Source organism: Cornus florida, unplaced genomic scaffold (genome assembly GCF_030987335.1).
Source record: "Cornus florida cultivar Cherokee Brave unplaced genomic scaffold, ASM3098733v1 CherokeeBrave_3.0.0_Hap2_Chr03, whole genome shotgun sequence".
Classification (NCBI taxonomy): Eukaryota; Viridiplantae; Streptophyta; class Magnoliopsida; order Cornales; family Cornaceae; genus Cornus; species Cornus florida.
This window is the reverse complement of record NW_026775573.1, coordinates 58220999-58293087: the sequence shown is the minus strand read 5'-3', so window position 1 is coordinate 58293087 and position 72089 is coordinate 58220999. Positions and strand designations below refer to the sequence as shown.

Genomic DNA, 72089 nt, shown 5'->3' with positions numbered 1-72089 from the left:
TGTCGGTGTAAGATTATTTATTTAATTGTGGCCCACATGATTTGGACATATGACATATTACTTGGTGGGTAAGTAAATAGATATCAATTAATATTATTCATTTTTGGTCAACTTATAATTACCTTTTTGGTAATTACTTATTGGAGAAGTGTTTTCCTTTCTTATTCCTTACTTTGATGGAAAGTAGAATTATGTTACTATAAGGAAAACTGGTCCTCTCTCTGCCTTTATAAAAGTGCATATACTTCATCAATTATGTACAATTAATGATACAACACGTAAAAGTTTTATGTGTGCAAAAGGCCAAGAAAGAGAAACTAGTTTCCACCTTTGCCTGTTGATCAAAGTTGCAGATTAGTTCGTGGTTAAAGGATCTAAAAGTTGGATTTAATCTCAACAAGGTTTGATATCATGAATCGAGGTATTTATATTTAACTATTTATTTATGCATTATAGGCTATGTGAAAATAATGAAGTTTTAAAATCCTGGAATTCATGTTTATTTGTGATAAATGACTTAACACGAATAATTATAGTTTACATGTGGTATCAGAGCCCGTTGTTTTGGAACTCATTATTTTTCATTATCTTTGCATAAATAATATATGTAAGTTTAAATTAAAATTAAATAATTTAATTTATAAGATTTGGATTTATATGATCTATTGGATTAAGATATACTATAATTGACTTCCAAACATGTGTCAATAGTTATGACGCGATCCATTAATTTAAAACTGTTAAGTCTGGTGGTATATTATGTTGACTTTGGATTCATCAGTTTTGTTGACTTCATTAATTGTGTTTCTTGAATTCTAAATTTATAGTTGAAAGTTATATAAATAAATAAATATATATATATATATATATATATATATATATATTACTGTCCATAATCTATTTGCATATATAATGATCAGATTTGTTAGCTTCACACTTGATGTTATATGTTGTGCCTCGTTTTACGTACTTATGTGTGTGTGTATATATATAATAAGACAAATCAATGTACAGAATGAAACTTTTGATTGCATAATGAGACAAATCAAGATACAGAATGAAAAAAACAAGTCAGAATGTTATTTTCGTGCATAATAAATTTACAGAATGAAATTTATTATTTTTATTCCGCTGCGCAAATCTGGCTATTAATTGTAATGATGTTGTTTTGTACATGATTAAATAAAATAAATAAATAAATTATTAAATACATAAAGTACATGTATTTATTTATTTTATTGAAAATCTAAATTTCTAGAATAATATGTGAGTCTAGAAATTTAATTTGACCGTATTGGACATACAAATAAATGATTGTTTTGTATCAAACATATATACAAGATGGAGAATTAATTTTAGATTGATTCAATTATGATCTCCAAGTCCGAAAATAAAAATAATATGTTTTATTATATATATATATATATAAAGAAAAATGATATTTTTATTGAATTTTCGGACTATTAAGTTTCTGGGATCGAACCTTTTTATACTAGGATCGATCAGTATAAGTATGTGTGTATAATGTTAAATGGGTAAATTAATGATTAATTAGTTACTACCTAATTTAATATTCATATTATGTGAGGGTTAGTAGCTACCAAAGTGGCCTAACTGTAATGGTCGATGAATATTAATTTTAGTAGTAAATATAACTTACTGATGAATTAATCTCTATCTAATTTAATATTCATATTATGTGAAGATTGGTAGCTACCAAAGTGGCCCAATCATAATGATTGATGAATATTAATTTTTTTAATAGACATAATTAATCATAAATTAGTTACTATCTAATTTAATATTCATATTATGTAAAGGTTGGTAGCTGCCAAAGTGGCCTAACCATAACAGTTGATGAATATTAATTTTAGTAGTAAACATAATTGCAATATTTCATGAATTATGATACTTATAATTTTTTGTGAAATTCATGAATATTGATTTTATTTAATTATGAGAAATAATTCCTCAAAGTGAATTGATTTTCAAGTGATTAAATAAAAATTAAAGGGTCGTATGTATTTTTTTTTTAATTAGGTAAATATAGGATATCCAAAGGTAACTTATTTGTTTAATTAAATAATGCATCACCAATAAAGGTATATATATAAATACATGTAAGCATCATTATTAGTATTTTATAGTTGCCACCCAAAGGAAGACTATAGTTATACATTGTATTTATATTTTTAAGTTATACATACGTGTTGTTAACTCAAAGTATTATTGTTGTTAAGATTTTATCTTATTATATTTGTTTTATTACATCCCTTAATGAGCATGCTACATCTGTTCTGATTCTCAATATGACTAACTTCTCATAATGAAATGAGTAAGTTGAGTTCAAAATTTAAATCTGTTAAATCTTAATTTAACATTTTAAATTAAGAAACTTACTGTTATTATTGATAAAAACAATGAGGAAGAAAAGATTCTCCATAAAGCTTGGGAGAGATCGAACAGATTAAGCATTATGGTTATACGAATAATTGTTTCTCATAGTGATAGTGCTAAGGAATATTTGATTATAAGAATGTTTTCGAGTTGTACATAAATATCTAAAACGAAAATTATTAATTGATATAACTACTATGGATTTTTTGTTGGTACTCGTACCATGTATGATCGTATTTTTAGATGACTAATGTTGTTGCAAAATTGAGATCCTTATGGATGAGTGTGAATGGGAATTTTCTTATTCAATTTATTCTCAATTTCTTGTCTATTTAGTATGGGTCATTTCGAATTAACACTATTAAGACAAGTGGAAAGTGATTTAATTGACCATTATGTTAATTTATGAGGAGACAAAATTTAGGTAGCAAGGTAATCATTATGTTCATCTGATGACTCAAGAAGTTAGAAAGAAATTTGGGAAAAAGTCAGAAAAAGTGTCATTAATGTAAGTGAGCAACACTTAAAATTAAAAGATTTAGGTCAATCTACTAAAAGAAAGTAATGTAATAATGAAAAAGTGTCATTAATGTATTGAACACTTTTAGATAGATTACATGACATATAAAGAATGATTCGAAAAAGAAAAGTACGCTTTTGGCTTTTGTATATTTCGAATTACTTGTTGAAATTCTTTTTAATACATGATAGGTTGACTTAAGTACTAATATTTATGTTTCTAATAGATGCAAGAATTTTTTATGGCCTAAATCACAAATTCAAATAAGAATTTCTTATTTATGATAATTGGGAAAAAATTTTGTTGAAACCATTGTGACACTATGTTTAATGTTAGACAATGGATTTTATTTAAATTATTTTAAAATTTTTATGTTTATTCAATTTTCCATAATTTGATTTTATTTCAAAAACTTTATGTTAATGGTTTTTCATTTAAATTTGGTAATGATATTTATTTAAGAAATTATAATTTGTGAGTTATGGTATTATTGTTGATGATTTCTGTAAATTCAAATTTGATGGTTTATTTATTAAAATCCTTTTGATCTTGTATCATAATGTTAGAATTAAGCGTAACTCAATTAATAGAAAATTTATCTTTGGCATAAAAGACTAGGTCAATATCTAGTGAAAGGTTAGGAAAATTAGTAAAGGATGTAATTCTTCTAAATTTAAACTTTACTAATTTTGATGTGTGTGTAGATTGTATTAAGAGTAGACAAACTAAACGCACAAAGAAATGAGCCACAATAAGTACATAACTTCTTGAAATTATTTGTAAATCTTCTGATGTTCCATCTTTTGGAGGACAAAAGTATTTTATCGCCTTTATAATTGATTTTTCACGTTATGAATATATCTATTTGTTGTATGAAAAATCTCAAGCAGTGGGTACCCTTGAAGTATACATAAATGAGGTTGAAAAACAACTAGATAGAAAGTAAAAATCATAAGGTCATATAGAGGTGGTGAATATTATGTAAAGTATGATGAAACAGGTTAATACTCTAACCGTTTGTTAAACTCTTTGAAATGCATGCTATTTGTACTCAATACACTTTGCTATACATACCATAGCAGAAGCGTGTAGCTGTAAGGCGTAATCGTACTCTTATGCAATTGGTTAGGAGTATGTTAAGTAATTCCTCATTACCCATAATGTTGTGGATATTAAGTAATCTAAAGGGTACAAGTTTTACTATCTGAAACATAGTACGATAATTATTGAAACCGGTAATGTCAGATTCATTAAGAATGGTGAAATCAGTGGGAGTGATAAAAATAAGAATTTGATCATTTTAGAAGTTAGGGTACAAATATCTTTACCCATAACTTATAAGGAAATAATTGTTCCTTTAGTTGTTGAACCGTATAACAACGAAGAACAATTAAATGATCAACAACTCTATAATGAGATTATCACCAATGAATAGATTGTAAAAGAATCATAAGGAATAACATTAAGATGATCTCAAAGAGAAATGAGATCTGCTATTCCGGATGACTATGTGATATATCTGCAGGAATCTAATTTTGATATATAGTGAGATATATACGGATCCGGTTACATATTCACATGCCATTAACAGTAATGATTTTACTAAATGGATCAGTGTCATGAATGAAGAGATTATAAAGAAACATTCTCTCTAGTATTTAAGAAAGAATCTTTTAAAATATTATGGCATTAGTAGCTTATTATGATTTAGAGTTACATCAAATGGATGTGAATACAATTTTTATGAATAAGGGTTTATAAGAGGAAGTTCATATGGAACAACTTGAAGACTTCATATTAGAGGGTAAAGAATTTATGGTCCGTAAACTTAAGATGTCAATATATGGATTTAAACAAGCTTCCTAACAATGGTATATTAAGTTTAATGATACCATTATTTCTTTTGCTTTTAAGAAAAACACTGTTGATCAGTGTATATACTAGAAGGTTAATGGGAGTAAGTTTATATTTCTGATTCTATATATATTGATGATATTTTGTTTGCTAGTAGTGATCTTAATTTATTATAAGAAACTAAAAATTATCTCTAAGAACTTGGAAATGAAATATATGGATGAGGCATTTTACGTAATAGGAATATAAATATTTCATAATAGATCACGTGGATTTTTTAGAATTGTCTCATAAAGCATATATTAAAAGAGTTCTAGAAGATTTGGCTGGAGGAACAATATTATGAAAAGTGCAAAGTAATTTATTATTACTTTGTCTATTATGAATTTTTTAATTTGTAGAATGCTTTGAGGCTACAATTTATTGTTGCAGAATTTATTTCAGGACTTGGAGTTATGGGTACTATTTTCAGATTGCTGAAAATTTATGCTGCAATTGTTGATCTTCTTGTATGAAAAATGATAGGTACTCTAAAGTTGAAATACTTTATCATTAAAGAAGATGTTTAGAAACAAAGAATATCTATTGAACATATAAATACACAATTTATGATTTCAATCCATTAACGAATGAACTACCACTCAAGACATTTATGGAACGTGTTGAAAGAATGGGTCTTGAATGTAATCAATGATGATTATTTTTTAATTATGGATTGCTTAACAGTGTTTATATGTATTTGACATTTTGCGCTGATTAAATGTATTTATGATATTTCCTATTAATTAATGTACATGTACGTATTGTTTTAATAAATGGTAATAGGAATAGTCTTGGAAAAGATATTATTATTAGATCATTATTGATACTTCTCATTTATAGACTATGTTGAATAGATTACTAGTATTGTGGTACATGGAAGGGACTGTGTCATTTAAGGACATATAACCACCATGACTCGCATTAGTAGTTTATTTATCATGGTATTTATGATGATCAATTTAATGAGTTAATCTGATTTATTGTGCACATTAATGACTATTTTACTAAACCACTACAGAAATTATCATATGTGCCAAGTGGGAGAATGTAAGATTATTTATTTAATTGTAGCCCACATGATTTGGACATGTGATATATTACTTAATGGGTAAGTAAATAGATATCAATTAATATTATTTATTTTTGGTCAACTTATAATTACCTTTTTGGTAATTACTTATTGGAGAAGTGTTTTCTTTTCTTATTCCTTACTTTGATGGAAAGTAGAATTATATTACTATAAGGAAAACTGGTCCTCTCTCTGCCTTTATAAAAGTGCATATACTCCATCAATTATGTACAATTAATGATACAACACGTAAAAGTTTTATGAGTGCAAAAGGCCAAGAAAGAGAAACTAGTTTCCACCTTTGCCTGTTGATCAGAGTTGCAGATTAGTTCGTGGTTAAAGGATCTAGAAGTTGGATTTAATCTCAACAAGGTTTGATATCATGAATCGAGATATTTATATCTAACTATTTATTTATGCATTATAGACTATGTGAAAATAATGAAGTTTTAAGATCCTGGAATTTATGTTTATTTCTGATGAATGACTTAACACGAATAATTATAGTTTACAGTCGGCACATAGAGAGATGAAGAGGATTGCGTACGTCTGGAAATCGTTGGACAAAGTAGTTATTTTACAATTTGGGATATTTTTAATTTTTATTATTAAAATAACTTAAATATTGAAGGACAAACTTGTCTTTTCCCAGCGTTTAAGGGTCTGTTTGGATTCAAATTATGATCAAGGTGTCATTGTTCAAAAAGATGCCAATTTTCATATGATTGTCAATAGAACAAATCTTAGGAGGTGTGAGTATAATTAATCCTAAAAAATATATGCCAACACACAAATACCCATAATATTGCTTCTTAAAGGACTCGAATAGAGTTTACCATAAGAGGTAATGCCTCGTAAAGGTATATGCCAACGCATAAATACCTATAATATTGCTTCTTAAAGGACTCGAATAGATTTTACCATATGAGGTAATGTCTTGGTGGTGCCATTGCGGTTAGGCATGGGTACGAAAATGTATCTAATTTGGGACAACCCTTTATTCACGTTTTTACTAGCAATGTGAATTCAGAAATGTGCTTATTTAGTTTGTTACTCATTAAACAATTTTTAAAAATTTAGAAAATAAAAAATTATGAAAGATAGTTATTTTTAAAGAGTTTTCAAAAAACTATCAGCCCAAGTAAAATTTTATACTATTTTTTTGTGATTTTTTTTTTTTTTTTTTTTTTTTTTAATTTTCAAAAAATAGAAAACCTTTGAAAATTGAATCAACAAGCCAAACTTATCTAGTACTCGTAAAAGGTGAAAACTCTCGCTAAGATCATCCAGTATGCAACCAAAAGCGGCAGGGGCGAGAGATTGTAGTGAGACTTGGGTGGCTGGTGCGGTACCACATGGCGGGTCCACACTTTTTTTTCTTTTATAAAAAAAAAAATAATAATATTTAGGATGTGAAGAGTCCCCCACACAAATTTATTTAGTTATTTTTTATTTTTGGTGTGTGTGTGTTTATAATATAATGTAATCACTTGCCATTATTTTGAATTTCAGAGACATAAAAAATCTTCTTTGTTTTGTTTCTGTTTTTTTATAATCTTGTAATTCCTATTCCTTTAAGTATATTTGTGTGCGTTTGTGTTTCTCTATGGTATTATAGCTAACTTTAAATCGGTTATAAAGTTAATATGTATAATTTGAAATATTTTCTTTTCATATAATCTGAAAATTCAGTTCTAACTTTTCAAAAATATGTTAGTCAACTGATTCAACCTAGCTTATATTTGGATTCTCTCAATCTCTCATTGAGTTGTTTATTTCCTTCTCTTTTGCTTATTTTTATCTTAATTTTTTGCTTTTAAGCCTTTTATCATAATTCTGTATATGGGTATGTTAGTATTATCTATTGTAATATGTACATAATTCATGGGCAAGAAAAAGATACACCAGTTAAATTTTTATTGGTTCCAATTGAGCTGATTTCAATTTTTCTACTTGTTTTGCATTTACAAAATTACTTTTTTTTATCGTATTTAATTAGGAAAAACCCTCCAACAATAAATGAGAAAAAGATTATGAGACAAACCGACAAAATTTCACTACTTGAAAAATAATAATTAAAGGAAAGATGCACAAAACATAGAGTAATTACAAGAACAAATAGCGTATTCTGTTGATAAACAAGCGTATACATAAGCAAGATTTACCGCCTCACCCAACAGTTTTCTTTTTTTTTTTTTTCTTTATTTTCATAAGTAAGCGTATACATAAGCGTATACATAAGGGATGGAGCCAATGAAGGCCTAGGGGGGCACGTGTCCCCCCTGAATTGGCTAGCAACCTATAATATATGTGGTAATTTTAAAAAAAAATTCCATATATATGACAAAATTTATATGGTGTCCCCCTCAAATTTGTAATTCCTAAAATTATATTCTTATTTTTTCTTTATTTTCTCTTTTACTCTTCACATTCCTTAAATTTCCTTAATAGAAAAAGTCAAAATTTTCTTCTTCAATTGAAACTTTTTAACTATTTCATATTAAAGTTTTTTCATTTTTATTTTCCTTTTATATTTTAATAATTTTCTTCTTCTTTGTCTTTTTAAATTTTATAGTTGTTATATATATATATATATATATATATATATATATATGTACTCCGTATTATTATTATTATTTTTTAGCAGTGTGTCCCCCTCACTTGAAATTCTGGCTCTGCTGGAAGGGGGCAAACATTTACATACTGCCACACTTATTTCACTGATACATTCACACACTCTCGCACACACCACACACATTTAATTCACTGCATACTTTCTCTTCTTCTTATTTTTTACTGTGGATGGAGCCCACCCCACATCTTTGAATAACATCCTACGATATCAACAATTCCTCCAAACTAGGAAATCTGACCTGCAAAAACAACAATCTAATGGTGTTACTAACAACTACTATCATATTAGTAACTCAAATATTAGTCATCCGAAAAAATAAAGAGAAAAAGGGTGCGGAGGGAAGCATATATAGCTTCATTCTCTCAATCCAAGTCACACAATTTAGTCTCACTCTCATGTTTCACATGCGAATTGTTGAGTTGGGAGCGAATTCACACAAAATTTACAAACTCAATTTCTAGAGTTCACGAATTCAAAACTATAATTCGTTTGAGTTCGGTTAAATTTGCAAATTACCGCTATGCAGGTGCTATTTGGCTCAAAAAATGAGTAAAAAGAAGCAATTAGTGCAGAAAATAAGAATTTAACCTAGAAACCTTTTGTTAAGAAGCAATAGAAACTTCCACAGGCCTTTAAGATATTGAACGCAATTAAAAATTATAACTATTGTTTTGTAATTTTTATTTATAAAAATAATAATTTGTAAATATCTCATTACTTTTAAATATATTATTTTTAAAAATTAATAAAATAGTATTTAATAAATAAAAATAATAATTCATTAAGTGGAATAAGTACAAATAAGTAAATATACTGACGCTCTCTATTCGCTCTCGCTCTCAATTTTTTTTAAGATTTGACGTTCTCCCTCTTTCGCTCCCGCTTCTACTTTATGTGACTTAGCTTTCAACATATTTAAACCTTCCCTATTGTCTTTAGAGATCTTCCAAATGCTTCTTAGTATCCACTGTTGGTAAATATATGCTTCATGTGACATTTAAGATATAACAAACTTATACTAATATTTCATAAGATAATTAACAATATACTAAGAAATCATTAATTAAATATGCAACTCTATATTTAATTAAATATGTAAAATGAAGCAATAAAATAATAATAATAAATAAAGAACCTGGACCGAGGCTAATATTGGATATTATATCCTTAAGACAGATTCGCCCTACTATGGTGCTAGTGGACTCAGTGACGTTTATCTCCCAGGATACAACGGTCTACATTCACCAGTAGCAGCACTACAACTAGTGGATACGGCGAACCTCTTCTGTGTAATACTCTATCTGACTCAAAAATGCATCTACACTATATAAATAATGAATTGGGTGCAATTCGAACCAAATGGCTCGGACCAAATTTAATATGGTTCAATGAAATTGGTTTTAGGCCTAAGTGGCTCAGACTACTTGACCATGGTTTGAACCACACCCACTTGGGTTGGGTTCATCTTGAGAGAGGGAGAGAATAATGAATTATCTTCTTAAATGGCAACCAAGGGTGGGTATTTATAGAGAAACTGGTGCCCCTTAGTTATTGGACTTGTCCCTTTACTCGCATCCCTTCTACAAAATTTGGTTTAAACTACCATACACACCTATTCACTTTGGGTGTGGCTATTCACGTTGAATAGACATAAGTTTGGGTTGCATCTTTTCCTCTCACAACCCTTTATTACACCTTTTAAGTACAATACAACCCTTTTGGCAATTTTCATTCAAAATACCAACAATCCCCCACATGAATGAAAATTGGTTGCTTAATTGGAAAAATGATTATGCAGACACTAAAGAAAGTATAGTCGAAAAGTTACTGCATCGGGATAAGTAGCTTTTGGCTTTGAACCTTCCCTAGTGTATTGCTATCGGATTTACTAGCTAACTAGTGAACGCGATGTCTTGAACTATTCAGCCGTTTGTGTAAACCAAGACAATAACAAACTCACAGTACCTTTCCTCATAAAGTAGGTTCTCATTGTTGTGTTCATTTTGGCCCTAAACAAGTCCTGGTATTCAATGAGTGCTCCAGAAAACTTAGCCTTTATAGTTCTCATAGAAGCGGCCCCACCTCACACTCATATAGGTGACTTCTTATTAAGATTATCCTACCGTACCCCACTTGAATTTTCAAGGTATAAGAGTCATTAAAAGCGTAGCTTATCCGAATCATTGCTGTAGGTAGCACTGTCTCATCATAGAATGGGCAGAAGATTTATATCTTTCCAGTGCTTCTGGTGAGTCACTCAGAATTTCTGTTGTCCCTTTGAACCTAGATCTTGGGATCTTCAATCAACTAGGTGACTCGTTAGCTTTTGGCTTTTATTCCCATTCCCCTCGATGATCTGTACAATTGCTCTCTAGTACAACCCTCAATTTTATATGTGTCCACAAGGTTGTGTTTAGAAATATTACACTCTATAGAGATTTCTCCAAGTGAGAGCAACTGTATACTTTGTGCCCTAAAATTATTTTCTTTAGTGGCACAAGTGTAGACTTACTTTGAAATGTCCTTTAGGAGAAGTCTATTGACTTTCCTATTTGATTTATTCAAAGTTTCTAACTTTGAGTTATATTAAGAACATACAACTACACCTTTAATATAAACGACATATTCACTCTTGGATTTGAAGTCTTTAACATCCCATATCCAGATTGCATCATTGTTACACCTCCAATTTAGTTAGATCCCTCGATTTATGTAATATTGGATTTAGGGTATATCTCAATTACCCAATTTATTATTTTTCAGTGATCTGATCCTGGATTGAAAATGTGTAATTAAACACAGTTATTAAGATGCCTTGCAATCTTAACCAATGATATACTTTGACTAGTATTTATATTTGAGATTTACATAAACAAAAGTTAGCTAGGCTTTCGTTATCATAACTAGTATTATCTCAATTTCACTCTATTGAGAATATACTATGTTATCAGATGTTAAATCTTTCATATCAAATATATTAATTAGTATATCATTAATTTTTGTAAGGCATACAATGACTTATACATCACATTTATGTCATTGTCTTGGTACCAATTTTAATCCACTAAAGGACTTATAAGCTTGCACACTTTACTCTTCAACTAGAATAAATAACTCAGCTCTTCCGCTGGAAAAAGAACTCTTCTAGTTGTTCCATAATATTTTCCTTATAGGAAATAATATGCACTATTGTTATAATATTATAAATGATTTTTGGTTCTATCCAAAATCTTTTAGGATTAAGAACCCTACATTTATAAATATTTTTTATCTGGTGAGGTAACTTATAACAAATTTCATCTATGGGCAATATTCCCCCACGACTTTGGGATAATCCTGAAATTTTATATATGATATATTTCTTATGGTTTTCCAACTCTTGAAATACCATATATTAAATATTTCACCTCATCTACCTTTCCAAGATTCTATATTCGCTTCTCAACAAGCATGTATACCAGTCTCTAGTGCATATGTACTCACTTTATCTCTAGCATATTCTTAAAATTATTCACCGACATTACTGTGAATTAATGCTAAAGATATTAATTACAATGGGTTCTAATTAATATTTGCTTCTACATCTCTTGTATTGATGAATTGATTTATTCATGTTTAGGTTCATGTTAAGTCAGTCATATTAACATATCATAACCTTTCATGTGTCACACATCATATAACTCAATCATTTAAACAAATAACTCACTTATTGTTTAAGCTTTGAATACATCACCACATAGTGAGCACTCACTTCTCAACTATCATTACTAGTTAAAAGTGAGTTTTTAAGCTCTCATTACTAGCTTAGATTAAGCACACTCTTCTTATTAATTACTACTAGTTTATAATGAGCACCCACTTCTCTGCTATTACCACTAGCTTGGAGTTAAGTTTGCTCAGTTATCAATTCTAGTAACTCTTAACTTTAGTACACACTTATCTAAGTAGTTTACCTTAGTAGTAGAGTAATTTGTTTTGAAAAATATTCTTCAAAAATTACTACTTTACAAGTAGTATTATTCACTCCTACATGAGCAAATATGATGTATAACTTAAATAGCTTATTGTTAAATGGCTACTCATCACCCTCGTGTTTTTTACTACCGAGTAGAGAGTAGGAACCAACTAACAGATTTTCATCTTTCTCTTAGGTTCTGTGCACCTCATTAATCATTTTAACTTATAGCTAATCTAACTAGTTTGCAACTCAGTAACATTTTAGCTTTCAGCTAAATTGTACATTATAGCTAACTAGCTTGATTTAGTTTGTCTCAGTGTACTTGCTTACTGTATCCATAACATTTTCCATTAAACACTTTAAAGTTGTTGGAAAATCTTATCTTATTCAGCCTATTCATAGCTATACGTGCCTTTAAACACTAGTATAGATCTTTTTCCCTTGACTATCGGGAGAATTGACATAGCTAGACTAGTCAATTTTTGTCTGTTGTATTAAATACACAAACTAGTCATGAATTCATACAAAATTAATAATATCACACGTTAAATCAACTATATTGTAAAATTAAATTACTATGCACATTAAGTAATTCTACTACATAGTTCAATATTATAATCTCAATTAAAAGTAAGCATTTATATAAATAATATTGAACTCACATAAATAATATTATACCATATGATTAATTATATCACATAACTAATCTAAGAAATAATAATATTCAGGAGAAGACTTTGTTTTCTCAAAGCTTTGTGCCTCATTTCCTAATAAACATGCTAGAAAATCAGGACCAAAAGATGTAGATGTTCTAGCCCACAAGAAAATGTACACACTGATGTTATGAGCATAACTTATCAAAGGTTTTATGTAACGATCCACTCCACCATATAGTATGATATTTTCCGCTTTGAGATCGAGCCCGCACGATTTTGTTATTGGGTTTTATCTTAAAAGGCCTCATACCAATTGGAGATAATACCACTACATAAAATTACTTTACCTTTCCCTTACGTAGGTGGTGTGGGACTATTCACCTGTAACTTGCTCAGTGTGGTAGCATGTCAGTGTCTCTTGCACTCGCTCACGGCACACCCATTCACAAGGTCACCACATTATAGGTCCCACTTTAACTTTCTTAGGAGTATGAACTGCAAACTTAGTTAGACACCCCCACACTTCTAGAATTTATAGGAAGATTTTTTGACCTTTTCATAATTCATATGATGTCACACTAGTTTCTTTTGAGGTATTTTATTGATAATATAATTTGCGGAAAGCAAAACTTCCCCCCACAAATTCTGAGTTAAACCAGAACTTGTCAACATAACATTCATCATTTCTTCATGAATGATACCATGTTCTGAATAAATATCAGCAAATGATGATTCGTATTCACGAACTCTATCATTTCTTAACTTTGATCTTTTTGTCAAGTTGATTCTTAACCTCATTTTTGTAATGTTTAAACATTTCTAAGGCTTTATATTTGTTTCGTAGCAAATATACATAACATCAGTGATAAAAATAACGAAATATCTTTTTACACCGCTAGTTGGCACATGTTTAAGGTAATATAATATAATATCATATTACAAAATTAAAATAATTCAACCAATATTGAATTATATAAATAAATCAATAATTTACTAATATAACATATTTCAATTTCACATAATATTAAACATATCAATATTTAGCATATATAATAATGCATATAATATTATTTTATTATATCTCATTTATTAGTATAAGCTCTACTTGTTTATATCTTATATCGAAGCATATAATAAAACATACGCAACGAGTGAATCTGTCTTAAGATTGTTGGTAAATATATGCTTCATGTGACATTTAAGATATAACAAATCTTATACTAATATTTCATTAGATAATTAACAATATACTAAGAAATCATTAATTAAATATGCAACTCTATATTTTATTAAATATGTAAAATAAAGTAATAAAATAATAATAATAAATAAAGAACCTGGACTGAGGCTAGTATTGGATACTATATCCTTAAGACATATTCGTCCCGTTATGGTGCTAATGGACTCAATGACGTCTATCTCCCAAGATACAACGGTCTACATCCACCAGTAGCAGCACTACAAACTCATGGATACGGCAAACCTCCTCCGTGTAATACTCTCTCTGACTCAAAAATGTATCTATACTATATAAATAATGAATTGGGTGCAATCCGAACCAAATGGCTCGGACCAAATTTAATATGGTTCAATGAAATTGGTTTTGGGCCTAAGTTGCTCAGACCACTTGACCATGGTATAAACCACACCCACTTGGGTTGGGTTCATCTTGAAAGAGGGAGAGAATAATGAATTATCTTCTTAAATGGCAACCAAAGGTGGGTATTTATAGAGAAACTGGTGCCCCTTGGTTATTGGACATGTCCCTTTACTCGCATCCATTCTACAAAATTTGGTTTAAACTACCCTACACACCTATTCACTTTGGGTGTGGCTATTCACTTTGAATAGACATAAGTTTGGCTTGCATCTCTTCCTCTCACAACCCTTTATTGCACCTTTTAAGTACAATACAACCCTTTGGCAATTTTCATTCAAAATACCAACATCCACTTAATTACAAATTAACATGTGCTTCACCGCTAATGTTTTTTATTTTTTATTTTTTCACATGGTAGTTGCTAATTTATTAATGATTCCACCAGATATGGGATGATGCATCCAATTTGTCATTTGTTTTTATTTCCAAGCAAAGTCAAGTATGTAGAAAACTTCAAAAAATTACAAGAAAATCAAAATATTTATTGATTATATATAATTTCGTAATTTCATACTATAAATATAATCCTATCTCAGAATATAAAACTGATTAAGTGAAAGAACAAATTAGTAAATTTTACTAAGGATATAAGCAGCTATGTGAAGACACCATTGTGGAGACGAAAAATAAAGGGAGTACGTACCAGCAGGTATTGGGAGGAGAGAGAATAAGAGAGTAAAAAAATTGAAGAGTTTAATTTGATAGAGGAAGCATAGGAAAGTATTATAATTTCTATATGATAGCTTTGTGAAGCTGAAAGGTTCTAACAATATAGATGGATCTTCAATACCCATATATGTATGGTTAATTAAGAGTTAAGACATAAACGTACCTTGTGATTGACGAGGGCTTGTAGTCGGGATGCTTCTGTTTTTTTTTTTTTTGGATCTTTTCAGGTTTGGCAAGTCCCCAAATCGTATAGTCCTTAAGTGAGGTAACACGAGAATGTCATCATTTGCTTCCGCTTCTTTTTCTCCTTGTCCAACTTCAAATGCAGGTATCTCTTCCATCTCCTTACAATTACGCACACGCAATTCTTGAAGATGCTTAAAAGAATCTCCAACTTCCAGGTCTGGGAGTAATTGCTTGTCCCATATCGCTTTAATGCTATTCAATCCATCAATGTACAAATGCTCCAGGACAGGAAACATAACCTGTGATCCATTGCATTAAATTTTGTCAACTAAAAAACATCATGTATATATTCTTTGCCTTGTAAGTCTTTCCAACCCATTCCACGCTAAGATTTTTGAAAACATCAATTCCAAACAGTCTTTATGAAAAGAAGATACTCAACTATTTATTTATCATCAATAACCATAGAACAACTAAGAAACAATTTTTGTATAATTTTTAATTTTATTTTTTCTATTTCCTTATCAATAAACAATAGGAATGAGCCCTACATTTAACCAAGGATAGATCGACCCCATATTATCCCAAAAATATTCCAAAACAAAGCCAATTTAGATACAGAGATACAGTGTATCGCATAGACTAGTTCAAAACTGTTTGACCTTCCTCTTAAATGCATGATTGTTCCTCTCAGACCAAATTCCTCTCAAATGCATGCTTGTTCCTCTCAGGCTGATGCTAACATATACTCTCTATTCAATTCACAACTATTGACTTGACTCTCTCCTCCTCTTCTTTTTCCTCATTGGAAATGAGAAACACATTTTGTATGTATACCATGTGGTGTAATCTGCCATCTAATTTCAAAATAATACACCATACTCTAAATATATACGAACATATAGAAATATATATATAGATATATATGTGCATTATAATTATATTTGATGTAATGACTAATGTGACATTAAATGCATCACGCATGTGAAACATGAGCTTAACTTATTCCAGATTATAAGTTTCTAACACAATACATTGAAAAGTTGACCCATTATTAAGCTCCACTAGTCCACTTAATAATAAAAAAATGCAATTTCCCAAGGTATAATATTTAAACTTAAATAGAAAGAGAGAATATAGAAAATGTCTCTTTGTGACTATAAATAGTCCAAGCATTAAAAAAAAAAAAAAAATAGTATATTACATATTAGTTCTACTCTTAATTTCACTGACCAATAAATTCTAATTTTTTTTTAATATACAACTATTTTGTTGGGGAAAAAATTTAAATCGCACAAAATTGATGCAAGTACTGTGGAAATATAGTCTGTTGATATTATCATTGCTTTGCTTATTTTTCCTGAGCTATGATGCCGTTCTCTCGTATCCTATTCATTGTATGGATTCACAGGGTCGTAAGAAGTGCGTGTTAGACGCTTCCTACTGAGTTTTATGCTCACTCCATTATTATTAACATTTTTCAGGATACGGAAGGAAGTGGCGGATGACGTTCCTCCATACGTTTGAATGAGTTAGTGGAATGTTTTATTATCTTTTATATTTGCGATTTCATTTGTTTTGTATAAGTTTCGGAATGACACGTACATTATGTATCGACCTTAGAACTTACCATAGTTCCCTTAGACAACCTCGGATTCGGGTAAGAACTCGGTTAATGATTCGAACCCTCGGGTTCAGGTTGTTAAAACTAGATTCTCAATCAACCATGCATAGACATGTAATTAATATAGAAAAACTAGTGTAGAAATCAATTCCCAAATAATCACACATAAGACAACATGTAATTATATAGAGAATTAATAGGAAGAATTAAACCATATGAATCATGTGAGATATAATTCCCAATTTAATCACACATAAACATGTAAATAAATTAGAGAATTAATAGGAAGAATTAAATCATAGAAATCATAAAAATATACCAAGATTCATTAAATTCACAAGGCTAAAATATTAATAACAAGATATTATTCCCTAAAAAGTATGAAAAAGATAGAGGTTTTGATTACAAACTTAGGGCTCATCCAAGCCCCAAGGAGAAGTATAGCCAATCATGGAGGAAGTGGGTGTGATCTTGGAACCCTCAAGGGCAATCCCCAAACATGGCTCCATCTTCTTCCTCTTCTTCTTTGTTGAATTCTAGAGAGAGAGAGTGTGTGTAGATCTTGAGATGTGTTCTTGGAGCCTCCACTTTTCTCTTTTCTTCTAACCCTAATCTCTAACTTTTCTAGAGAGAGAAAATAAAATTACAATGTAAAAAATAAAATGATAAAAAGCTCTATTGCAAAATAGTTCAATTCCTTTTAAATACAAGGTCTTTTTCTTAGTCACTAAGTCAGAAATACAGCCTAAAAATATCTAATCCCGCAACTATGTGGTAAGTGGAGTTCAGGCGTGCGGGGATAAGACAGCTCACTGCCATCACATTTTCGATTGATCCAAAATATCTTCGATTGAGTAGAATTTGATCAATCCAACTTTTCTTCGATCGATCAGAGTTGGTTCGATCGATCGGACTTTTTTTTTTATTGATCAGACTTGGCAGTTTTTCAGCATCAGCCTCCTTTTGCTCCAAATTAGCCTCCTTTTGCTCCAAATTCTCACCAAGACTTAGTTTGACTCCAAAAAGGTCTTAAGAAGCCATTTTTAGCCCGTTTAACTTTTTTGACCTGAAATGGGAAATAACACGAAATTAAACTAAAACGGAAAAATAAGATAGAATAAGGTACTATAATACTCAAACTTAAGGGGTTTAAATACGCATTTTTCAGTGCTCATCACCCAACATCTAAAAAAGGGCCTGCAATGCACTAGGAGCTGTCCTGCAAGTCACAAAGACCAAACTAAAATGGAAAAACCCAGCAACAAAACCCAAGAACACACCCCCACAGCCTAAACAAATAGAAGGCCAATCCACAAAACATGTAAACCACAGAGAAACTCAATTCAACATAAAATAGATGAACCATAAGACGCTACGTGGCTACACTGGAGAACCATAGAATCAACACTGCCGAGCCTACAATGCCGGAATGGAAATCAGTGCCGACACCACGAGATCCTCTCCATCCAACCCTAAAGTAAGCCAAAAACCACGGAGCAACAAACAAAAAACCGATCAACTAACGAAGATGACCAAAGTGACAACAGAAAACACCTGAAAACCATGCCAGAAACGGAAAGAAACCATCCTTGCCCTAACCAGAAGCCACTGAACAACAAAGCCAAAATAAGAAGACACACACTGCACAAAGTCTTAACCTGAGCAAGAATAAAGCCAATCGAAGGATCTAGAGATGACACAAACACACAAAAAACACTGGAGACCGAAGGCTCCCAAACCCTGAACGAACAGGAAACCTCTACACTGGAGAGGGATTTTTCTTACTCTTTAAGAATGCAATATTGGGAGGAGTTATGTTTGGATCTTTGATTCCTCTGTTTTGAATGAAATGATTTTGCTAGGTTAAAGAGTATTGGGAGATATAGGTTGGTATACATATGCATACCAATATAGAATATACCACCAAGTGGAATTTTCAATAAAAGTAGAAAGTGTAGAATTCAAGTCACATTAGAGATTAAGTGTGTCTGTGAGTAACTTGTTAAAGTTACAAAAAAGAAAAAGAAAAAAAAGAAAGGAACCAGAGAATATTTTGTATTACTAACATACATTAAATGTGTACTCCGAAGAAGTCCGTGGTAATGAACATAAAAGGTATATGCCAACACACACATACCCATAATATTGCTTCTTATAGGACTCGAATAGATTTTACCATATGATGTAATGCCTCGTTGGTGCCATTGTGGTTAGGCATGGGTAAGAAAATATATCTAATTTGGGAAAACCCTTTATTCTCGTTTTTACTAGCAATGTGAATTCAGAAATGTGACTTATTTGGTTTGTTACTCATTAAACAATTTTTAAGAACTTAGAAAATAAAAAATTATAAAAGATAATTCTTTGAAAACAATTCTTTTTAAAGAGTTTTCAAAAAAACTATCAGCCAAGTAAATATTTATACTATTTTTTTGTGATTTTTTTTTTTTTAATTTTCAAAAAATAGATACCATTATTAGAAAATTGAATCAACTAGCCAAACTTATCTAGTAAAAACTCTCGCTAAGAGCATCCAATAAGTAACCAAAAGTGGCAAGGGCGAGAGATTGTAGTGAGACTTGGGTGGTTGGTGTGGTGCCACATGGCGGGTTCACACTTTTTTTTTTTTTTTTTCTAAAAAAAATATATATATTTAGGACGTGAAGAGCCCCGCACAATTTTTTTTTTTTTTTTTTTTTTTTTAATATAATGGGATCACTTGCCATTATTTTGAATTTCAGTGACATAACAAATCTTCTTTTTCTCTGTCTGTGTTTCCACAATCTTATAATTTCTATTCCTTTCAGTATATTTGTGTGCTTTTTTAAGTATTTGTGTTTCCCCATGTTATTATAACTTACTTTAAATCGGTTATAAAGTTAATATGTATAATTTGAAAATAATTTCTTTTCATATAATTTGAAAATTTAGTTTTAGCTTTTCAAAAATATGTGAGTCAACTGATTCAACCTAGCGTATATTTGGATTCTCTCAATCTCTCATTGATAATGTTGTTAATTTCCTTCTTTTTTACTTATTTTTATCTTACTTTTTTGTTTTTAAGCCTTTTATCATAATTCTGTATAACTATTTATTGTAATATGTACATAATTCATGTAGATGAAAAAGATACACCAGTTAAATTCTTATTGGTTCCAGTTTAGTTGATTTCAATTTTTCTACTTAGTTTTGCATTTACTAAATTACCTTTTTATCTGTACATATTTAATTTGGAAAAACCCTCCAACAATAAACGAGAGAAAGATTATGAGACTAAGTGACAAAATTCCACTATTTGAAAAATAATAATAATTAAAGGAAATTTCCACTCAAAGATGCACATAACATAGAGTAATTACAACAACAAATAGCATATTCTGTTGATAAACAATTGTGTATGCCTCACCCAACAGTTTTTTTTTTTGCCCTTTTTTTTTTAGTTTTTTTTTTTCCTTTTTTTTTTTATTTTTTATTTTGGGCGGGGGTAGGGGGCAAACATTTATTTACTTAGACACTTACTTCGCTGATACATTCACACACTCTTGCACACACCGCCCATATATATATATATATATATATATATATATTTTACTGATGGATGGAGTCCACCCCACATCTTTGAATAACATCCTACCATATCATCAACTTCTCCAAACTAGGAAATCTGACCTGTAAAAACATCAATATAATAGTGTTACTAACAACTACTATGATATTAGTAACTCAAATATTAGTCATCAGAGAAAACAAAGAGAGAAGGGTGTGGAGGGAAGCATACGTAGCTTCAATCTCTCAACCTAAGTTACATAATTTGCTCATCAGGTTTTGTTTTTGCTCTTCAGGTTTTGTTTTTACTCTCACGCTTCGCACGCAAATTGTTGAGTTGGGAGTGAATTCACACAAAATTCACGAACTCAAATTCTAGAGATCACGAATTCAAATCTATAATTGGTTTGAGTTCGGTTAAATTCGCGAATTACCCTTATGCGGGTATATTTGGCTCAAAAAATGAGTAAAAATAAGTAGTTAGTGCAGAAAATAAGAATTGAACCTAGAATCCTTTTGTTAAGAAGCAATATAAACTTCCACTGGCCTTTACGATATTGAACGCAATTAAAAATTATAACTATTGTTTTGTAGTTTTTATTTATAAAAATAATAATTTGTAAATATCTCATTACTTTTAAATATATTATTTTTAAAAATTAATAAAATAATATTTAATAAATAAAAATAATAATGCATTAAGCAGAATAAGTACATATAAGTCAATATATTGACGCTCTCAAGGCACTCCCGGTTTCAATTTTTTTTAGATTTGACATTCTCCCGCTTTCGCTTCCGCTCCGGCTTCATGTTACTTAACTTTCAACAGATATAAACCTTCCCTATTGTCTTTACATTGACCCTGTTGAGATCTTCCAAATGCTTCTTAGTATCCACTTAATTACAAATTAACATGTGCTTCACCACTAATGCTTTGATTTTTTATTATTTTTTCACATGGTAGTTCCTAATTTATTAATGATTCCACCAGATATGGAATGATGCATCCAATTTGTCATTTATTTTTATTTCCAAGCTAAGTGAAGTATGTAGAAAACTTCAGAATATTACAAGAAAATCAAAATATGTATTGATTATATATAATTTCGTAATTTCATACTATAAATATAATCCTATCTCTGAATAAATAATTGATTAAGTGAAACAACAAATTAGTAAATTTTACTAGGGATATAAGCGGCTATGCGTAGACACCATTGTGGAGAAGAAAAATAAAGGGAATACGTACCAGGTATTGGGAGGAGAGAGAATAAGAGAGTAAAAAAATTAAAGAGTTTAATTTGATAGAGGGAGCATTGGAAATTATTATAATTTCTATGTGATAGCTTTGTGAAGCTGGAAAGGTTCTAACAATTTAGATGGATCTTCGGTACCCATATATGTATGGTTAATTAAGAGTTAAGACATAAACATACCTTGTGGTTGATGAGGGCTTGTAGTCGGGATTCTTGTGTTTCTTCTTCGGAACTTTTCAGGTTTGGCAAGTCCCTAAGTCCTATAGTCTTTAAGTGAGGGAACACGGGAATCTCATCATTTGCTTCTGCCTCTTCTTCTCCTTGTCCAACTTCAAATGCAAGTATCTCTTTCATCTCCTTACAATCGACTATTTGTAACTGTTGGAGATGCTGAAAGGAATTTCCACCTTTTAGGACTTGGAGTAATTGCTTGTCCCATATCACTTTAATGCTACCCAATCCATTAATCACCAATTCCTCTAAGACAGGAAACATAGTCTGTGATCCACATTTACATTAAATTTTGTCAACTAATAAACATTTTGTATATATTGTTTGCCTTGTAAGTCTTCCCAACCCACTCCACACTAAGATTTTTGAAAACATCAATTCCAAACAGTCTATCTGAAAAGAAGATACTCCACTATTTATTTATCATCAATAACTATAGAACAACTAAGAAACAATTTTTGTATAATTTTTAATTTTATTTTTTCTATTTCCTTATCAATAAACAATAGGAATGAACCCTACATTTAACTAAGGATGGATCGACCCCATATTACCCCAAAAATATTCCAAAACAATGCCAATTCAGATACAGAGATACAGAGTATCGCATAGACTAGTTCAAAACTGTTTGACTTCCTCTTAAATGCATGATTGTTCCTCTCAGGCTGATGCTAACATATACTCTCTATTCAATTCACAACTATAGACTTGACTCTCTCCTCCTCCTCTTTTTCCTCGTTGGAAATGAGAAACACATTTTGTACACATACTATGTGACGCAATCTGCCATCTAAATTTCAAAATAATATACCATACTCTAAATATATACAAACATATATATATATATATATATATATATATATATATGTGTGCATTATAATTATATTTGATGTAATGACTAATGTGACATTAAATGCATCACTTATGTGAAACATGAGCTTAACTTATTCCAGATTATAAGTTTCTAACACAATACATTGAGAAGTTGACCCATTATTAAGCTCCACTAGTCCTCTTAATAATAAAAATATGCATTTTCCCAAGGTATAATATTTAAACTTAAATAGAAAGAGAAAATATAGAAAATGTCTCTTTGTGACTATAAATAGTCCAAGCATTAAAAAAAGAAAGAAAGAAAGAAAGAGGAATATTACATATTAGTTCTACTCTTAACTGCAATGACCAATAAATTCTAATTTTTTTTTTTTAATACACAACTATTTTGTTGGGGAAAAAATTTAAATCGCACAAAATTGATGCAAGAACCGTGGAAATATAGTCTATATTTAGAGGACAGGAAAAGCATAATGAAGCAGCAAAATAGTCGGGGTTGGTGCACTTGTTTTTTTTCCCCCCTTAACCGACTGTAAATCAGAGTTCAATTAACTGCATCATCATCACCATTTAGCAGATCAACATGTCTATCAAGTGGTACTTGTTGTCTTTTCCAATGGTGAGATGACCATATAATTAAATTCAATGGATATAAGACCAAATTGGGTAAGAGACAGAGCAACATAATCGGCAAGAGTTATGGATATGGAAGCAAAAAACCACAAGAGTCGAGAGCCAATTTTGAATTGCAACTGATGCCTAATAAAATTAACAGCATAAGTGTTACTCACGTAACAGAAAAAGAAAAGGATAACAGTAATGGTATTAGATTTTTAATTAACCTTATTACATGCAGGATGACATGATTATTATTTTATTTTTTCAAAGAATTTTTTAGGTAATAAACTTGTCTAAATGAGTAGGAAAATTTTTTGCCTAAAAAACTAAAATAAAATAAAACTTATGTCAAATAGTGGTCTAATATTAATAATTAATCTTAACCACTTAATTTAAATAATTTTGTGATTATCCATATTTAAGAGATATGGTGCATTGTATGTGATAGGAATGCATTGTATCGATATTATAAATGATTATGTGGATGCATTGGATGTGGTTATTAAAAGCGTGTTTTTATAGTATTTAATCTCAAATAAACTTTCAAAGAAGAAAGGTTTGTTTTTCATTTTTTTTTATTTTATTTTAATATTATTGGACCCATGAGTTTTATTTAAGCAGAAATTGTTCACACCCGATAAAGTAAAGCCCCATCAGAACAACAACTAATATATAAATATACGTGTATGTATATAGTTCTAAACTCTACAATCTTAATTATTTTTCCTAAATTTAGGTTTTACCTTATTTTGTATCAAAATTGTTAACCCACTATATAAAATACCTTTTCATTGAAGAGAGGTTGTTTAACAGTGGAAGGCATGCTGCACTCTCTAGTTGATGTCTTCTTCTTCGTATTGGCGTAAATGCTTCTGAGATTTGGCAAACTTAATAGCCGCATTTTTTCTAACTGATGAAAAGTAACTTTATCCGTGAATTCCTCGTCACCTCCAATTATTTCTTCCAATGCCTCACATTGTATAACTTGTAGTAGATGTAGTTTTGGAAGACAGCTTGCAGTGGATGCGGAGAACAGATACTTCATTGAGCTACAACAGAAAACTTCTAATACTCTCAAGTTACCAAAAGAACCCAATGGAGATGGTCCATGAGTTTTTGAACTCCATTTGGGTTTGCCAAGTAGATGTTCCATATCCTTACATCTACTAACGTAAAGATGCTTCAAATCTAGAAACCACTCTCCATCTCTGTCTTGAAGCACCTTCTTTAAACCTTCCATATAATACAAACGTAGTACTTCAGCGTTCGCAATCAAAACATCAAGCCCATCCATCAAAGGAATACTACCAAGTCCCAAGACCTTTGTTTCTATGTGTTGGTCAACCTCTGAAAAACTTTTATAGTGAGACCCAATCCATATTTTATATTTCGTTAACAACTGAAAGCTGGGAAGTTCCGTGGGCAGTAATAAGAAGACGTCATTTGGTACATAAATACGCAAAGCGGTTAAGCTAGTCAAACAATTTATCTCAACAATGCTTGCATTGCCTTCAACCTCCCATCCATCATAAGCCTTCGGAATGCACAATTCCTCCAGATCGGATAGAAGAGACAGGAAACCCGACGAAAATCCTATATTTTTGTTAAATTCTTTTAAATTCAACAACCGTAGGCAAGTCAACTGTCCTATTTCGAAAACTATCTCTTTGAATTCGTAAATATGACCAAGGACCAGTATCTCAACGTTTTTCAATTCCTTGATGAAAGATAGGTTTACCAACTCACAATCACTTAGACACAACATCCAGAGACCAACCAGACGTGAAAGTGATGATGGTACTAGTTTCATCCCCTTCAAAACCAAAACTTCAAGCTTTTTCATCCCTTCAAAAAAGCTATTTGGGAGTTTTAGTAGTGAATCGTCGGATGATCCCAATACTAAGGTGCGTAGTTCTGGACATTCTAACTGATCGGGAAGCCGACAAACTTTGCAAGAATCCCTTAATGAGATGGCTTTGCAACATTCATAATCATCTTTATCTGGCCAAACATTGACATCATCTTTCACTAGAAATGCATTCCGATCTTTGGATACAATTAATATGGCAATATTTCGAATTACGTCATGCATTTTGATCACGTTTTCTTCTTCACCTTCTAACAACAAATTAGATTTCTTGAGGATAACAACTATCACAAGTGTTCTATCTCTTGCTTTTTTTATTGATGTTCTATCTGTACTTTCAAGAAACTTTGTTCCTACTCCCAAAGACACCAGCATGTCAATAGGAATCTCAGTATCTTCATGAAACAAAGAGCAATGCAAAAAGCATGACTGCACATCAGCTTGCTTAAGATACTCGTAGCTCCACTCTATACACAAATACACCTTATCTTTCACCCTCTCAATTTTATATCCCTTAAAATCTCTGAGCTGTTCAAATGCATCATTCCATACATGCTTATCTTCCTTACTGCTTAGTGCTCCTCCAACTGCACAAATTGCCAACGGCAAATGATCACATTCTCTGCACACTTTTTGCGCTAAGGACTGAATTTCAGGATCAGCTCGATAAAATCTCCCACCGTTCTCCTGAATAGGTGCCAAGCTTCAGGTTCCGATAGGAGTCTGATTGGGAAGGCTTTTTCAAACCCCATCTGTTTGCACACTTCTAGTCTTCGAGAGGTCAACAAAATTTTGCAACCCATGGTATTAATTAAATTTGCTCGAATTCCTATTTTCTCCAATGTAATCTGATCATCCCAAACGTCATCCAGTATTACGACCTGCTCTCCCTTCTTCACTCTCTTTATCTAGTTTTAGATTTAAACAATCCGCAAGTTTTCCTTGGATTTTTCTCAGATCTGGGTTTTGGGAGAAAACTGCCATTGCGACCTCATCAAAGGGACCTTTTCCAGCTTGTTTGCCAACTTCCACCACCATTGTTATCTTTCCAACGCCTGGCATTCCATATATACCGATTTTGGAATTCTTATCGTCTCTCAACGCCCCCATGATTTCTTCAAAAACCAATTTCTGGTATCAAAATGCTCATAGCTTGTGCTGAATGTGTCCCAAATATCTTTGAGAAGAGTAGGGTGTGCAACTTCGTCACCAAACGCATTGCGTTTCTCTTTTAGTTTGATAGCATCCATCGCCATCTTTTTCCCTTTCAAATCAAGCCTATACCGTGAACGTACATCAAGACATTTGAGATTTTCTTTGTCTTGCAATGATTTGTTCATTTCTTCTTCCATTGTGGTCAAGGACTGCCGCACTTTCTCCGGCCACTGATCAGCATCCTTCTTAATGGTCATCCCATTGGCCTTGCCTATATTGACAGCTGCTTGGACCGTCTCCCACATGCCTTTAAGATTATTTACTTCTTCTTCCAAATTCTCAATATTTTCCTTGTATTTGACCACATAACCAATTTGACGCCCAATTGGCTCGAATACTTTTCCCACAATAGCATCTATAACACAACTCATTTTCAACTCACCGCTAGTGTTTTTTTTTTTTTGTTTGGATGACAAACTAGAAGAAGCAATACAAAAGAATATTCGCAAATGAATCTGAGTTTAGATGACAAACTAGAAGAAGCAATACAAAAGAATATTCACAAATGAATCTGAGTTTAAAAGACAAACAAATGGAAGAGAAAGATAACTAACGAAAGGTGAAGATTCACAATTAGGATATATAGAAAAGAAGACTAGTCAGAGAAAGATATATAGGAATTCAGATAGAGGTTCAAATTCACAGAGAGAGAGAGAGAGAGACCAAAAAAGTAAAGATATATAAAAGAAGACTAGTCCGAGAAAGATTAAAAGCAACAGAAAGGTAGAAAAAGAGAGAGGATTGGAGATGACTGAATACAAAAATATTACAACTAAAACACTATTATTGTTGAAGAAATTAACACACGTAGCTTATGAATATGTTTGAATGGAGCTAGTAAGGTGTCTCAGAACTAGAGTGACAAGCAAACGACAGAGAAAGATAAAGAAAAGTGATTCACAAGAGAAAAGAGATACAAATTCAGATGGAAGCTAGAGAGAAGCCAAATTCAGAAACAAAAGTAAACACATGATTTTAGACAACAGAAATGCAGAGAGCTCTGATTATTATCGTTTTGAAGACGTACCTCTATCTAGCACTTGTGGATTTGTTTGCATGAAGCTAGTAGTGAGCGAGAGAGAATGAGTACTGATGCTTGTATCTCAGAACCTAATTCAAAAAAAAAAAAAAAAAAAAATTAGAAGGAAATTAGCTGGCCTTTAATGTCATTGTCATCTCTTAGACATTGTAAATTTTGTATAGATAAAGGAGGAAAAAGAAAAAAAAATGGGAAATTCCCGTCTCACCCTCTCCATTTCAGTTGAAGAAATTGGACCTCCAATTCAACTTCAATGTCATTGTCATCTCATGGATAATGTAAACTTACTACAGGATTTAGAAGGAAATTAGCAGGCCTTTTGGTAAATTCCCGTCACACCCTCTCCATTTCAGTTGAAGAAATTGGAAAAATATGTTCAGCACCTACTTAATATTTCTTTATATAGGTCCACTACACCTCTCTAATACTAAATTTTGTCGAGTATTACTCGATCTCATGGCTTCATGTAGTAAGTTTACATCAATGAAGATTCATGATATCGGGTGGTTTGATTATGTCAGAGAATGTGTTAGGCAAACTCAAGCATCTGCAAAATATTGCGAATACCAAATTCCAAAACATATTTCGGTATCTTCGTTCTTTAAAATTTAAAATAAAAAATAAAAAAATGTTATAATAAGATTGGAAAAAATGGTTTTATTTATTTGAAAATAGAAGTGTGTGCGCTGGGGAGTAAAATGCATTATCTTTTTGTGAACGCATGTAGAATTTTTGGATGTGAATGCACTTCACCTGATTGGGAGGGAGAGAGGTAATAATGCAAAGAATTATTGAGAGAGAGAAGATGAGAGAGAGTGGTTTTGATGTGAGGAAAAGGAATGACAGAGAGAGAGAGATAAAGTGAGAGTGAGAGAGAGAGAGATGCAGAGAATTATGTCTACAACATTGGTAATTTATGTTGTATGATTTTATTTATTATTATTATTTTTTTGGTAATAATAATATAAACTAAATATTATATAAAATGGTTGTATAAATTATAATGTAAGAAAATTATTCTCCAACACCTAGTCTGGTTATTTAAAAATTTAAAACAATTATAATAGGAACTTCTTGTTCCTTCAATAATTCTTGTGGTAGGCCCCTGTTTTTGCTGGACAAAAACTATCACAGTATCAATATTTACATGTAATATATATTGTTTTATATCCTTCATACTTATGTATATTTTCACTAGTTTTTAACTTTTTATAGCATTTTTTATTGCAACATCTTTTAATGTCATTAAGTTTTTTTCTTATTTTGAAATTAGCACACTAACGATTTTGGTATCCTATAATTGATTTATTAGTACACTCGATTGTGTTTGGTCTTTTATGTTTCCAAATTAAAACTAGTTTGACAAATTGAATGCTTAGCCATAACGCTCAATATTTAAATTAGTGCACAGATTAATAGATTAAAAGATTTGGTGCATAGTTGCAAATCACTTTTTTTATGTCACATTTGTAATCTCATGGGATGCTTAAATGCCTTTATATCTAAATTGTACGTTAGTTGGAAAGAGGGTTCATCACACTGTAAAAGTTGATGATATATGAATATTGTCCAAGTCAGGTGTGATGTGAATTTCAATGAATTGTCAATTGTTAGATTAAGTGCTAGCCAGTTATACCGTCGAATGAACATAATTCATTCCCGTGTGAAGTTGGCTGAATGTGACTCACACATGGGTGCGGGTCATAATCCCACCACTTTAAAAAGTATTTATTTATATATTTATTTTTACAAGGGTTTGTTTTCATATATTGGGATTTTTATTTTATTTTTATTATTATTATTATTTTTCAAACAGCACTTCGATTCATGTTTTGCAATATTAATCAATACGCAACGTATCGATCGGTTTGTAATCCATTTTTAAAGGTTCAATATCGTTACATACTTTTATGAACGGGCTGATTTAACCAATTTACACCGATATTCGTCTGAGTCCGTTACACCTCGATCAATACTGCGGATGCGAACCATGCTTCAGTTCTTTTTTTCTTTTTTTTTTACTTTTTTATTTATTTATTTATTTTAATTTCCTTCTTTGTTTGGACTGAACAATTATTTTTCCCTGCTTCTTTACATTATGATTTTTAAAAACTTAAAAAAAAAAAAAAAAAAAAATGAGCCTTTTGCCTTTTGATTATTTATTTATTTTAGATTTGTCAACAAATATATGAGAATATATCTGTTTTTTATAATTATTGTAAAATTAATCCAATGATTATAAAAATTTCAAACAAAAGAAGATTGGAAAAAATGGTTATAATTTTTAAAAATAAAAAAGTGTAGTGTAAAAGTGTCTGCTGAGGACTAAAATGCATTATCTTTTCGTGCGCGCGTATATAGAATTTTTGGTGTGTCTATGGAAAATTGAAGAACGAAAACGAAGGGACATTGATTGGTAGGGAGACCTAATAATGCAAAGAATTATTGAGGGAGAGAATATGGAATGACAGGTGGAAAATTATTGAGAGAGAAAAAGTGGTTTTGATGTGAGGGAAATCAATCGGTAGAGATAATAATAGATACAGATATAAATACGTTTTCGGCTCGGTGGTACTTTATGTCGTATCATTTTTTTTATTATTATAATAATAATATAATCTAGATATTATATATAAAAAAATAAAATTAATAAGTAAAATCGCAAAAAAAAAAAAATTACCTCCGCTGAAACCATCACAGATCTATGCTATAAGTACAGTAGCATACACAAACCTTTATTCACTAAAACCATCACAAGTCTATGCTGCAGGCATAGTAGCACACACAAACCTTATCACAGTACATATAGTATGGAAGAACTGCTGAAATATATATATATATATATATATATATATATATGGAGTATATTTGTTAAATGCTTTTGTGTTTTTTTTATATATAATATTCTTAAAATTCATATTGACCATTAGGTGTATAAAAGTGTGAGATATTTTTGTGGCATAATGTAATAAAATTTATCGTAGCAGAGCCCTGAGTATATATAATAATAATTCCAAAATGATTGTCAGTAGATGATAGAGAGAGACTAAAATAACATCCAAGAAAAAGAGTGATGGAAATCAAAATTTGGATATTGGTTGTCAGTAATCAATTTCTTCCACTGAATCTAGTCGGATGCTATGGTCACAACTGACATGTGAGTCCTTATTGAGAGTAACCAATTTCTTTTTTTTTTTTTCTTTTTTTCCTTTTGGTGTTTTACCATCTATACGGAATTAAAAAATAATAATTTATTTGTCTTGGCAAAAAACTCCTATAATGTTGTTGAGGGAGACTAGAACAATCTACTTTTCAATGCTTGTATTATATTGATAGCATAATATTGCCAACTAATTAATTATTAGCATGTACTCATAGAAGAGTAAATGCATTTTTTCTTGTCCCAGGGGCATAGCGGGATCAGAGAGGTAAATCATTGAGTTCTCAATTTCGAACTGCACTCATGATTTGAATGGTGCGTATGTTATAGGGGCCGATACATGTGCTATAAAAAAATTATAATAATAAAATAAATAAATAATGCATTTCTCTTTCTGTGACAAAAATTTCTTATGTCATTCCTCCCCTCTTCCTTCCATATACTTTTTCATGAACATAAAAAGTATGACATGAGTTGGAATTTATGTACAAGTGTTGTATCACATTTAATGAATAAGCCTACATGTGTGTGAGTTGAAATTCGTTAAGTAAATGTTGTTGTACAGCAGAAAATCTCATATTGATATCTCGTAAAAAATAGTCAATTTTAAACCTTTTTTTCCTTAAAACCATCCTTCACAGACTAATTTAAAAATTTTAAAGGACAACAATATATTGAATGTTTGTTCCTTTACAACCTGTTATAAACAATGTCATAGATGATACAAATTTTGAAATAGGAGAAGTGCAACAATGCTTAAGCACTTAGAAAACAAAACAATCGAGAGCAAAAACCAGCGGTAGTTAAGAAAGGATATTCGAACAGAAAGTAATTGTTAGAGTAAATCGTAATTTACATTTATGCACAGTTTCTTTGGGCGTAAATTTTTTTTTTTTTTTTTTGAATCTTTTTTTTTTTTATGTAGTATTTATTTATTTTTTTTTCAATATTTGACAAAGATCCTGAAAATATTTTTCAAGTTGTTTTTGTAAGACTTAGGAAAAATATTTTATTTAGTAAATTGTTTAACTTGATTTTATGATAACCAAACAGATAAAAATAGAGAAAATAATTTTCAAAATATATGTTACATCGAAACAAACAAAATGACAAAAAAAAAAAAATTTAAATATACATCTGAATCATGTTACTCGGATCGGAGCACTACAGCAAAGAAATTTGATTAATTTGAATTTATATTTTGGGGTCACAACTTGTAAATTTCTCCATTTTCAAGTGGAATGCTTACGAAACCACCACGAGTAAGTAGTCTGTCTTTCTCTTCTTTTTTTATTTTTTTTATTTTTTTTATTTTTTTGTCATGTATGATGTTTAACAGTCTCAGACTTTCAGTCCACAATATTATTGAATTGCTTATAAGAACTTTGGAAGAAAAAAATAAAAATAAAAATAAAAGACTTTCAGTCCACAATATTATTGAATTGCTAATAAGAACTTTGGAAGAAAAAAAAATAAAAATAAAAAAAAAAATAAATAAATAAATAAATTTATTATACAATGTGGATGTTTGTGATGACCACTCATAAAAATGTACACAATTACAAAAATGGAAACAAATTTATTAAATGTAAATAATAATAATAATAATAATAATTATATATATATATAGAGAAGTACATGTAAAGATGTAGGCTACCAAGTGAAACCCCAAAACCAATACCCCACCCAATGGTTCCTCCATGACTGGAATTTAGAAATAAGGGTAAAGTACAACAACATTCTTGAGGTTTACTAAAATGACACGCACATACAATTTATCTTATTTTGGGACAAAGACACTCCTTATATGAAATTCCAACCAAACAAGGCCTTAAATCTTCCAAAAAGACAAAATTACCCCTTAATATTAAAATCAAATTTATTATAAAATATTACATATATTAGAAAGACACAATTGCCCTCAGTTTATTTCAGCCACAATCACAGCCATAGACCATCTCTCTCTCACTCTAACCTTTCATTTCTTTTGTAACCCGTTCCATTCCTCTGTGAATCCCTACTGTAACCATGTTGCTCATTAAGAAACCCTATTTCGTCACCGTTAATATCATCGGCAGAGATTGGTGATTTCAATGGTAGTCAGAAATTCCGACGCCGGTGAAGTTGTGTCCAATGGGCCAACAAACAGATGGTTTTGGTATAGTGGGATCACCGACGTGAAGGTTGTTGGGATTACCAGCGGTGAGATGAGACAATGTCGGCGATTCCAGAGACCAAGGTCTGAACGGCGAGGACAGTTTGCTGTGGAAGTTGCTGGAGTTGTGATGGTAGCTATGGAAATTTGTCGGGCGCGTGTGTGGTGGAGCATCGGCGTGTGTTGGACACACGATTTAGGAGAAGAAGATGATTGACGGCAAATTTCAGCACGCGATTTGCAGAACCGGCGCGTGATCGGTAAGACAACGCGTGATAATGTGTGGCGTGGCTAATTAAAATCATTCAGGCGGCTTGGGACGGTCTTTGCGTGGGCTCAGTGTTGAAGAACTTCAGTGAGGAACTGAACAGCGGCGACGAGCAAGGATGCCGGTGGCATGACTAAACGGCGATGAAGGAGTGACCGGCGACGAACAAGGATCAAAACTGTAGCTACAGGCGATGGTTTGAAGCGGTGGTGATGGTGGCGAGCTCCTCGACAGTGTGGTGAGCTTAGAGGACGGCGAAACTGCAACCACCATCGCCACCTCTACTGCAACATCATCGTCGCCACCTGTGTGTGTACGTGTGTGTGGATATATATAAGGGATAATTTCATAAAAATGGAGTTTTGTGGGTCAAAGAACAAAATAATGGAGTCAAAATTAAGTTTTCCAAATTATTGAAATTTTCTCAAAGTCTAAGGTGGACATGGAAATTTACTGTACATCATTTTTTTTATTCCCAAAATACCCTTCTGTTATGAGTCTCTCTCACACCCCAAAACCAACCCCTTTTGAATGTGTTCATCTGCAATGGCAAAAACAATTATTTCTTTTTGATTGGCCATGTCTCTCTTTCACCCACCTAACCAGTAAACCCATTTAAAATAAAAATAAAAAAAACAACAAATCCATTTAATCATTAGAAAAGCGCAAATGACCACAAGGTTTGGATGAATTTATCAAGTTTGTTGGTTGTTCGTTTGGGAAGAAGGATTGCCATAGATGGGTTTCTCTCTAGATATGAGGAGTAGTAACATAATTTCATAACAACAATAGAAGGCTATTTTGGAAATAAAAAATAGATGTACCGTAAATTTCCATGTTCCGTCAGATTTTGAGAAAATTCCATTAATTTGGAAATTTTGATTTTGACTCCATACTTCTGTCCTTTGACGCCCAAAACTCCATTTTTGTGGAATAACCCTATATATAATTATCCCTGACGACAGCTTGCCATGGCCTCCGCCTTGTGTGTGTGGATATATATATGTATGTATCTGTATATACATATATTTATATGATTGTGTGAATGTGTGTGTGTGTGTGTGTGTGTGAGAGAGAGAGAGAGAGAGAGAGAGAGACCTTTTGTCCTAACAGAAACTCCATCTGAAGCGTCTTGAGCATCCTCAGGAATTACCTTGGAAGTAACAGGCAGTGCTTTCGTTGGTATGTCAGGTAGGTCCAACTTTATCTCATGTTCTTCTGGAGATGCCACTTGAGTAGGAACTTTTGGCATATCTGAGCACGATCTATACAAACATAGAAGAGTTTCTCTATTACGTAAGAGAACTACACAAATAAAAGGACATTGCTTGTACAAACACCAAATCCCGAAACATAAGACCAACAGAAACCATATTTAATTCGTATTGAAAGCCAAACTAGAGTTCAATCTAAGCATAGAATTTGAAACCACACAGAAGAATTACTAATATGTAACTAAAGCTAAGCTGGAGCTGCTATTCTGCAGAGACTAAAAAGTAGTTTCATTTCAACATAAATTTCCCATCTTCCATATAATTTGGGGCAACAGAAAATTCAATAATTAGCATCAATTTTCATTATTTTGGGTGTGACTGCATGAAAGCGATCTAAAATGAGGATAATGGAAACAACATCAGAAGAATATTTCCAGGTTGAGCAACACAACCACTAGTCTGCATAAAAATTCTTTTGTCAAAGACGAAGCATTAATCGTCCCATAAAATGAGACACAATAATACTGAAGACAAAAGGTTTTATATCACTAATTCCCAGAGACACAAGCAAACAGACATATATAAATACACATCTTTTAATTTAAGAATAGGAAAACTTCTACAGTTGAGAAACTCATTTAAAAAAGAAGCTGCCGAATAACATGTTAAAAATGCTTTTAAAATCTTGGGTTAATTACAATGATACTCTCTGAGGTTTACCTTATTGACAGTCATATACAAATTAGCTCACTTTTGAACAATGGCACCCCTAAGCTTTGTTGTCTTTGACAAAGACACCCATTGAGGGCCGACATGTGATAAAATGACCTAAATGCCCTTTGACTTATGAAATGACACAAAATTACTAAATTACCCATTCTAATAAATTTGAAATGTCCAAAATAACCTCTCTCACATCTCTCTATATACAAATATGAACAATATATAACCTGACATATATATATATATAGATGGATTCCCCAAAGATCTCGTTCGCAAAACAGCGAAAGGTCTTCTCAAGGTGAATTTTGTGTGTTCTCTATTCTAAAACCCTTGCATGGTTGCCGAGAAAGCTGAGAAAAATTATAAAGGAGAATACGATCACATATGCTTACAAATCAGATGTTTTATTTATTAATTTTTTTGATTGCCAAGATTAGAATCGTTTTGCCTACTCTCTAAAGCTAATTAGGTGTTCTAGTTTGATTGCATGTCTTTCCCTTTACCAAACATCTAAGTCATATATGTATGAGCTTCACTGACTGGAACATGATTCTAACATCCATGGAATTCCATTAATAATTGCATTTAAGAAGAAAAATATGAAAAGTTGTAATTGCATTCAAGAAGAAAATATTGAGAGTTGAAATTCACACACACACACACACACACACACACACACACATATATATAGGTTTAGCTTTTAAAGCAAATCCATTTCTGGAGCAATGAGAAGCACGCATGTAAAATCCTGATTTCAAGTTGCAGATTGTGCGATCTAATATGAACAATATATAACCTGACACACACACACACACACACACACACACACATATATATATATGGAAGTTACGCGATTTGGGTCTCTGCCAATATAGAAATATATTATATATATATATGGGTGGAGCTAGGATTGCAAAGTGGGTAGGGCTAAAAATATGAAAATTTAAAGGAGTCACCAGCATCTTGGAATTTTTGAAGGAGGCTCTTGTTGCTGCTCATTAGAGCTTGTAGTCTTAGGCCGAGAACTCATACTTGTGGAAGCTGTCCCAATCTCTAGTTTATCATCTTTTCGTTTATAAAATGAAAACAATTTTTCATCTTGAGGGTGAATATAGTGCTTCAACAAACAAAAATAAAGGGCATGCCTAATTGCCTATCACCTATAGAGGCTATAGAGCTGACAGCAGGGAAAATAAAAAAAAAATAAAAAAAAATTAAGATCTTTTAGATTTGAATGCAATCAAACCCAACTCCAAAATAAATAAATAAATAAAAGAATCTTTAATGGAAACATTCACGAACATGGTATGAAAAAAAAATAAAATAAAATAAAAAATAAATCTTTAATGGAAACATTCAAGAAAGTCTTCACATAATTCATTGTAAATAAAGATGATTTATGAATTTTAAACCAATCTCTTAGTTGAAAGTCACTAAAAGAGGAATTAATTGGACTAGAGGAGAGAATGGCGACGCATTTCCGTAAAGGACCATGAGGTAGCTCTGATCAAATTAATAAAAAATTGATCTCTCTCAGAGATGGGTAAAATTTATTTGGGGGTAAAAGCTGAAGTAAGAACTAAGATAAGGTTCTTCCTTAATTTTCAAATTCCAACACTAATCCAATCAATTTGTTGTTTGCATATCAAAAGGCAATATCCAAAAACAAAAACATACATTGATGATCATCACAGATTCACAGAGGCAAAGCAGTGAAAATAGAACAATTAAATGGAATTATCTATGTACCTTCGAGGCTTCAATCGTTGGTTTGCTAGGCTGTGAAGGCTGTGAAGCGTTTTCAGAGAGATGACTCAGAGGCAGATGAGAATGTTCCTACGGCTCCTGCGTTTTCAGAGAGATGACCTAGAGCCAGATGGGAATGTTTTTTTTTTTTGGGAAGCTAGGCAGATGGGAATGTTCCAACACCATAATAGTTAGGTTTTCAGAGAGATGGGCTCATTGCTGGGCTGGCCCATTTGTTTTATTATGGATTGGGTATGGGCATGGGTATGGGCTGGGTTATGACGGATAGAAAATAGTACTATTTTTTTTTTTTTTTTGGACCTGGGCTATAGCCCAGGTTAGCCCACACTAAGTTACACCCTATGTAGAAATTACGCGATCTGGGTCTCTGCCAATATAGAGAGATATTATATATATATATCGACTCACATATACTGATTTGTGACCAAAACAAAGTGCTCTGAGCCTTTTGCTTCCCGGAGTAGTTTCAAGCGGAGTAGATTCAAGCGATGGGTGAAGAGAGAGAGGGCCGGATCGATGGGTTTAGAAGAGATTGGTAGAAGGGCAACAGTGTCATTTTAAAATTTTAATATTTTACAATTAAAATTAGTTAAATATTGATGGGTAATTTTGTCTTTTCAAACCTTTTAAGGGTCTATTTGGCTCCAAATTTTGTCAGGGGGTGTCATTGTTCAAAAAACGTCTAACTTATATATGAGTGTCATGATATCAAACTTTAAGAAGTGTCATTGTAATTAACCCTAAAATCTTAGTCCATTAATTTTTAATTTTTTTTTTTTTTTTGCGTTTTGTAATCTTGTTTTTTTCTTTCAATTAAACACGTCTTCAGATCCTAAAGCACCACATGAATTAGATATCTGGCCATGTTACTTGTTAATATAGGCTGGATTTGGATAGGCATACATAAAATCTTAGTCCTTTGATTTTTTTAGTGTTATTTTTAGGAAAATGATATTTGGACTGATTACTTTGGCAAATTTGTTAGGCCGAAATACGTGGTTGTCCAGTTATCAACATCTGTTGATGTTTCTCTCCTCTCTCTCTCTAACAAACAAACCCATATTTCCGTACAAAGCAAAGAAGGGTAAAATGGAATCGGAGAGAGAAACAGGCAAGAGGTGAACTTCTAGAATTCTTTTCCAATTCAGATTTACTTATAAGAGGTGAACTTCTAGAATTCAGATTTGACTGAGATGAGCTAGATAGTGCAATCAGCGAAAAACGAGTCAATTCATTGATTCTTTGATGAGTCCATTTGCTGAATTTGTTCCAAGCTCTTTCTCAAAATGCTCTTTGTTGTTCAGTTTGTTCAAATGAAATTCAAACAGTCCATGTTCTTCTTTCGTAATTGCGTAGAGAAAGATGCATTCCATGATGTTCAGTTCTGATTTCAGAATCGCTTAATATACAAGCCTTTCTTGGCAAGACAGTGAAGGGCAGTCCAAGACTTTCTTGATTTATGAAGGGGCTTCCACACAGTGAACAACGTCAATTGGTGATTTTCCTCAATCCACTGCTTGACTCTCTTCTCTAGATTCAAGAATGACAGAAGATCGCCGGACCTTAGACTCCCCCATAAAGTGATGATGGATTTCAGGCTTGGCTGGAAACGTAAAAACCGGGAGGACCTTATTGCGGCTGCTCTTGACTGATCAGGAGGTTAGCTTCTCACGAGTGGTTTGTTAGTCTTTCTTTTCCCTCGGTCCAATCTTCATTCAATCGATCGATCAGTAAGCGAAAGTTTCCATCATCTATCTACGAGAATCCGAATTCTATGAAAATCGCTCTTTCGATGGTCTTGTCTAATAGGCAATTCCTGAGCAAAGCGAAAACAAGGTCGGAGTCGATTGCCATTTGGCTTCGGCAAGAGCTGCCCAAAAAGAGGCGATGAGGGTCCGGAGATTCGCTTGCCTGGGCAGTGATGATGGTTGCAGGCGTGGAAGTGGCACTAGTAGAGGAGGAGAGACAAAAAGAGGGAATCCATTTTACCAAAAAAAAAAAAAAAAAATTTGTTTAATTTGCTTACTGCCCCTACCACGTGTTGCCAAACTGATCAGCCAAAATTATAGCCGTGTCTATCACGACCCATAATATATATTATATATTGAAATTAACCTTTAAAAAAACATCAATGACCATTTAGGTAAATTTAACTGCGGTAAAGTCTAAAGACGGGAAAAGAGGGGGAAAAAAAATTGGTTTTAGGGTTATTTGATAGAGTTTTACTACAGTATAGTGCGGTTTTTGTGGCGATCTAGGTCTACTATGACTTTAACTGCTGAGGTGGCATTCAAAGTGCTTTGCCACACACTTTTACCAGAAAGAAGAAACATTCTTGTTTTATTCATAATAGGAAAACTTTTAGATGAACAGTACAAACAGTTCATAAGCCGACAGTGGATATACCCGAAACAGTATTTGTTTTATTCATAAATTACGATCTCATTCAAAATATAAAGGCCAACCACACACTTTGTAATACTAAAAAAACGGCCTCTTCTTGCACCAATCACATGCACTTATAATTTTCTTTTATGTAGTAAGATTACATTTGGAATCATGCAAAATGCTACGACAAGAATATATATTTTTAACAGCTTGTAATATTAATTAGAAAAGAAAAATGGTGTTGTAGCAAGAATTACAATAATATATATATATATATATATATATATATATATATGTATATATTTATTTATTTATTTGATGAATATGCAAATTTGTGATAATATCATAAAAAAAAAAAACTCGTTTTCTTTAGCATTTTCCTTAATAATAATACACTTGTGTTTATTCATAAGCAAAACAATCTTGTTTTTTAATTCAGGGAAGTCGAGTTTCTAAACTTGTGAATTGTCAAGCATTCTTTATATATATATATATATATATATATATATATATATATATATATATATAAAAAACTGAATAGAGTACTAAATTACAAATATGTTGTAGTAAGAATTACAATAATAAATAAGACTTTTTTTTTTTTTTGTTTTTTTAATAAATATGCAAGTTTGTGATAATATCATGAAATCTTTAGCATTTTCCATAATAATAATAATAACACACTTTGTTTATTCATAAGCAAACAATGCAATACGTACAAGAAACAATCTTGTTTTACTAATAGATTCTGGTGTCATTCAAAATGTAATAATAGTCATTAAGGCCAACGATACACTAAGTAGTTGGGGCTATGACCATCGCCAAAATAAACGCCGTCCTCACCAATTGACCAGAAGCATTTAAGAGTTGCTTTACATCTGTTGTGAGCAGCGTCGAATACGTCGAAGCTCAACACCTTCTGGCCCCATCTCATGGTGCAGAAGAAGAGAGTAGTCCTCATAAAATTGACCCTGAAATGCCAATGGAAATCATCACCCGAAGAAAGGGTATGCTCGCCAAGATCATCGTCCTTCGATTTGCAATGAATGATCAACTTGGGTGTCGTGTTGATGTCGAACCTGTCGATGACATGAACGTCAATTGGTTCATCAATCCCCAAGTTGTCTTCATTTGATACTGAGCCAGTAGTAACCATGGAGTAAAATGCTAGGACAAGAATAGCGAATGAGCAGAGTGAAGTGAAATTCATCTTGTGAAAATTTGTTGCTTAAGATAATTGATGTTTCTTTCACTCCTCACAGCTGTAGAGACAAGGATCTATCTATCTATATATATATATATATAAGCCAAAGGTATTTCCACTGATGGTCCATTTCTAACAAATTTTATCCAATATATATTTGTATGCAATAATGTTGTAAGCAAGAATAGAAAGATTCACTGGATTTTGAAGGAGGCACAATTAATTTCTTTTGCAAACCACTTAAATTTTTTAAAATTTGAGGGTGTCGACTTTAATTTTCCTATACAAAAATCTTTAATAACAATAAATAAGTACCATATATAAATAGAGTTGGCCCCCTCAAAATTTTCTTTTATTTTTATTTCCCTTTTAATTAAACTTTTGAAGAAATAAAGTTTACTTTTCTTTGCTATTATGTAAATGCAATTGTGATATTTTCTTTTAAGATGAAAAATAAACAAGTAATATTAAATTTTATAAATAAAATAAAATAATTGTAACGAGTTTTCTTTTAATGATTTTTTAATATTTTTTCAGTCCCAATTATTTTATTTTATTTATAAATGTCCACCTTTCATATTTAGCTATCTCAATTAAAAAATTATTGCATTATATTTTATAATATATATTTTTTATTTTGCATTGAACTTATAAAAAATTTAAATGTAAACTATCATCACAATCACATCAGTGTGGATCTCCCCACAACATGAATGTGGTCCAAAAGCAATTGTTCAATGACTTACCTTCTGAATTACTACCAACACCACTATGTCTCTCCAACAGAAATTGATAACTCATTAATGACCAATATAATAAAAATATATATATTAAATACAACATCTTTAAAAAGTTAGATTTTCAAAAAGTAACGTACACTTAAAATGGGACGCTTGTGGTATATATTTAAGAGCATATCTGTTAATGATATTGGGAAAAAAAATGTTGAAAAGAACAGTTCAATTGTTTTTCTTCTTTCTTTTTTTCTTTTTAATTCATAACAAATTATATATAAATTTATATACACTAATATGTGTATCAAGAATAAAGTTTCCTTAAACTTGAAGGTTCACAAGTGATTTCTTTTACCAACAGCTTTGCATGTGATCCGGTGCTATCTTGTAATGGGTGTTTGTCTATTTATTCAAAATGTTAAACTATTGAGTAGTGTTATATAGCCACTTATTTATATTCATTTCTCATCCAGATTCGATATAGGACAAATATCCCTTGTAACATATCTCCTCTACCTCTCAAGGTGGGTAGTAAGAGTTCTAATATCCAAAACAGTAAATTAGGTGTGTGTGCATGTTTCTTACCAAAAAAAAAAAATAAAAAATAAAAAAAACAAAAAAAAAAACAAACAACAACAACAACTTAATTCTATTTATTTTGCATTATTGGCGCACCATGCTAGTTAATTCTATAAAGGTTGTTTTTTTTATTTTTTTATCCAATCATATAATTGACATAACAACATGATCTACCTAATCTTTAAATTCATAAGGATAGAATTTTTAGATGGAAAGTACAAACACTTCATAAGAATTTACCTGGAAAAAAAAAAAATCATAAGCCAACAATAGATATACCAGTTGCATTCTTGTTTTATTGATAAATTCTGACCTGATTCAAAATGTAATATGGTCAAGGCCAACTATACATTTTGCAATAAAATTCTGAACCATTGCTGAAATAAACGCCATTTTCTTGCACCGAACACAAGCATTTAAAATTTGCTTTACATTTGTTGTGATTAACGTCAAAAACATTGAAACTTAGCTCCTTCTTGCCCCATTTAACGTTACAAAAGAAGAGGGTAGTCCTTATAATATTGACCCTGAAATGGGGCAAGAAGGAAAATTTAAGTAATAATTAGTTAGACGATAGTTATGCTGACTAATCGGTACACCTTCGTAACCTCCCCTTAGAGAATTTAAGTAATAATTGGAAAAGTAATAACAAAGCAACAGAATTCCCAAACTAATAATAAAAAGCCTCTTCCATCTGGTTAGAGTGTAGGCTGCAAATTTAATTAGAAGTAAGAAGGCACGCAGGAGGTGCATGGTCCAAAAGTGATGGCACCCCACCATGTACATACATTTGCACGTGCGGGCACCCAACAGAGGACATTTATTTATATACACCAAAATATATAGGGAAACCTACACTTTTTCTTATAATTTTGTGCCTCTTGACCTATCACCCAGAATTGATTTAACAACGAGTGTAGATGAATGCAGAGGCAAAAAAAAAAAAAAAAAAAAGATTCTGGTGAAGGCGACAAAACTTGAACATTGAAGCATTCATATTTGTAGGTTTCAACTCAATACAGCCCTAATCTCAACCACTGGGTGTTTGGCTCGCAAAAAAACATTCTTTTGGCCTATTGGAAGTGCGGGCGTACCAGGAACTCAGGGAGTTTCGAGTGAAAGTCTAAACTATATTTGATGGAAATGGAATGGATCAGGCGACTAAAAGGAGGTCTGAAATGATCACCTCCAAAGGTTTTTTTTGGCCGGCCTTTAGTGACAAAAGACTTCAAAATTTTCTTATGGTTGGAAAGGAAAGGAATTGAAGTGTTGGACTAAAAGTAAGGAATTAAAGGTGCATGAATGGAAAATAACTTGCATTTATGAAGATAGTTGAACTACATTGTAAAAATGTAAAGATAACTGAAGGACAATTATACAAATTGAAAGATAAAGTGAAGTGTTGTCGTTGTGTGTGTTGAAAAGGCCCTTAAAGCTACAACATAGTGCTCTATTTATAGGATTTTCTAATGGTAATGACTGTAGGCAATAATATTGATTTGACTAGATTTTGCCAAGTGTCTCACATACTCCTTGGCATTCTTATAGTGCTTACACGTGTGAGACCATGTTTTCACACATTTGGATTATTTTCTAGCACAACTTTTCACTAGTCGGGAATAACCGCTCTTCCACTGGAAATCCTCCACATGTACCAAGTTTCCATAATTTGCGCTTAGCTTGTATCCACGTTCGAGTCCACGTTTTGCCATTTCCACTACTTATCTGCATGACCTTCCACTGGAATCTTGCATGTTCCATTAGAATTATTAAATATAAAAGAGAGATTATAGAACTCTATAGTGTATTAATATTGATGTGTGAGAAATGTATACAAGAGGGGTTTATATAGGACTGGTTGTGTGTGATGAACAAGTAAATCCTATATATATATGGTAACTATATATATGGTAATCATATACAAGGTTAGAATATATTATACAATATAGTAATAATATATTCTACAATATATTCTAACAAACCTTCTCAAAATGAAGGTGGATTAAATGAAACCATCTTGAGTTTGGAAATGAGATCATGAAAGCGGCATGGCGGAAGCGATTTGGTGAAGATGGGTTTTGACGTGAATCTGACACTTGGTGGCGTAGTGACGGAGCTGATTCGACACGTTAAGGTGCGGGATTACTGCTAGTGCGCGTGAAAGCACATGAAAGAGTGGGATTACCACTTAAGGCGCATGGTGGCGCGGTTTAGAGTGCGGAAGCTGGAGTTTGCAAGCTTGATTTGCCAATTGAGCGCCGTCGCTGAGGATGGGGCTAATGGTACCATCCCCGGCGGTAACTACGATAAACTAGTAGACTGTTTACCAGAGATCGAAAGACTCTGATACCATGTTAGAAATAAAGAGATATTATAGAACTCTATATTATATTGATATTGATGTGTGAGAGATATATACAAGAGGGGTTTATATAAGAGGGGTGATGTGTGATAACCCTATATGTATATGGTAACTATATATATAGAAATCCTATACAAGGTTAAAATATATTATATAATATAGTAATAATATATTCTATATATATATGGTAACTATATATAGTAATCCTATACAAGGTTAGAATATATTATACAATATAGTAATAATATATTCTACAATATATTCTAATAGCCTTCCTCAAAATCAAGGTGGATTAAATGAAACCATCTTGAGTTTGGAAATGAGATCTTGAAAGCGATATGGCGAAAGCGATTTGGTGAAGATGGGTTTTCACGTGGAATTAATAAGTGGTGGCGTAGTGACGGAGTTGATCCGACATGTTGCGGTGCGGGATTACCGCTAGTGCTCGTGAAAGCGCATAAAGAGTGGGATTACCACTTGAGGCGCATGGTGGCGCGGTTTGGCGTGCGGAAGCGTAAGTTTGCAAGCATGATTTGCCGGTTGACCGTCGCCGCCGAGGATGGGGCTAATGGTGTCATCCCCAGCGGTGACTATGATAAACTGGTAGATTGTTTATCAGAGATCAAAAGGCTCTGATACCATGTTAGAAATAAAGAGATATTATAAAACTCTATATTGTATTGATATTGATGTGTGAGAGATGTATACAAGAGGAGTTTATATAGGAGGGGTCATGTGTGATGAACAAATAAACCCTATATGTATATGGTAACTATATTTATGGTAATCCTATACAAGATTAGAATATATTATACAATATACTAATAATATATTCTATATGTATATGGTAACTATATATATGGTAATCCTATACAAGGTTATAATATATTATACAATATAGTAATAATATATTCTGCAATATATTCTAACAAGAATAACCGCTCTTCCACTGAAAATTTTGCCACGTGTCCCACTTGTAAGTCATGTCTTCCAACTGTAGTTAACTACTTACCTCTTGGCCTTTCACATGTCTCATGACTTTCCACTTACAGGTAACTACACTTGAAGGTAACTGCTTACTTCCTTGGCTGCCACGTGTCCTAAGATAGTTACTTTACCAGATGGATTTCTCAAATGAATCCATGTATTGCTTTATGATTGCATCCAAATCTGCATATCACCCTTCCATTGGAATTGGCCACAACAGCTTTCCATTGGAAAGTGACCTATAATTATAGTGCAAATGGCTATAGGTGTGGTCCTTTTAATAAGCCACGTGTCCAATTTTGATTGATTTCTTGCTCTTTTCACTGAAAAGTCATAACACCTTTCATTGGAATCAACCAGGCAACCTTCCACTGTAACTGATAATTGTGGTATAAACATATGCCCCTAAAAATTTATGTGCCTAATATTCGTTGAAGAATTGTAAGGCATATTTTAAATGTGAGTGAGAATTTGCAATGTGATATCCTTATTGAGTGAGGAATGGGACAACCAAAACTTTTCAGCTGGAATGTACCATTTGGCCAAAAACTTTAATCAACATATTATTTAGGCCAAAAATTGTAAGTTTGAGAAATTGAAGCCTCCCGTCCAATTTCTTCCCCCCCCCCCCCCCCCCCCCGCGCCCCTGGTGGGCGATGCAACAACCCAAACCCGGGGGTCCGAACCATTAGCCGGGTCCTTTCTCGAACCCGAGGTCATCTACGTCCCCCCCCCCCCCCCCCCCCGCGCCCCTGGTGGGCGATGCAACAACCCAAACCCGGGGGTCCGAACCATTAGCCGGGTCCTTTCTCGAACCCGAGGTCATCTACGTCAAACCTAACATTTCAAGTGTCAAAACATGCTCATTAGGATCAAAATTAAACTTTCACAAGGTTCTAAGTAATTCTCCGGAATCAAGAGTGGATTACAAAGGAAGAAGGAACAAAGAAGACCCAACAGGCACACTTCGGTCGACCGAAGTGGAGCTTCGGTCAGTCGAAGCAGGCCTCCAAGAACTGGTCGACCGACACACTGCTTCGGTAGACCGAAGCTGAGATACTGAGAGCATGTGAAAGTTTCGGTTGACCGAACCCTATTTCGGTCTACCGAAATAGAGATCCTGAGAGTCCACAAAGGGGTTCGGTCGACCGATGCACTATTTCAGTCGACCAAAGTGGCTTCTTCGAGCCCTGCATCCTGAATCTGACCTGCTGCCTTATGAAGATGAGAGGGGAACTAAAATAAAGACTTTGCAATGGTTTAATCTCGAGTCAAATCATCAATCCTAAGTTACTCTATGGTCATAGACAAGAGAACCAACACGTAATCAAATTAACAATCATTGAGATCAACTACATGGAGTTATGAACTCAAACTTTACATTATAATCAATTTACTTCAAGATGGATTTTAAGGTCCGAGTCACATTATCATATACAAGCCAAATGAACCTAATACATTTACATCATGTGCTTACAAAATAAGTTCAAATTCATCAAAATACATTCAAAATGCTCTTCAAGTTCTCTCAAGCCTGTGGTGGATTTTCATCCCCTAATTCTTTGCCATAACCTGAAAAAAATGAAGAATATAATGGGGTGACCGAATCGCTCAGTAGGTAGCACTTAAGATACGCCTCTTGTGTCGCCATGAATCCATACAAAAACATAGAGTAATAGGAAACGGGGTCATATCATGTCAGGGATACACAACATAATAGCAAATTCAATATAACCAATGCAATGCAATGAAATGCAATGCATGCTAATGTCGCTCCCCATTTTCATTCCAAAACCATCACTTTCAAACGGTTAATATAACCCGCCCTTTGGTGACCTCGCAGTGACACGAGAGAAGGATTGGCTAGTGTCCCTAACCCTTGGTACCCCTGCAGCATCATTTTGGGCCCAACTAGCTCAACCACGCTAGGACAATCTCCCTAATTCTCTCTAGGCTATATTAACCCTCCGGCCCTTTGGTACCCCCGCGGCGACCGGGTTTCCATAAAACCAATTTGTCAAAACACTTTTCCCAAAAATTCCCATTTTTATTTCAAAACAACTTCCTTCATGAAAACCCAATGATATGCACATGTATATGTCCCATGCTTGCAATGTCATAGAATTTAGAAAAACTACACTACACAATTAAGCATATTCTATTTTCGTCATCTCAAGTAATTTATCAACACATTACACATAACCAAACAACATCTAAGCATACTTTTCACACCAAACAACTCATATACATAATCATGTATTTTCTAAATAACACTTAGAAGATCTTTAAAATAGTTAACATTCAAATTAAACATGTTTACAACATCTTAGGAGATATAATTCCCCAAGGAGCAAGATAACATGAATTAAAAACCCCTACCTCAAGATTGAGCAAAACCCTAAAAATGGGTCTCCAAATTCGAAATCCAAAGAGAGCACCAAATCTGAAATTGTTGCTACTCACGCCTAGAGCTCGTCGTGCTCTCCATTTTGCCTCAAACAGCACTTAAAATCACTAAGAAATGAGGTTGGAATCAAGATTTGCAGTCTTGAAACTAAAAGAAAAGAAAAATGAAAAAAAAATGAGAGAGAGGAAGAAACTTATGGGGAGAGAGAAAATGAGAAGGGAAATGTGGTCTCTAGACCACTTTTGAGATTGTGGTGGGTCCCACCACTTTGAATTTCTTTTTCCTTTTTCTTTTTGCTTTAATTTCTACACCACACAAAATATATATAATGCACCACCACATAATATCACATAATTCACATTAAATAAAATGAATGAAATGCAAATGGACCCAACAAAAAGCCCGCACACAAATGTGAAAAGACAGAAATACCTTTGCACCAACGAATTTCCAGAAAAATGAAAAATTCTGAAAATTAGAAACATCACAATCTCCCCAACTTAAAAGGATTTCGTCCCCAAAATCCAGCCATACCTGGGGAAGAAAATAACTCTGGATACCTAGACCGAACCTGCTGTTCGAGCTCCCAAGTAGCCTCTTCGACTCCATGATGCCTCCAAAGAACTTTCACTAACTGTACTGTTTTGCCCCTTAACATCTTCTATCGTGTGTCAAAGATCTACACTGGTCCCACTTCATAGGAGACATCTTCGTCAATAATCACGTCAACCCAATCCAAAACATGAGATGGATCCGGTTCATATTTCCGCAGCATCGATACATGAAAGACATTGTGAACCCTGTCCATCTGTGGTGGTAAAACAAGTCTATAGGCAACTTCTCCTACACGGTCCAAAATCTTAAACGATCCAATGAATCGTGGCGACAACTTGCCACTTTTCCCAAACCTCATCAAACCCTTCCATGGAGAAACCCGCAGAAAAACATGATCTCCCACCTCAAAAGATAGCAGTCGTCTCTGCCTATCTGCATAGCTTTTTTGTCGGCTTTGAGCTGTGAGCAGTCTCTGTCTGATCAATATAATCTTCTCAGTAGTTTCGAGTACAATGTCGGGTCCTAAGGCAGCTGTCTCACCTACCTCAGTCCAATAAACTGGAAATCTACAAGGTCTGCCGTACAACGCCTTAAATGGAGCTATCTCAATGCTCGTCTGATAACTATTGTTGTAGGAAAACTCAATAAGTGGTAGATGATCTTCCCAATTACCACCAAAGTCAAGCACACATGCCCGAAGCATATCCTCTAAGATCTGGATAGTACGCTCCGACTGACCGTCTGTCTATGGATGGAATGCCGTACTACGACGTAACGTTGAACCAAACGCTGCTTGAAGTCCTTCTCAGTACTTCGAAGTGAACTTGGCATCCCTATCTAAGACAATGGTTACTGGGACTCCATGTAATCTTACAATTTCCTTCACGTAAAGAACACCAAGTGTCTCTATATCATCTGTTGCCTTAATAGGCAAAAAGTGAGCCGTCTTGGTCAGTCTATCAATGATGACCCATACGGCCTCGTTGTCTCTCCGTGACCTTGGAAGTCCTGTCACAAAATCCATAGCAATATGTTCCCATTTCCATTGCGCTACAGGCAATGGTTGTAACAACCCTGCCAGTTTCTGATGCTCGACCTTCACCTATTGACAGGTAAGGCATCTAGCCATAAACTGTGCAATATCTTTCTTCATCCCATTCCACCAATATTGACGCCTCAAATTGTGATACATTTTAGTACCACCTAGATGAACTGCAAAACGGGAAGTATGAAACTCCCGTAAGACGTCCTCCTGACAAACTGTGGGAACCACTAACAAACCCCTGAATTGTAGACCCCTATCTGCATGCAAGTTCCAATCTTTTACTGTCTCACCACTAGAGATTAAAGCATGAATGGCATCCAAATCTGGATCCTGTCTCTGCGACTCAATCACCCTTACAACAAGAGTAGGCTAAGCCACAAGACTAAACAAGAATGTAGATTCACTGCAAACATCATCGGTAACACAACACAATCCCATTTCCGCTAGATCATTAAGCATTTTCCATTTCCAAATAGTTAATCCGGCCAAAGTTCCACGAGATTTCCGCCTTAAGACATCAACTACCACATTTGCCTTGCCCAGATGATATTGCAAATCAAAATTGTAATCTTCCAAAAATTCAACCCATCGCCTCTGTCTGTTATTCAAGTCCTTTTGGGAGAAAAGGTACTTGAGACTCTTGTGATCTGAAAATACCTCGAATCTCTCACCATACAAATAGTGTCTCCAACACTTCAGTGCAAACACGACTGCCGTCAACTCCATATCATGAGTAGGGTAGTTATACTCATGGGTCTTTAACTATCGACACCCATAAGCCACTACTCTACCATCTTGCATCAACACACATCCCAACCCATCACGTGAAGCTTCACAAAAAATCACATAACCCTAGCCACGCTCAGGTTTCACCAGTATTGGAGCCGTAGTCAACCTTGTCTTCAATTCCTGAAAAGACGATTCATAGGCTTCATTCCACAGAAACTTAATTCCTTTTCGGGTCAATCGAGTCATAGAAGCTGCCAAACGGGAGAAATCTTTCACAAAATAGCTTCAATCTTTGATGGATCAACTGACACTCCACCTTCCGAAACAACGTGTCCCAAAAACTTCACTTCTTGCAGCCAAAACTCACACTTCTCATATTTGGCATACAATCGGTATTCTCGCAAAATCTATAAAACAGTACTCAAATAGACCTCGTGCTCCCCCCAAGTCCGTGAATACACAAGAATGTCATCCACGAAAACTATCATGAAGTGGTCCAAGTAGTCGTGAAAGACGCGGTTCATCAAGTCCATGAATGCCGCTGGCGCATTAGTCAAGCCAAAAGGCATAACAAGGAACTCATAGTGTCTATACCGTGTACGGAACGCTGTCTTTGGGATATCCCCATCCCTAACCCGTAACTGATAATAGCCAGACCTCAAGTCAATCTTCGAGAAACAATTGGCTCCCCTTAACTGATTAAACAAATCGTCTATCCTTGCCAAAGGATACTTGTTCTTGATGGTGGCATGATTCAACTTCTGATAATCAATGCATAACCTCAAAGAACCATCTTTCTTCTTAGCGAATAAGACCGGTGCGCCCCACAGCGACACACTCGGTCGGATGAAACCTTTCATCCTCAAATTATCAAGCTGTTTCTTCAACTTTTCCAACTCAACTGGTGCCATACGATACGGTGCTATAGAAATCAACGCGATACCGGGCATCAAGTCAATAATAAACTCTACTTCTCGGTGTGGAGGCAACTCTGTCAAATCCTCTGGAAACATGTCCAAAAAATCACGAACTACCTCCGGATAGTCTTCTCCCACAACATCAACTTCTTTGGCTAGAAAACTAGACAAGAAATAATCTCCATGACTTTGTTCTCGAATTCCATACAACGATGAAGGCTGGGAATCACTCCGATCTCTCATGAAAAAGAAACAATCTCCCTTAGGAGTGTAAACTGTGACTCTCCCTTTGAAACAATCAATTGTGGCACGAAAGAAAGCTAACCAATCCATCCAGAGAAAGACATCAAAGCTAGTCATCTCCAAGAGGATAAGATCAAACATAAAAGTCCATCCAACTATCACAATGGAACAATCCCGCACAACTCTGTTCAAAGACACTGAAACCCCAACTGGCGTATCAACACACAACACCTGATCCATGAAACTGACCTCTAACCCCGATGCAAGTGCAAATGATGATGATATGAAGGAATGAGATGCACCAAAGTCAAAAAGAATACGAGCCGAAGAACCAAACACTAGAAAGATACCTCGAAGAACTGACGGTCCAGAAGATGCATCAGCCGGTGCAAGTACGAAAACACAGCCCAACGGTGCTTATGCCTGAGAACTGCCACCCTGAATACTGAACTGCTGCGCTGGCACAGTAGGAGCATCCCTCCTAACAGTTCGTGAACCCTGAGAAGACATAGCAGGCTGTGGTGGTGGCGGTGGTCTAAAACCTGACTGAACTGTAGCCGACTGTGACGGCCTCTGTCGTGACCCTCTGCCACTACTAGTGCCTGCTCCTTGATAAGGACAGTCTTGAATCAAGTGACCCTACTGGCCACACCCATAACAAGCCTTTGGAGCTAAAGAAACTAAAGACGATCTCATGGGATAACCAGACTTGTAATGCCCAGGCTGCTAACACTGAAAACATATGACTCCACTCTTGTCAGACCCAGCCGGCATAGGAGTGGTAGGAGCAGATCATGCAGACTATTGCCCCTAAAACTGAAACGAACTACCCTTGTTCTTCTTCCAAGAAAATCCTTCTAAAGATAGCCCTATACCTCTCTTTTGCTTCCACTGTTCCCTCCTTACATCCTTGTCTTTAATATCAGCCTCCAGCATCAAAGCCCTCTCTACTGCCTTAGAATAGACCTTGACGAATTGTGCCGTTATCAACGGCCTTATTCGATCATTAAGGCAGGAAACAAATTTTCGAGTCTTGTCAACTTCATCTTTCACCATTTCCGGAGCAAAGCGAGAAAGTGAAGTGAATTTGTTCTCATACTCCGCCACTGACATATTACCTTGGATAAGGCCAAGAAACTGGTCTTTTAACTCCCATCTTTTAGAAATCAGAAAATACTTTTCGTAAAACAACTCCTTGAACTTGTCCCAACTCATCTCTTCCACCTTATGCCGACTCGTAACCGTCTTCCACCAGAGCTTAGCATCCTTAGTAAACTTGAAAGTTGTTAGGATGATCTTCAAGTGATCCTCTGTCACATCTATTGAGATCAACTGAGTTTCAACTTGATCCATGTAGTCGTCTGCTACCATTGGATCCGCACCGCCCACAAACATAACCGGCATCAACTGAGAAAACCCCTTAATGATCTTGAGACGCTTCTGAGCTGGCGTCTCCTTAACTTGAACTGTAGGTTGTGGTGCCGACTGTGACTGAGCCGCAATTGTTATCTTCAAGGCACTTTGCAACAGTCGATTCAACTCCAGTGCCGCAGAACCTTCACCCACTTCTATGGGTGCTTCAACATTATCCCTCCTTGTGGGGACAACTCTTGGGGAAATCAAGTCCCTAAGAAGTGTGTCCTCATCATTTAGCTCCTCCAGATTAGAGCTGGAGTTCTCACCAACATCACCCCTAGTCAGCCTAGGGCCAAGTTCCCTGGTTTCCTCACATCATGACATCGTGCTATAAAATGAGAAAACGGTTCAAAAGCATGATACTAAGGTCCACCTTGGATGACTCAACATGAAATGAAGCCGTACAAATACTTAGCATGCAAAATTATACAAGAAACATTTTCACATAAACATTTAAGCACGTAAGCACATAAGCAATTAAGCATGCTTCCTAAAGTAATAAACAAGTAGCAATTTAGTCACATAAACAATGCAATCAACATCCCATGCAACCCTATGTAGGCCTCTACCCGTCGTCCTATAGGTTATCGAACCACGCTCTGACACCATTCCTGCAACGACCCGAACTCGGGGGTCCGAACCGTTAGCCGGGTCCTTACTCGAACCCGAGGTCATCTACGTCAAACCTAACATTTCAAGTGTCAAAACATGCTCATTAGGATCAAAATTAAACATTCCTAAGGTTCTAAGTAATTCTCCAGAATCAAGAGTGGATTACAAAGGAAGAAGGAACAAAGAAAACCTAACAGGCACATTTTGGTCGACCAAAGTGGAGCTTCGGTCGGCCGAAGCAGGCCTCCAAGAACTGGTCGACTGACACACTGCTTCGGTCAACTGAAGCTGAGATACTGAGAGCATGTGAAAGTTTCGGTCGACCGAACCCTATTTCGGTCGACCGAAATGGAGTTCTCGCGATTCCACAAAGGGGTTCGGTCGACCGATGTACTATTTCGGTCGACCGAAGTGGCTTCGTCGAGCCTTGCATCCTGAATCTGACCTGCTGCCTTATGAAGATGAGAGGGGAAATAAAATGGAGACTTTGCAATGGTTTAATCTCGAGTCAAATCATCAATCCTAAGTTACTCTATGGTCATAGACAAGAGAACCAACACGTAATCAAATTAACAATCATTGAGATCAACTACATGGAGTTATGAACTCAAACTTTACATTATAATCAATTTACTTCAAAATGGATTTTAAGGTTCGAGTCACATTATCATATACAAGCCAAATGAACCTAATACATTTACATTATGTGCTTACAAAATAAGTTCAAATTCATCAAAATACATTCAAAATGCTCTTCAAGTTCTCTCAAGCCTACGGTGGATTTTCATCCTCCAATTCTTTGCCGTAACTTGAGCAAAATGAAGAATATAATGGGGTGAGCGAATCGCTCAGTAGGTAGCACTTAAGACACGCCTCTTGTGTCCTCGTGAATCCATACAAAGAATAGAGTAATGGGAAACAGGGTCATATCATGTCGGGGATACACAACATAATAACAAATTCAATATAACCAATACAATGCAATGAAATGCAATGCATGCCAATGTCGCTCTCCATTTTCATTCCAAAACCATCACTTTCAAACGGTTAATATAACCCACCCTTTGGTGACTCCGCAACGACACGAGAGAAGGATTGGCTAGTGTCCCTGACCCTTGGTACCCCCGTGGCGTCATTTTGGGCCCAGCTAGCTCAACCACGCAGGGCAATCTCCCTAATTCCCTCTAGGCTATATTAACCCTCCGGCCCTTTGGTATCCCCACGGCGACCGGGTTTCCATAAAACCAATTTGTCAAAATACTTTTCCCAAAAATTCCCATTTTTATTTCACAACAATTTCCTTAATGAAAACCCAATGATATGCATATGTATATGTCCCATGCTTGCAATGTCATAGCATCATCTCAAGTAATTTATCAACACATTATACAACCAAACAACATCTAAGCATGCTTTTCACACCAAACAACTCATATACATAATCATGTATTTTCTAAACAACACTTAGAAGATCTTTAAAATAGTTAACATTCAAATTAAACATGCTTACAACATCTTAGGAGATATAATTCACCAAGGAGCAAGATAACATGAATTAAGAACCCCTACCTCAAGATTGAGCAAAACCCTTGAAATGGGTCTCCAAATTCAAAATCCATAGAGAGCACCAAATCTGAAATTGTTGCTACTCACGCGTAGAGCTCGTCGTGTTCTCTGTTTTGCCTCAAATGACACTTAAAATCACTAAGAAATGAGGTTGGAATCAAGATTTGAAGTCTTGAAACCAAAAGAAGAGAAATATGAAGAAAAAATGAAGGAGGGGAAGAAACTTACGGGGAGAGAGAAAATGAGAAGGGAAATGTGGTCTCTAGACCACTTTTGAGATTGTGGTGGGTCCCACCACTTTGAATTTCTTTTTCCTTTTTCTTTTTGCTTTAATTTCTACACCACACAAAATATATATAATGCACCACCACACAATATCACATAATTCACATAGAATAAAATGAATGAAATGCAAATGGACCCAATAAAAAGCCCGCACGCAAAAGTGAAAAGACAGAAATACCCTTGCACCAACGAAACTTCCAGAAAAATGAAAAATTTTGAAAATTAGAAACATCATAGGCGAGACTTGAGGTTTTTGAGGAGGACGAATTTGTACATCTTCTGGTTAAATACATAATTGATTAACCATGTTTTGTTCCCTAAAAATCACAAGATGTGAATTTGGGACAAATAAAATTCTAAGATTTTCTTCAAAAAATTGGAAGAAAAAATCTTTAACATTTATATTCCATTAGAAGAGTAAATGCATTTTTCTTTATGCGACACAAATTGCCTCATCCAAAGGCAGATCCAGGAATTATTAATGGGGTGGGCTAATACTAGAAAAAATATATTTTTTTGGACTGGGCTAAAATTGTCTATACTAAAAAATAAAAATAAAAAAATTTTGGGGGTGGGTTTTACCTTGGCCTCATCTGTCCCTCCTTTCCCCCTTCCACATATTTTTCTATCAACATAATAATTAAGTATGACATGAGTTGGGAATTCTGTACAAGTGTTATATCACATTTAATGAATGTTACCCTTTGTGGTCCATATGTGTGTGAGCTAAAATCCGTTAAATAAATGAAACAAAATCTGTTGAGTAAATGTTGTACCGCAGAGAATCCCATATCGACATCTCGTAAAAAATTGTCAATTTTACACATTTATTTTAACACCATCTAATTTAAGAATTTTAAAAAGACAACAATGCATTAAATGTTTGTTCCTTTACAACGTTACAATGCCATAGACAGTAAAAATTTTGAAATAAGAGAAGTACAACAATGCTTAAGCACATAGTAAACGAAACAAAACAAAAGATGGACTCCAATAACAGATCACTTAAACTCTTTCCAAGGAATAATTAATCAACTAGCTAGAATGGGTATTAAGTTTGATGCTGAGGTACAGGGGTTATGTCTACTTGGTACATTGCCGGACTCATGGGAGACCTTCCGAATGTCATTATCTAATTCAGCTCCGGATGGCTTAATCAATATGGATCTAGCTAAGAGCAGTGTTTTGAATGAAGAGATGAGAAAAAAATCATAGGGATCCAGTTCATAGTCAGAGGTTTTAGTTACAGAAAATTGGGGGAGAAGTAAGAGCAAATGTTAGAAGAATAATGATAAAAGCAGAAGCAAGTCCAACAAGTTTACTAATATTGAGTGCTATCATTGTGGCATGAAGGGGCACATCAAGAAATATTGCAAAAAGTTGAAGAGAGAGAACAAGGGGAAAGGGAATGAGAAAAAGAATGATGATGATTGAGATACCACCACTACTTCTGAAGACTTCCTCATTGTTTATGATGATAATGCTATTAATATTGTATGCCATGAAACCTGGGTTATTGATAGTGGCGCCTCTATTCATGCTACATCTTGAGAGGATGTCTTTACATCCTATACACCAAGTTATTATTGTTGAGACTTTTTGTATTTTCTAGATCTCCTTCACCTTTAGTTCTAATACTAGTTGTTGGGGCACAGCGGAAGCAAAAGAAAGAAAGAAAAACAACAATTCAAACCACAACACAAGATATATACGTAGTTCACCCAAAATCAGGGTTACATCCACGAATGAGAAGAGATTCACTATATATGTAGAGATATTACAATAATAAAGAATTTGAACATCGGACCATGCACACAAACTCTTGACCAAGTTCTCCGTGTACTCCACGAGAGTCCTTTTCGCCATCAGTGTTCACTCTACCAAACCCGTAACTCACCTCTACCATCAACGTACTCTCTCATGAGGCTACATCTCTGTCAGCTCATAACTCTCAACAATAGCCTAAGTGTTTATTTATAGAGTCATATACCTAATTCCTTTGTGGCCAAGGATTACAATTTCTAAAAGCCCAATTCATGTCTTTATAAGAAATTACCATAAAAAGTATACTCTAAAATAGAAACTAATAATAATTGGAATTTGAGACATAATTCCTAACAAAGAGTACACATAGTGCCTACAACTATCAAGAGTTAAAGCCAACGGCAATTAAGAAAGGATATTCAAACAGAAAACAACTGTTAGACTAAATCTTAATTTACACTTATGCACAATTTGTTTGGGCGTAAAAATGTTTTTTTTTTTTTTTTTTTTTTTTTTTTTTTGTAAAATAGTTTTTAAATAATTTTTTTATGTAATATATATATATATATATATATATTCCCTGCGTAGATGTGTTTTAAAAAAAAAATTGTGAGAACCGGAAGTTGAGTGTACAAAGTGGACAATATCTATACAATACGGGGCGGGTCGTGACATGCAACCAAAAAGACCATTTGAATTTACCGATAAAGATGAAATTATGTTTCATTAATACAAATAAGAAAAGGAGAGGCATTCAATGATGAAGAAGCATGACAACTATGAACAATTTCATTTAACTATTCACGAGCTCTCTATAATTTTAAACTCGATCGTACACAAGTAGTAGGAGACACCCTCATTTTGCACGCTTAATGTTCAAACAATCATAATTTTATATCAAAAAGTAATTATCAATGCATTTTGGGTCCCAGGTAAAAATAATAATTACGACTATTGGAACTAATTTAATTTTTCTTCCTTATTTGTACTCACCACCTACCTCTCCAAGAAATTGTTTGTACCTAGTAATAATCGATCCTGAGACCCAACGCTTCATGGGCACCAAAGACAAAGGCGGACAGAGGGGTGGGCAAAGGTGGGCTGTAGGCCACCCAAAAAAAATAAAATTAAATTAAAATTAAAATTAAAAAAATAAAAATAAAAATTACTATAATAATATTAGCCCAGCTCAAATAATAATAATAATAATAATAATAATAATAGTATTAGCCCACTTCAGCCTCCCATCCAAGAATTTCAAAGAACAAGCCATCATCAGTTAGGTTTCGATCTCTTCACCAAAGGAAAAAGAATGCCTCGATTGGCTACTCACACTCGTGTTGGTGAGTCAATTCAATACCCTTTCACATTCTCAAATTCTTTTTTTTCTAATTTCCCCACATTTTCCTCCAAATTCTTGAATTGAATCACACAATCTTTTTTTGTATCTCACGTCAGGTAGTAAATTGTTGTTAATTAATTTAGATTGGGTGGACAAATTTTAATTTTAATTTTATTTTACTGTCATATCGAAGTATAATGTATGGGTATGAATTCAAATATTTATCTATATTATGTTATAATTTTTTATTTTTTATTTTTTGCTTAAGAAATTTTATTATTAAATTTATGTTTAATATTAGCCCACCCTAACAAAAAATCCTGAATCCGCCCTTTACCAGAAGTCTTTTCCAACTAGGCCAACCCATTGGGATTGTAACCAAATTATTTCCATTACAGTGATATAAATCATCCACATGTGCAGCTGAACGATGGATGAAAAACCAAAACTAAAGCAAACCACATTTGTCTTGTGAACTCTTATCCCCATCATCATCATATTCCCGTTGCAAATGTGTTTTGAGGAAAATTGTGAGCATCGAGAGTAGAAAAGTGGGCATCTAAGTAACTTAATTATCTATATATTTTGGGCCCTATGTCAAAAAAAACTATGGCTAGGATAATCGATTTCGTTACATTCCAGCTATATAAATCTGCTTTTTTGCATCCGCGTCTGCAACTGTGAACTGTGATCCAAACACATTTCACCACATGTATGGATTGAGTTACTTAGATGCCCACTATCAACAGAAGAACAATCTAAACACATTCTGGAGGTGGTGGTCTCAAAGGAAATGCCTCGCAAAATAGTCAGTTCGTTGAATGAAAAAATATTCGAGTCCAATACTGATAAAGTTGAAGTTATATTTTAGTTAGTACAAATCCAAAAATGTTGGGCATTCAATGTTAAAGAAGTATGAAAAATGTAACCATTTAAGTATTCATGAGTTCTCTATATTTTTAAACCCAATCATACACAAATATTAGGACACACCCTCATTTTGCACGTATAATATTTAAACAATCACTATTTTATATCAAAACTCAATTATCGATGCACTTTGGGCCCTAGTTCAAAAACATTACGACTAGGGTAAACCGATTTCGTTACATCATAATGATATAAGTCCCTTTTTGCATTCGCATCTACAACTGTGAATAATGATCCTAACACATGTCATGACATGGATGATCGAGTTACTTAGATGCCCATTACCAATAAAAGTACAATCTAGACGCACTGTGGAGTTTGTGCAGCCATAAAAGAAATGCCTCACAAAATGGTCAGTTCATGAATGGAAAAAGATTGGATTCCAGTATTTATAAGGAAGAAGATATGATTTTTTAATGCAATTCCAAATGGATTAGGTATTTAATGATGATGAAGCATGAAAAATGCGACAATGTGAGTAATTTTTTTTAATTGCTCACGAGCTCTCTATAATTTTAAACTCAATCATGTACAAATATTAGAACATGCCCTCATCCTTTTTCGAAGCACGTATAATATTCAAACAAATATAATTGTATGTCAAAACTCAATTATCAATGTATTTTGGGCCCTAGGTCAAATATATATATATACACACACACACACACACACGACTATGATAACCATTTTGTTACATTACAGATAATTGTATGTCAAAACTCAATTATCAATGTATTTTGGGCCCTAGGTCAAATACACACACACACACACACGTGACTGTGATAACCATTTTGTTACATTACAGCGATATAAATCCGCTTCTACATCCGCGTCTACGACTATGAACCATGCTTCTAACACATGTCACTATGTGGATGGATTGAGTTGTAAGAAAAAATGTCTTATTATAATTAATTTTATTTAAATGGTTTATAATTATCTATATTTAAGAGAGGTGATATTGTATCATATTACTACAGTTTATTATAACTGTTATTTATTTACACAAGGTTGTGTTGGTTGATGGAACCAACATGTCTCATTTTGGCAACGTTTAAGAAACGGTCCTAGCCTTCTATATATATATGTGAAAGAGAGTTTGAATCCATTGTTCAGTTTCACAAATAAAGGTAGAGGATTGAAGAGTGTTTCTGTAATAGTTGATCTCAAACACAAACTGCTAAAGATGGCAGGTATGTTTTCTAAACAACGTTTATGCATTAGGATCATGTATTTTATTATGGTTGAATTGCTTACATGTGGTATCTGAGCAAGACATGGACTCTGATGCATAAATCTATTATATTTTCATCATTATATTGTTAGTTGAGTTTATATGAAATTTATATACCATATTTAATTATGTTGTCTCTTATGTGTGTGTGTATATATATTGTGAAAATAGTTAACGTGGGATGCTATTAGTTGATTTTAATTGTGATTAACTCCTTTAAGGACCTAGATCTGATTATTAGGTCAACTTGCATAATTTATGATTGATTAAATTATATTATCAATTTAAATATCCACAATCATAAATATAAATACTGTAAAGTAAAACAAGTTAAGTTTAGAGAGATTACACCAGGATTTTAAGCGAGGAAACCCCAGCTGATAAAATACGTTAACTATTTACATGGAAAAAATCTCGTGGACTATTCAATCCAAAGTAAACCAATCCACTATGTTTGAAACAATGTACACCGAAATTTGACTCTAGCTTACACCCTATTGTTCTACGAAACACCAATTGCTGACAATCCTCTGGCTTTGCGACTCCCCGTCCAACAGCAACTTGACTTCAAACTTATGCTTGATCTTTGTAGAAGGGTAGTAGGTAGATCAGACAACACTCCTCGAATGCTCCAACCCTTTCAAAGTGTGATTGTTTTTACTTCTGTTCTTCAAGATCTGAACTTGATGTAGAAGAATTGAATCCTATTCTTCATACGCAATATCTAAATCTTCAATATAGCTCCAATTCCGATGAGATAGAGAACAACACTACTAAATCACTTATGAATATATGTGTATGCTCTCATAAATAAATTCAGAACAATCAGATTTGATTTTTTGAATTTTCTCTCTCTAAAAGGCTTTCTCAAAATATAGAATTGATTTTCCCTAAAGTTGTGAATAGACCTAGATGACTACCAAGATTTACATAGAGTTTAGAATATCATAATACCTCTGAAAATATGAAAAATTTCGTACATAGGACTTGGGAAGAAGTTGGGATCAAAAAGGAAACAATCAGAAGAATAAACTAAAAGTTCTAATGTTGTCAGGACTCTTGGTACCGGTTCAAAAAGGTCAGAAACCTTTCCGACACACTTTGGCTACCGGTTCCCAACTGTGGTATCGATTAAAGGTTGGCAGTAAACAAACTTGTCGTGGACCAAGGTTTGTTACCGGTTCAAGGATTTTCTTACCGGTTCCCACTAGACAAAAAGGTACTCTCTGTTTCCTTCAACCTTCTAAAACTCTCAAAGTGTTCTCACTCACTCACAACCTTCTTAAAGCATTGTTCTCATAATCTCGGAGTGTAACAACCCATGAACACTTGAACTTTTTTAAATCTGCATCTGATCTTCAATCTTTGAACCGAAAAATTACAACTCGATCGGACTTGTTTGACAACGAAATTAACCAATTATAAAATTTATATCTCACACACATATATATATGTGTGTGTGTGTGTGTGTGTGTGTGCATCTATAAAAGTGATAGAAACAATATGTGTGTGTGTGTGTGTGTGTTAGGAATGAAACTCTAGTCAGTTTCATGTATATATGTATATTTACATATGGGGCCGTACATATTTCTATGAAGGTATATATTGTTTTCAACAATTGTTTTAAACGAGTATAATAATGACCAGTATAGTATTAAAAAAAATAAAAAAATACATATCAAAGGGACTGACCAAATAGATCTTTCAATGTGGAAATCTTTGATTTGGGAAATTCCTATGCCTCAGTGGTTGTGCAATATATAGTATTATGTTATTATAAGTGTTTTGAATGATTTGTAAATGATACCATTTGCTCTTCTTTTTTTTTTTTTTTTTTTTTTTTTTTTTTTTTTTTTATCATTTGTCTAGTTATAAATAGATATATTGGACGATTTAAATGGTATCATTATTATGTAAATGTATTGAAATTGGTATAATAAATATAATTATGTATATTGCCTCATGTTTAATATTGATGCATATTTGTACATCAGGCAGATTCATTTGGGAAATTGAATCATTTTAAAATCCTAAGCACAAATGTTAATTAAATTAGATTGAATCATATACTATTCCCAAAGGAATTTATTTTTGATATTGTATTTTCTATGATTAATTAGTCTCAAAGGTGAAATTTGTTTCACTAGTGGGAAACTAATATTTAATAATATTGGCCCAAAGGAAATATTGTTGAATGTGAAGTTGACCCTATTCAGAGTCAATTATTTTGAGGCATTACTTATTGATTCTGGAAAGTTTGATTGTTTTTTCCATCAATTAAACTATATAATTGTGGCCTTAATTATTTTGATTTTATGTGAATTATATTTTTATGTTATTTAGTTGGTTCATTACCGTGTGTGAAGGCCTAGGGTCTAATTTCTCGAACTAGAAAGATGAAAAAACTTTCAATTTGGGACTTGGGGATTTGGACTTAGCCACTAGGTTAGATGAACCACCTAAGCCTACAGACACTAATGGTGCGGAAGTAAAAAAGGAATGGGATAAATGGGACAGGCCTAGTAGACTTAGTCTAATGTATATTACGAATAATATTCCTAAATATATTAGGGGTGTCATTCCTGATAAACTATTGGCTAAGGATTACCTTAAAGCTCTAGAAGAATACTTTCCTATTTCAACTAAGTCACTGGCTAGCACTGTAATACCCGTAATTTCTATATCTATGTCTATATCTATACTATTATTAAATGTGCAAAGAGTTTCAGTCTTTCAGTATTTCAGTATTTATTTATTAATATAAAAAAAGAGTTTTTATGAACAAAAAATTACCTAAAAATTATTTAAAGAGTTTAATTCAAATTAAAAATTACCAAATAAAATTTATAAAAAATAATTTAAAGAATTTAATTCAAATTACAAATTACCTAATAAAATTCTTTTTTTTTTTTTGTCCCACATTGGTTTTGAGTTAAAAATAATTACATAAAAGCCTCTTATAAACTATAAACCTAAAGAAATATTAATCACACATTTTTCGGCCTTTTGGCTAACCTTTTTCGGCCTTTTGGCTAAAATCAAGTGTAGTACTAAATTTTTTTGGGTCAGCCTTTTGGCTAACCTTTCTCGGCCTTTTAGCTAAGATCAAGTATAGTACTAAATTTTTTTGGGTCAGCCTTTTGGCTAACCTTTCTCGGCCTTTTGGCTAAGATCAAGTATAGTACTAAATTTTCTTGGGTCGGCCGTTAAAAGTTTTAATATTTATTTATTAATACAAAAAAATAGTTTTTATAAAAAAAAAAAAAAAATTTAAGAGTTTAATTCAAATTACAAATTATCTATATCTATACTATTATTAAATGTGCAAAGAGTTTTAGTATTTCAGTAATTTATTTATTAATATAAAAAAATAGTTTTTATAAACTAAATGGTTATAAATTAATTTAAAAAGTTTAATTCAAATTACAAATTACCTAATAAAATTCATTTTTTCTTTCCCACATTGGTTTTAAGTTAAAAAGGATTACATGGAAGCCTCTTATAAAACTAAAAACCTAGAAAAATATTAATCACACCTTTCTCGGCCTTTTGGCTAACCTTCTCGGCCTTTTGGCTAACCTTCTCGGTTTTTTAGCTAAGATCAAGTATAGTACTAAATTTTTTTGGGTCAGCCTTTTTGCTAACCTTTCTTGTCCTTTTGGCTAAGATCAAGTGTAGTACTAAATTTTCTTAGGTCGGCCTTTAAGAGTTTCAATAAAATTCATAAAAATTAATTTAAAGAGTTTAATTCAAATTACAAATTATCTAAACTATTATTAAATATCCAAAGAGTTTCAGTATTTATTTATTAATATAAAAAAATATTTTTTTATAAATAAAAAAAAATATTTAAAGAGTTTAATTCAAATTACAAATTAACTAATAAAATTTATAAAAATTAATTTAAATAGTTTAATTCAAATTACAAATTACCTAATAAAATTCATTTATTTTGTCCCATGCACATTGGTTTTAAGTTAAAAATGATTACATGGATGTCTCTTATAAAACTATAGACCTAAACAAATATTAATCACACTTTTCTCGGCCTTTTGGCTAACCTTTCTTGACCTTTTGGCTAAGAGATGAAGTGTAGTACTAAAATTTTTTGGATCGGCCTTTTAGCTAAGATCAAATATAGTATTAAATTTTTTTGGGTCGGCCTTTTGGCTAACCTTTCTCAGCCTTTTAGCTAAGATCAAATGTAGTACTAAATTTTTTTGAGTCGGCCTTTTAGCTAACCTTTCTCGACCTTGTGGCTAAGATCAAGTGTAGTACTAAATTTTCTTGGGTCGACCTTTAAGAGTTTCAGTCTTTCAGTATTTATTTATTAATATAAAAAAAGATTTTTTGTAAAAAAAATTACCTAAAAATTATTTAAAGAGTTTAATTCAAATTACAAATTACCTAATTAAATTCATAAAAATTAATTTAAAGAGTTTGATTCAAATTACAAATTATCTATACTATTATTAAATGTGCAAAGAGTTTCAGTATTCATTTATTAATATATAAAAATATTTTTTATAAATTAAAAAAAAATTATTTAAAGAGTTTAATTCAAATTAAAAATTACCTAATAAAATTTATAAAAATTAATTTAAAGAGTTTAATTCAAATTACAAATTACCTAATAAAATTCATTTTTCTTATAGCACATTGGTTTAGAGTTAAAAAGAATTACATGGAAGCCTCTTATAAAACCAAAGACCTAAAGAAATATTAATCAAACCTTTCTCGGCCTTTTGGTTAAGATCAAGTGTAGTACTAAATTTTTTTGAGTTAGCCTTTTGGCTAACCTTTCTCGGCCTTTTGGCTAAGATCAAGTATAGTATTAAATTTTTTTAATTCAAAATTCATTTTTCTTGTCCCACATTGGTTTTGAGTTAAAAAGGAATACATGGAAGCATCTTATAAAACTATAGACCTAAAGAAATACTAATCACACCTTTCTCAGCCTTTTGGCTAACCTTTCTCGGCCTTTTGGCTAAGATCAAGTGTAGTACTAAATTTTTTTGAGCCGGCCTTTTGTCTAATCTTTCTTTGCCTTATGGCTAAGATCAAGTGTAGTACTAAATTTAAAGGCTAAAATCAAGCGTAGTACTAAATTTTTTTGAGTCGGCCTTTTGGCTAAACCTTTCTCAGCCTTTTGGCTAAAATCAACTGTAGCATTAAATTTTTTTGGGTCGGCCTTTTGGCTAAGATCAAGTATAGAGTTTTAGTATTTCAGTATTTATTTATTAATATAAAAAAAGAGTTTTTATAAACAAAAAATTACTTGAAAATTATTTAAAGAGTTTAATTCAAATTACCTAAAAAAATTTATAAAAATTAATTTAAAGAGTTTAATTCAAATTACAAATTATCTTTTAGCTAAGATCAAGTGTAATACTAAATTTTTTTGGGTCGACCTTTTGGCTAACCTATCTCGGCCTTTTGGTTAAGACCAAGTGTAGCTAGTACTAATTTTTTTTAATTCAAAATTCATTTTTCTTGTCCCACATTGTTTTTGAGTTAAAAAGGATTACATGAAAACCTCTTATAAAACTATTGACCTAAAGAAATATTAATTACACATTTCTCGACCTTTTAGCTAAGATCAAGTGTACTAAATTTTTTTGGGTTGGCCTTTTGGCTAACCTTTCTCGGCCTTTTGGCTAAAATCAAGTATAGTACTTTATTTTTTTGGGTTGGCCTTTTGGCTAAGATCATATATTGAGTTTCAGTTTTTCAGTATTTATTTATTAATATAAAAAAAAGAGTTTTTATAAACAAAAAATTATTTAAAGAGTTTAATTCAAATTACAAATTACCTAATAAAATTTATAAACATTAATTTAAAGAGTTTAATTCAAATTACAAATTAGCTAATAAAATTAATTTTTCTTGTCCTACATTGGTTTTGAGTAAAAAATTATTACATGGAAGCCTCTTATAAAACTATAGATCTAAAGAAATATTAATCACACATTTCTCGGCTTTTGGCTAACCTTTCTCAGCATTTTGGCTAAGATCAAATGTAGTACTAATTTTTTTTGGGTCGGCCTTTTGGCAAACCTTTTTTGGTCTTTTGGCTAAGATCAAGTGTAGTACTAAATTTAAAGGCTAAGATCTAATGTAGTACTAAATTTTTTTGGGTCGGCCTTTTGGCTAACCTTTCTCGGCCTTTTGGCTAAGATCAAGTGTTGTACTAAATTTTTTTGGATCGGCCTTTTGGCTAACCTTTCTCAGCCTTTTGGCTAAAAAAGATAAAAAATTCAATGGTGCTGAAAAAAGTCAAACTTCATAACATAATAGGAAATCTACAATGTCCTTTGAGATATTAAATTTTAGTATATTTCTTAATCTTCCTTAAATGTGTATCACATTTTTATATTCAATTTATATATTGAGAAGTTATATTTTGTTGCACAACCTGCATAAAACAAATTACTCTTTCGAAGCAATAGTTGAAAATGTCGTTAATGATCACGAACCGTGGTACAACGCGCCTGAGAAATGCAACAAGAAAATTAAAGTTGAAAAAGATAGAGTATAGTGTCCTCAATGCAACACAACAGACCCAAAATGCTTTCAAAAGTATTATTATATCTTATTATTTTATTTATTTCAATGGTTTAATAATATTACAAATGTATAATTCTTTGTCTTTACTCATGTGCAGATTCATGATGATAATTAAAGTGTGAAGTATGGAACATATTGGAACACTTGCAACCCTATGTTCAATAATTGCCAAACATTAATAAACTGTTCACTAGATGATTTACTACAATTACAAATTGAGGTATTTTTCACCCTTATTTGCAAAATTTTAATTAAATTAAAAAAAAAATACTTACTTGAATTTCTCAATAACTCTAAATTATATTTGTTATTTTTGCAAGACATGGATGAATTCGGCAACAAAGTGACATGCTGCAAAGGAAAATCTTTTCTTTTTTCTGGTGAAGATAGACAGTACTCAACAAGTCGTAAAAACTTATTTTGTGGTGAAAGAATTAAAAGAATTGACACTTGACAATGATTCATTTCATGAAGAAATGAGATATGCAAAAAAAATAAAGATTAAGAAATAAATAATTTAGAAATACTTTTATTTTCAAATAGTTATAGTTTTGGATTTTCTAATATATTTTTTTTCTTTTGAGGTGACAATTATTACAATCTAAAAATTGTTGGTACCCTTTTAGATTTTATAATATATAGAATTTTTATATAGTATTTATTTATGAATGTTTTGTAAATTATAAAATTTTATTTTCATATATTTTTTAAATGTTTATAATTTTCATTCATTCATTCATTCATCAATGGAAAACCTTATTTTGTTTCTTTTGAGGTGATAATTATTACTCTCTAAGGCATTCTGGGCCTGAAACTATTTTGCCTATTTTTTTTTTTTATAAAACTATAAACAATTAAGAAATATATGAAAATATAAATTAGATAAATTACAAAACATTCATGACGTGTATTACGTTCCTTTTACTAGTATATATAAATGTGCAAACATATATATACATATATATATATCAACTTCATTTTAAATGATATATTAGAGATAATGTGGTTATCTTTAATTTCAAATTTAAATAAAACTCCTTATGTATCTCAACCTTATGATATTTCTTTCTCATTATAATTTATCCAATTTAGTATTTCAAAGAGAGGATATTTTGTAAAAAGAAAGAAAAAAAAGAAGAGAGAAGTGTGATATATAGAGAGTGATATTTTAACGTTGACGTCTGTAGTAGCTAAAAGGAAAGACAATGACCGAAGAGTTGCCTAGAGAAGAAGGAGAAGTTATATTTCAATAATCGATCGTCTAGAAAGGAAGGTGAAACAATATATCAGGCAAGTTAATCTTGCATTGTACTTTTATATATATTTGTAACTTGCATATTAAACTGTTATAAAATTATTTTTGATGATGGTTATTATTATAATAGTATAGTTGTACACTTGTTTTCTTGAATTATTGGGTTCTAATAAATGAATTATTTATTATAAATGATTAAATAAAGTTTGATAGCATAACTTAAAATCAAGGATTTTAGTTAGAATTGTTTAGTTTAGGTATGTTATTATTGGTAAGTTGATTTTAATGTTTTACATGATCCATGATACTGTTTTCATTCAAAGGATTAGAATGATTATTATAGATGGGTTAGTGTTATGATCTATTTGTATATATCTTATATAATATGTGGTATATATGGTTGAAGAATTGTGGACTCATATCAAGGAATTTAGGGGGATTAGATTTGTCACGCTCCGAAAATTCTAACAAAATTCTCTATTTATACAAATTCAAATACACCCAGGATCTCAAAAAAATACCCTTTTCTTATACAAAGTCAATTTCCTCAAATACACAAAAATTCTCCAAATAAAAAATTTAAATCCTAAAACACCGGCTCTTCAAACTAATTCCAAACTAATTCCGAATCTAGCAATCCCTGTTCATCTTCGGTACCTGAAACTGGAGAGTGGTGAGACAAAAGTCTCAGTAGGAAAAACCATAACAAGAATTTCATGGAGGTTTAACAAAAACTTCACAAAATAAACATATACAGGTGAGTATAAACAAAATACATATGCATTTCACGAAAACATTTAATAAAAACATTAAAGCAAAACCTCCCCATACCATTCAAGGTATAGAGAATCCTACACTGAAAAAATTCCTCACTGAATCATCAACTCCTCAAGCTCCGGCCACCTCTGCACCTCTCGGCTACTTATTGTCCTCAAACTCTCTGTGTCACTCTCTCTCTATGATTTTTCTCTAATTTTCTCTCCTCAGTCTACTACCTTAGTGCGCCACATAATACTCTAATATATAGGCATTTCACCGACCTAAAAAAATCATCCAACAAACCCCCCACCACAAAGTAAGGCCACGTGATGGAAGCCAAAGCAAGAAGAAAAGTTGGCCAAAAAATATCAACTGGGGTCCCGCCATCATTACCTTCTCCAACTTTCCATATACAACAATGTAACTCCACTCATCACATATACAGCCCACGGTGAACAAAAGAAATCAAGTCAAAAGATTTTTGCCAAACAATCATTTACTGGGCCCCACCAATACATTACCATTTCCTTTATAACATTTCTCACTTTCGGCACCTTCACCTTTTTAATTCTTGCCATCTCCATTCCATTTACAAAGACACAATATATATACACAAAAATCAACTCATTAAAAATCTAAAGAGAGACCTGCCAAAGAAAACATTACCAATTTTCTTACTCTTCTTCATTTCGCTACTCCCTTCCTTATCAGATGCAACAAAAAATATATATTACATATATATACAAAAGTAACCAAAACAAGACCAAAAGAAAATTGCCCACTTTCTTTCTTTCCTTGACTTTCACGTGTCCACCTTTACATACACACACACACACATATATTTATATATATATATGTAAACTATATATAAAAACTTCAATTACAGCTCCTCTGAAACCAACTAAAACTAAAATTATAAATAATAATAAAATCATAAATTAAAATCTAAAAAAATTCGAGTTATCACAAGATTAGAGTACGAGTATATATATATATATATTAGAGATTTTATCAATCAGCAACATGTCTATTTATCTATAGAATGCATTATACATATGCTGGCCTTGACTTATGTTAACTTTGTTGGTGTACTGTGAAGGTGCATCAATGATATATATATATATATATATATATGTGCGGGTTAGATATCTTAGATAAGTAATTTTTCTAGAATGATTCTACTGACTTGTTGTGGGCCTGTTATTGGGTTAGATTACATGTAACTATAGATTTCCATAATTAGTTTGCTATTAGCACATTGGGAATCAAATTGGGATGATGGTGTTGAAGTGGGTTTGTGTAAGCACTCACAGTCACAGGACAAGTGAATGAGATAGAGACTCCAGATGCGTTTTTAACTGGGTTCCAATTTACTTTCTAAATCTTGTATTCTGGGTTCATTCTCGTGTCCATAGAAATTAAATATTATTTTTAAATAATTTTTGTAAGTGATTTTGAATTAATTAAATTAGAAAAAAAAACAGTAATCATATTTCAAAATTATAGGAAATTCTAGATTACTCTTTTTAAAGTATATTGAACTCAATTGTGATGCAATCCTGATTTTTAGATGATGTTTAGATAGTTTAACTAAATTAAAACTCAAAAATTTATTAATTTTCAGCACTTAAATGGAGAGTTCGGAAAACTATTAAGGGTTTGACTCTGAAACATTATAGGGATTTATATTTAATATTAGAGTGTGTCCAAAATTTTTGTACTCTCACTGGGTGGGCCTTTAAAGTTTTGTTTTTAAATTAAAAGTGTATTTTGATGCATTAATTATTATTTTAAATTATTAAATATTATGCCTTCATATTAAATCAACATAATTGGAATTTAATGGATGGTTTGGATTTGCCATTTTTCATTTTTTGGGAATTTTCTGATTTTTCGAAGGTATTTTTGTCTTTTCTCTTTTTGTGTGCCGGACACCGTTGAGTGTGCCGATGGTGTACAAGAGTTGTTTGGGGCATTTCATTGAATTCAGGACTCTTTGAAATACAAGGTTTGACATTCTAGCATTTTTCAGTTTTTCGAGCCTGACGGTTCCGTATGCATACGGGGGTTTTGATTGGATCCAATTGCATCATATTCATTTTTATTTTAAGCGTTGCATGTGGTTGTGATTTCATATGTGACTATATTATAGTTGGTGTATATATATATATAACTTATGGTGTGAATTAATAAGAAAATATAAATGGGAAATAAATTATTTTGGTGGGGCCCACCATTAGCACCTTTCAGAGGCCAAAAGGGCATTGAAGCCTCATAATTCTCTCCCTCTCCCGTCAGTCTCTCTCTCTCCCATTCTAGACTTTTCTTTTTCTTTTGGTTACAAAGCTTCAAAGTTTGATTTCTCCCTCAATTCTTAGTAATTTTGAATACCGTTTGTGGCAAATTAAAGATCATGGTGTGATCTACAAGTTGATCGGAGCAATTCCTTGGTTGGTGCACTCTAAGAAATTTGAAATCTAGGGCATTAATTTGGGGGTTTTGCTTGATTTGAGATAGGGGTTCCTAATCAACGAAATATCTTGTTCCCTTGTGAATTTCCTTTGTTAATTGTTGCTTAGTATGCTTATTTTGTGTTGATTGCCTCTAAAATGATTTATTTGATGTGTATGAAGTTCATGAATATGTGTACAAGTTGATTTATATGAGAATCTTGCTTAAATGTTAATTTTCTATGCTTATTGTGTTGTCAACTTGCTACAATTGTTATATGAAAGCATCTTGCAATTTCCTTGGAATTTCTTGCAAAGTATGTTATGTAGGTTATGTTGAATTAATTGTAGAATGATGATTATTGACATAGCATGATCCATTTTGGATAAACATTGGGAAGAAAAAGAGGAAAATTGTTTTGAAATGAAAAAGGTTAATACTTCACATAGTTTTGATAAAAAGAGTTTTGAGAAAATCCGGACGCCGCGGAGGTACCAAAGGTCAGTAGAGTTAATGTAACCTAGAGGGAACTGGGGAAATCACCCTAGCATGGTTGAGCTATCATGTAATGACCCGATCATGTTCCTCCCTTTCA

The 72089-nt window shown here is 32.8% G+C and overlaps 3 protein-coding genes and 1 long non-coding RNA gene across 4 annotated transcripts; all 4 read right to left on the bottom strand.

Annotated features, from left to right (window-relative positions):
- Window positions 1-19948: 19948 nt before the first annotated feature.
- Window positions 19949-28571, bottom strand: LOC132300604 (probable disease resistance protein At1g15890). The gene is made up of 4 exons (XM_059797769.1): window positions 28085-28571; window positions 24540-27947; window positions 22253-22570; window positions 19949-20939 (listed from the first exon to the last, which is right to left on the bottom strand). Exons 2-4 carry the CDS (start codon window positions 25995-25997, stop codon window positions 20901-20903), a joined length of 1815 nt encoding a protein of 604 aa, XP_059653752.1. The 5' UTR covers window positions 25998-27947; window positions 28085-28571; the 3' UTR covers window positions 19949-20900.
- A 3392-nt stretch (window positions 28572-31963) lies between these two features.
- Window positions 31964-37350, bottom strand: LOC132300603 (uncharacterized). Its single transcript, XR_009480512.1, has 2 exons — window positions 37146-37350; window positions 31964-34724 (listed from the first exon to the last, which is right to left on the bottom strand). It is a non-coding gene; the product is annotated as an uncharacterized LOC132300603 (long non-coding RNA).
- A 2979-nt stretch (window positions 37351-40329) lies between these two features.
- Window positions 40330-40761, bottom strand: LOC132301641 (S-protein homolog 5-like). Its single transcript, XM_059798879.1, has one exon. The coding sequence runs from the start codon at window positions 40759-40761 to the stop codon at window positions 40330-40332; it is 432 nt and encodes a 143-aa protein (XP_059654862.1).
- A 7742-nt stretch (window positions 40762-48503) lies between these two features.
- On the bottom strand, window positions 48504-52369 carry LOC132301640 (uncharacterized). The gene is made up of 5 exons (XM_059798878.1): window positions 52189-52369; window positions 51007-51522; window positions 50298-50404; window positions 49570-49793; window positions 48504-48855 (listed from the first exon to the last, which is right to left on the bottom strand). The coding sequence occupies exons 1-5, from the start codon at window positions 52367-52369 to the stop codon at window positions 48504-48506; spliced, it is 1380 nt and encodes a 459-aa protein (XP_059654861.1).
- Between the last annotated feature and the right edge of the window lie 19720 nt (window positions 52370-72089).

Bases quoted from the DNA above. Each gene is read 5' to 3' on its own strand.
- LOC132300604 (XM_059797769.1), bottom strand. From the start codon at position 25,997: ATGCTGGTGTCTTTGGGAGTAGGAACAAAGTTTCTTGAAAGTACAGAT. The intron at 22,571-24,539 runs GTATTTTATATA...TGTGGATCACAG, and splicing joins AACCTCTCTTCAATGAAAAG to ACTATGTTTCCTGTCTTAGA. The intron at 20,940-22,252 runs GTATGTTTATGT...ATGTTTTTACAG, and splicing joins AAGCCCTCATCAACCACAAG to GTCAGATTTCCTAGTTTGGA.
- LOC132301641 (XM_059798879.1), bottom strand. From the start codon at position 40,761: ATGAATTTCACTTCACTCTGCTCATTCGCTATTCTTGTCCTAGCATTT.
- LOC132301640 (XM_059798878.1), bottom strand. From the start codon at position 52,369: ATGGTGAAAGATGAAGTTGACAAGACTCGAAAATTTGTTTCCTGCCTT. The intron at 51,523-52,188 runs GTATAGGGCTAT...TTGATACGCCAG, and splicing joins ACAGTGGAAGCAAAAGAGAG to TTGGGGTTTCAGTGTCTTTG. The intron at 50,405-51,006 runs GTTTCATCCGAC...CCCGTTTGGCAG, and splicing joins TGATAATTTGAGGATGAAAG to CTTCTATGACTCGATTGACC.